This window comes from Pecten maximus, chromosome 10, assembly GCF_902652985.1.
Source record: "Pecten maximus chromosome 10, xPecMax1.1, whole genome shotgun sequence".
NCBI lineage: Eukaryota > Metazoa > Mollusca > Bivalvia > Pectinida > Pectinidae > Pecten > Pecten maximus.
The window spans coordinates 22,676,890-22,748,978 of NC_047024.1; the positions used below are offsets into that span (position 1 = coordinate 22,676,890).

Here is a 72,089-nt window from a genome sequence, read left to right on the forward strand (position 1 = left end):
TAATAGAAAATATTGGCTGAACATTGCGAGGACGTTAAACCACTAAAAACAAACAAATCATTTGCATAAAATTAATTAGCAGACAATAAGCCCGCGCCAAATATATACCGTACATAATGAATTGTGTAGTTCGCCAGCTGCCGAGACATGATCCTTGACATCCGAGACGTTTACCATATGCCTTAATTGCATAATACAGTGGCATTGTCTATTCATCAGCATGGTCAAATGTCAGTAACCGGACATCTCAGCTTGACCGCTTGATAGAAGCCAGTGGGGGTATTGATACATATTACGTAAATACAGACACAGAGAACCCAACCCGTTTCCTGTTGTCTTCCTACATCCCGCATTCTTTTGTTTAAAACAGAGTTACCTCCCTTTTATAAAGTAAATTACTACGGTCGCCATGTCACGCAAAAAAATCCTCCTTTTTAATGAACAAGGTTGTTTTATTTGTGCAAAGGAAATATATGATTTACCAATTCTATTAGACTGGCCACCAGACCCTAAGTTCTTTTTGTTAAGAATTGCCAGGCTAAATTCTAATACTAGATTATCTGCCCCTAGTTTGAAACTTAGAATCAGACATATCCTAGGGACCAAAATCATAAAGCTCAATTTTATTTATAATTTTAATATTCTAGAGACAGGGGGCCAGTCTACAATTCTATAGACGGATCCTGATTTGAAGAATGACGTCTCAAAATGGTTATTTTTTTGAATGTTGTAAAATTTGATATTTCGAGTCATACTTTGGTCAATACACGAAGTTCTGCCTGAAATAAATTGGCATTTCACGGAGAAAGGTAAAGCTGATAATTTGAATGTTGTGAAAAATTGTTCATGTACGTGAGTGATAATTTGGTCAGCGGTGTTTGGCGTATATCAGTATTAATAATAACTTAAAGCATGATCTTTACATTCCTGGTATTATATATCTATATATTATACAAACAACATCTTTCGGGAGACTGTTGATTACTGTGTATATTTGCATAAAATAAAACACATTTGGTAGACACTGCTACATGATTTGTATTGTTTGTAGAGAAATTGGCACAGTGTGCCAGAATTTTATTGGCCAGACCGGGTGATCTCACCCGTAAGTATTGTGGTTTTGGGTGACGTATGGTACTGTTTAGCAGTGTGTATACACCACCATGGGAGGGGGAAGAAGAGCATCAGTGCTGAGATCGTGATAAATGATTAAATCTATTTCGTAGCGGTTTGAAACAGAAGATGGGACCATCGAGATACCTCCTGGTGTATCAGTGTGTGCCAATTAATGGGAGGGTCAGTAGTGAGCAACCCTGGCACAGTCTTTAGACTATGTATCCTGGAGATCGCAGTGGTGTGTGTTGTGATATTCATGCAAAGTTTCAGATTTAATGCAACCTACAAATAATTGATTTCAAAATATAATTCTTCTGATGAAATAGACACGTGTTTGTAGATAAATCCATATGTACATAAAACCGTCTCCGTGATTGTTCTTTTAAGGTCTGGAGAGTCGACAGCTGCTATTTGCGGTTATTTTAATTTGGTTATTTGATCGCAATACATAAACTGATCGATATCCGAGACAAATTTTGCACATGACGAGCTCAGCATTGACCACATAGTACATGTGTGAACTTCCGACAATATGCATGACCGCATATTATGAAGCCAACAGCTGTGCGGTCACATGGTAAACACAGCATGATGACGTAATATACTGATAAGATGTCTACGTCAGAGGAAATGTGGAATGTTTGTTTACAAACATATTGTGAGATAGCATTTCGTTGTAAATATAGCCTGGGGTCTTCTTGTTTATGAAACATTAATCCAGTTTATTTTCATATATCTTGCTTGATATCACACAAAAAACACTCTACTTTTAGTTTTACTGATTATTTCTGACCACTTTACGTTTAGTTTTACTGATTATTCCTTCACCATGTAATTAAGTGTTCATATCTGAAAATAGGTAACGTGAAAGTTGGAGCCATGCATGAATCTGCATGAATTAGTATAACTCAGCTTGTTTTTAAAGCTGAATTATAAAACCATAGCTTATTTAACCAGTTTGGAACTTAGGAATCAGACATATTCCAGATATTAAACTCATAGATTCATTGATGAATTTTTATTCTAGAAACAGCTTGGGACCATGCAGACTAATTTTAACTGAACACACATACCTTCTCTCGCAACTAAACACTCATGCTATACATGTAATTTTCCGTTGAGTACCACACATTTCTCAAGTTAGACAGGATGTCGATATGATTCGTGATTTTGAAGCCATTCATAGATACACTTCAAAAGTTGATTTTGACTTGTAACGATATGAGCAGTGTTTGTACAACGTTATAACATTGAAAATTGCTGATGTGTCAGAGGTAAAATGTAATGAAATATTAAATGAATAATAGGGTTTAATATTTACTTTAACACTAATTATTACTTAATTAAACACCAATAATAATTTAATGAAACATTATTTCATCTTAGCATCAATTACGGAAATCTCTTGTTGAACATTAATCATATTACAATTTAATGTTAATAGAATTATATTTTGGTCTGTAATAAGGAAGTAAAGCTTATATTACCATTAAAATTACTTCACAGACATTATATAAATACATATGCCATTTTCATTTGTAACAAATATGAATGACAGGAAATGACCCATTTTTTAAAAAGTTTATTACATACCTTGCTAACGGGCTAATTTCCCCGTTACGAGCATTTTATGAGAGGCTAGATAGCTGTCACTATGACATACAGCAAAAATAACAATTAAATGACATAAAAACACATTTAAACTATATATAAATGTAAGCCAAGTGACCCACTTCAATGAATAAGCGTCGCATTTCACCTGTCACTTCGTAACAATCTCTCCCACTTTCATTCTTTTTATCCCCCTTTTCTTGTCCAGTTATAATTGTATTGTACATAATTATCACAATTTAGCGATCTTATTAAGCAATGATGTCATTTTTAAGAAAAGAAAAATTGACATCAACGCTTATAATTAATTTTTGAAAATGATTTTCTAATTTAAAACATGTTTTGTGTACAATTTTACTGGTTTTAAATGGGATTCTTTTTCTCAAATCAATACGCAACGTCAATTGTCGTATTGTGACGTCACATTTTTCGCGCCATTCTCGGAATTTCTTTCATAGAAGAATGAAAAGAATTTTTCGACCAATCACATTTGAGTGTTTACCATGAAAACAAAGAAAAATTGATTATTGATGTATTCATACGTTTAATCACATTATTAGGAACGGACGTCAATAATGTTCATATAACTTGTGCCCAATCCTTTTGTTGTATATTGACAATAAAATATGTTTAAACTAAACATACACATACAAATGTCGGAATTGTTTAACGTGAGCTAGATATGTTAATATTTTTTTATTTACAATATTTTTATGTCTTGTTTGTTCATACAGGTCAACATCTTAGATTTTGTATATAGTCAGCTAAATTGTGTGGTGTCTTGCGGCTTCAGAACCATTTTTTTTAATTGGCGCCCTTAGGTCTTTCCTTATATAACAACACAGAAAATATCTCCAATGCGACCGCGGTATGTAAATGAGTTGTATAATATATGTCATTTAGCTGCTCTGCCGAATTGCGAATGAGACTGACATCGGTGAACCTTTCAAACAGGGACATGACTTGCTAATTTAATGTTATCATTTAAATATCTACTGTACAATATAGAGATATAATATTCCAAAATAATATCTGAACATTAAAAGACGGAACAAAATGAAAAATTTGTGTGTTACAATCAAAATAATGATATAATTTCATCACTATTTAAAATATCATCAGATCTGATTAAAATCATATCTTGATCTGCACTTTCGTTCAGTAAACTACACTCCACAGGTTCAAGTTGATCTGCGCCCCGTTCAGTTTACGGAACGGGAACGAACATCAAGCTATGTTTTTAATCAGATTGTAATAATCGACCAATCAAAACGCTACTATCTATTCGCCGCATTGGAATGGGTTAGATGCCAACAGATTGTTTAAATGTTGATTTTACTGTACAATTTCAACACATATTGCAGTTTTTAATCAAATACAAATTTAACAAGAATTTTGAAAGAAACAAAAATCAGGATTACAGCAGGAACGCAGAAAATTGAGCTGAAAAGCTATTTCAGAATAACACTCTTATGTTACCAATAGCAACTTCATAGGAATACTACGTTATTCTACTCATTTCTGTGCCATTTTGATTTCGCCTTTAAACGGAATAAAAGGAAATCACTTGGTTTTTCGTCCGCCGACTCATTCCTTTATATCACTGTATGACGGAAGATTCTGATATTTCTTCACACGTGCCTCCGCACTCGTGTAAAAATATCGATATTCTTTCATACTCAATCATGAAATATACATAATGCTCAACAGAAAACCCTTAAATATTTCCTCGCTATATATATAAATAAATCAGAATTATTCGATTGTGGTGTAGTAGTTGTATAAGTACTATAAACAGGATCATTGAAGTGCATATACATCATTAGGCATACAAATTATTACACTTTCAGTTGATACAATTGAAAGGAAAATTCCATGTGTATCATTACGTATTTACATAATATATAAATCTAAAATGGATGCCGAAGGTTGGATATTTCAGTACATATCACGCTAAGTGCACGTGCCTTTAATAAGATTAAAATTGAAGGTTACCCACACTTGCATGTATGTACACTGTATAAATTAATACAAATGTATCTTATGATGAATGATTTCCCTTTCTTGTCAATGAAGGACGTCATTTAGTTGTCATTTTGTCATTTTGAATAATATCACATTTTGTGAGACAGACCAGGTTCCCCCTCTGAACATTTATATTTTCATAACATCAACATTGGCTTGATTTCAAACTAATATCACGGAAATTATCTCTGCTCCTTTCGGCAGTAACATACCAGACTGCATGTTGCCTTGCAGTGTTGACTCGTGAAAGTTCTTTTAACTGAAATAAATAAACCCCATTTATGTGTTTATATATACACGATTAAGATAACATGCAGTAATAATATACATTATACATATAGAAAAATTCTGAAAATTGTCAAAAGATGTTTTTTGTAAATTACTTGCATTTTATTTTCTTATACATAAATATAGGTACATTGTATATGTATTTATATACAATAAAAATATGTATATATATATACCATAGTTTTGACCAGGAAATCGCTTGTCTCATTATTATAATCAGTATAAGGCGTATCGTGCAAATAGATTAATTGAAACCGCTTGTAATGAATATTACATGTCAGAATATGAGATTCCCATTACCAATTCCAATGTTGTAGCCTACGACCCACACGGAATGTCCTTAATGAGCTGTTAGTGAATATACTGTAAATAGCTTTGTCTACCTGCAATAGTAGGAAAGTTCCATTAAACTGAATTACAACAATATGAATATGGTTTTGTTAAGTTTTATTTTTATTTATTTATTTATTTTTTGCTATTATTTTTTTTTATTGTTGTTGTTGTTGTTTTTCAATATTATTGATATTATCTTTAAACATATACACATGTATACATAAATATTTGGGACTAAAATTGTTGACAAGAGAAAAGAAATAAAATCTTACGTGAAACAAAAATCACTTGGTATTACTTTCAAAAAAGTCTTGAAAATAGTGTTCAAGATTTTGTTGTTTGCAAAATAATTCAAAACCTTTATGACTTTGGGATTAAATATGATGTTAATGAGAAAAGAAATGCAACATACATTAAAATTCCAAGGCATTAGTGAAAATGATTTTAGAAAGTAATGATAGCAAATCGTTGAGCTGGTAACCCAACCAGGTACAGGAATAAAATGCGTTTTCATATTTTCTAAATTAAGTATAATCAAGTGTGAAATATAACTTTGTCTAAAACGATGTGAAAACTTGAGAATTGCTTTCATTTACACCGATTAAGCGTTTTTATCATCATATCATTAATTAAATATGCGATGCAACGCTTTTCATATATACATTTAGTGCTTGTTAAGACTATGTTATGAGTTAACCAAACATTACAATATAAAAACCATGTATGATCAAAGGTCTTATATGTATACTCAGTTTATCAACCAGACAAACATGTACCTTTAAGAATGCATGTTTATCCTTTTGACTTATGTGCTGCACCTGTAGGTATCAGGACAAAACAATTTAATTATGTAATAGATGCATGCTGTCAACTTGTTAGATAAAGTGTTTAACATGCAGACTCCGTAGAATCCTAAGATAGATTACTCTCCACTTTTGGAATAAGTCCAAAATTATCCTAGATTAATTTGTATCTATCATCATCCAGTATGAATACACCACTCATATACACACTTTCTAAATATACATAGATAACAGCATGGCTTACACTTCACACACACAAAATTTAAAATGTTAATTCATAGTTGATATAAGTGGTTACGTAAACAAAGGAATATTTTGCATAACTTTATAATGCACCACAGCTAGTATGATACACGTAGCTTTATTAACACGTACCCTCTGAAATTGTGCCTATTACGAATATGTTGCATTATAAAATCAAGTATAGTTTAAATCAAGTTATGATAAATTCTCAGGCCACACATCTTGTCAAGTCACGCAAGATCAAACACACACAAAATAATTGTGATATTTTTATCTTTTCTCAATAATAAACACACATTTATTTCATTCAACACAAACACTTATTCATTCTTTATTTACAATTTCGCAACAGAAGTCGGCTAGCATAGCTATGTGGGCCGTCAGATAAGGTAGATTGAGGTGTGGCACATATACAAAACTCTAGTACCACTGACCCCTTAATGTAACACGTCAAAAGATAAACAACAACATTATTCTTATTTATGTAAACTTAACCCTATAACTGGACATACTGTAACAATTACAGATTCAACATACGAAACATATTCTATTTACATTGTCTAGCATACCTAATAGATCATTTCCTATACAGCGCGCCTGTTCTAACGGCTCGCATAGCAAGTTTGTATTGTACAAGGATTAATGATTGGGTCAAGCCTACATGTAAATCGGATGTTTGTTTACATTGATTTTTTTTGTTATCAACAAAAGAAACTCACACTCTAGCATATTTCAGAGTACAAGAGATGAATCAGATAAGAATTAATTTATGATAATGTGAAACATAGCGAGTACTCATAGTGATTGTAGCTTGTCTGTTAGTTTACAAGGCTCGGCGCGCAGGGGAATTTCCATGACGTTGTGCTATAAATAGTCTATGGAAAGATACTGGGAGGAACGAAATATACTGCCTCAATCTACCAATCCGGCTTATATGAAAATCTGCGCTCAACGGAACAACACCGTAAATACACAAGTATATTAAAATACATGTATAAAACCAACCCTTTTAATATCGACTGCTAATTAAGTAATATGAAAGATAACATGTATCCCAGTTTAGCTGATGGCGCTGAGGGTGAACGTGAGACGGACTATATATTTCCTAAAGGTCCAGGATCCGGGGGACATATGGCTAATGAAGTTACCGTGGTTTCAGTGGTGAGTGAATATTAATTTATCCTTATTATTTAACCATTCTTATTTTAACCCGTTAAATTGTCAATAATTCCATTTAAAATCAAACTACGCGAACATAGAATTAAGATTTGAAATATTCGGAGGTAATATCAATTTTAAAGAAAATACATGCAGAAACATCACTTTTAATGAGATGTGTTTGATAGAAGGTTTTATTTTTCTTCTTTACTTCTGACTTTATCGACAATTTTAAAATATTCAGAGTGATTATGAGATCTTTGCATGTCCTGTCTTGAAAGGTATTCAAATTTTTCAATTATTAACTGTCGGCAAAACACATAACATATTTTTGACGTGTTATAGAACGATTCGATCTTGTTTGCTACCTGTCCTAGCACGAATGGAAATATACTTCTTCCAGTAAATCGATCCATATTTACTTTAAAACGAAATAAGATTATTTAAAGGAAACGGCAAATTTAAAGCGAGCTCAAATTCTTAACTTGGAAACAACAACGTGAAATATAATCTTCTCTGCTTATAAAGAAATCTCTCAAGCGAAAAATTTCTCACAACCCATTTTTATCAAATCTAGCGCGCTTTCAAACGGTTATCAGACTTGAATAGCTTGTAACAAGTTATGTATGCTAAATGTGCTTCCTTATAGCCCCGATAACATTATTATATGTATTAAATTCTTTGATATATTTTTCATTTATTTAATGTAAATGTTCCCTGTTTTAAGCTAATTTGCGAGCTCTAAAAGTTCCCGCTACGCACCTTAAAACATGCTATTGATATGCACCCTACCCATATTGCATTCCTTCATGATACATAAAAGATTACCCAGCACATTGCCCTGTGGTATATCAAACGCATTGTAAAATCTATTTTATGGAATCATCTAGAATGATTGCCAGATATGACGGGTAATGTACATATATGCCATACATCCTGTTTGTTTTACATCTGGAAATATCTGGAAAAACTCTACCTGTCTAAAATATACTATATACCACATGTCTATGTTTTATTCTCTTTTGATCGGCGTGATTCCCTGTCTTGTAAAATAAAACGCCAATAATTCATACGATGAAGATAACAAGGGCAAGATTTGTCAGCTTGCATTCGTCGCTTGTGTGTTAATGCGGAAAGGGTTCACATGGAAATTGATTGTGGAAAATTTTTGCCGCCCGTTGTTAACGACTGTATATGACACACAGCCACACGCGTGTGATCACGATCAATCGAGCGTTTTCTTGGTTAGTAACAGCATATGTACAGCAAACACTCCAATGATCCCTTTGTTAGTGTGTATAATAGGGAAAGAGCTAAATATCGTATTCCGCATGAATTAAAGGACATGTGTCACGTTTTTATGCTTTTATTCAGAAAAGGGGGCAGTTTTTTTATGTTAACAGTTACGTCTTAACAAGAGATATTTGAAAGAAGGTTTGTTTTAAAAATTATGAGGAATGCAATGCATTTGCATCTTAAATATATTTATATTTTTTTTGTAAATCAGATATTTCTCGTTATCAAATATCTTCTACTTTTGTTAACACGTATACGAAGCCCATCCCCAAAAACTTAGCATTCAAAACATACCAGACATTCCTATGTGTGAACAGTAAGACTATGAATAGAGCGATAACCCTGTGTTAAAACCTCACGGGAACCCCGCCATTGGGTACCATGGAAACTATTCAGTAATGTAAATGTACATTTACACAGAAGGGGAAACTCTTGTGAACTGCATGCAGCATCACTTCAGATTCAGCAGAGTCTCACATCAGTGGTAGGATAGTAACCATAGGAACGAAGCGATAAATCACCCTGCGTGAATGTGAGCCTGAATAGAACAGAAACACGAGATGAGAATACCACATTGTAAACAAATACGTGCTTCATTGCAAATAACACTTATTACAAACACTTATCTATATTTAGCTATTAGCATTTCTCAGAATTTGCGAGTAAAATCTACCTTAACCGGACAGATTTAGAGGAAGTTAATTTAATTCAAGTCGTGGTGATTTTCCATAAGGTGCGAGTGCGCCTGCCCAGACAGCCTATGATAAACGACCAGAAAAATCTCGCATCCCGGGCAATTATCTTTATGGCAACGCTTGTTACTGTAAATGCAAAATAATTTGATGCTCCAGTAAATTACATTGTGCGTAAAGAGTAAACTGTTAATGCATTGTACATAACATAACATACACTATATCATTTGATACTTTTACTTTATTTTACACTGGTCCGTGCATTGAGTTAAACGCAGCCATCACAAGATCGATAATCGACCGCTGTCGTGAAAATAAGAGTCTGTTAGTTGTCAAGGAAGGCAAATATCAGCGCGTGCTGGTAGATTTCCACAAACCTCTTCAGTGACGAACAGCTGGTTTTTGTTGAGCTGCTACTCATTGAATGGTTCTGATTGGTTCTTGCATAAATATTGCGTTAATGTTAGAAAGGTAGAAAGCGCCTTCAGGGTACAGTAAGCATTGATGGGTTTTATCACATAGACACTTAACAGGGACAACAGACAACCCCATTTGCTACCTTTTAAACATTAAATTTTGATTAACTTGCCTTACCGAGAGGTATTTATACTTTAAACATTGCCTATACCTGAATATATTTCGTGAATACTAGTATTAACATCTCAAGGAGATCTGTGATATAGAGAAATTTGCGTTCAAGTTCATTTCAGGTACAAATAAAAGAGAACCAATTAGTTTATATACAATGGTATTTATGATTACATTTTGGGTATCGGACGCTCTGAAATATCCTTTTCTCGGTCAAAAGTACAAAAGGTCAAATATGTAAGATTAGGTGACCCATGCAGTAGTGACCATACCGGAAAGGGCAGTTACCCCTGACACACATTGTCCCGGCTAGAAGTATAATTCATCACAAAGCCTTCAACAACAGAATCATGTTTTCTCTTCCAAGCGTTGGCACAGATAAATTACCTCAGTACCAGTTACTGATGAGCACTAGGTGGGTTACTAGAGGAGGCAATTAACCCACAGTCGGGGCAATTAACAGAGAGTTCGCTAACGTTTAGATGAGAAACATATTTGCTGGCATAGATACTAGACTTCAGAGGATTAGATGAAAAGATAAAGATGAAAAAGTCCATGACAACCCATGGAAAATTACATCATTTTGCTCTGCCAGATAATAAACCATCAATGCAATTTCTGAGAAAGTGCCGAGACAAGCAATACCATTATATCGATACTTTGGTATATACAAGCGTGTCCCGTTAGCAATTCGGATGCGAACCAATTAACTGAAGGCCATTTTGGCGCGCTGTCAGTGTTGTATATGGTGCTATATTTTCATAAAAATATGTGCTATACGCCAAATGTCATAGCATGTTTTTTGATGTGCAATTTGATATATTGTAGATATTATCAAATATAAACGGTTCGCTGCAAACAATATAACAATATAATTATAATAAACATTGTTTTATACAGACAAATCATTAGTACCTACCATAAATAATTTGAAAGAGAGAGAGAGGACATAGCTGGCCGTCGAGTCATACTCTGAGTCACCAGGCGGCTGCAACAGCTTGGCCTTGCATATAAAAACCTACATCGCTGAAAACATCATACAAAAAATACAATTTCAATATTGACAAAAGGACTTGATTTATACAAATATTTAGGTAACATATTGTTAAGTAAAACATATTCTATATAATATGTATTCTTTAGAATATGTAATAATCAAAACATTTAAACATTATTTTTATATATATAGACCGGGATCTGTAATTAAAACAAATACTTCTGTAACAAATTGTAAAATAAATATGCATTCTAAAGAATATGTAAAAACGAAATATATTTAACGTTTTTCCTTTCTTTTATATGTTTTAGTCTGAAGTAAACGACTATGCCAGCAGTATTCCTGAGAAGTGTTCTGAAGGAAGTAACGATAGTACAAGTACAAGCACGGGGAGCGGTAATGAAGAAGAGAGAGCCACATGGGGTGGCAAGCTCGAGTTCCTGTTAACATGTATCTGTTATGCGGTCGGCCTTGGAAATGTGTGGCGATTTCCGTATCTGTGCTACAAAAACGGCGGTGGTGAGTTTATCCTCTCTCAATCTACAACACATTTATAATAAATACAATAGAAGAACATTAAGCGAATGGCTATTGATTTTTTTTTGCTACGTTTATAGAAGCAATATTATTTTTGAATGCCTGTAGCATATTGCAGGCATGAATACAAAAATAGGCCTGGTAATTTTCCACCGGACCCCTATCCAGTTTAATACTGCTTAATGTCAGAGACTGAATTGTTTATTGATCAAAATGCCATTTTCTATATTAGTGAACATGATACATTTGTATATGTGTTAATTGAATTGGTTGACAAGACATTTCATTCGAAATAAGTACATTACATCCTGTAAACATGTTATACCCCCGGGTTATGTCTGCTGTATGTAAACACTAACTTACATATTACACTACTGTTTCATTGCACTTTTGATAAATGATATCTATTTATCGTAACAATAAATTTCCCTCACGTTGCCAAGTTAAATTTAAAGAAAACTGTCGCCCGATTGTCGGGAAAATTACCGGCCATTACACCAGACACTTATCTAAATTTTAAGGTATATTGTTAATGTGCACTGTATCCGTTTTAAAGTGTTTCCGTCCGGAAACGTGTCCCATCCTGCTTTTATACGATATCGTTTTAACAAGAATACGAACAGGAAGTAGACTGACGGATATTTCTCTCCTTCTTATACATACACAGTATCAACTAGACCCATATGTATTCACAAGTATGTGTATTAATTACAAAATGTATATGAAATAATAATAACAATTAAAAAAAAATCCATGTATTAAAATTTATCTGAAAATTGATTACTTCAGAATACCTTAATTTTAATCCATCCATCAAATATTTTGCTGTTTCTTTTACAGGCGCATTTCTGGTTCCTTACACAATCATGTTGGCTATCGTTGGTCTCCCTCTGTTCTTTCTTGAGCTCGGAATCGGTCAATACGCCAGTTTAGGTCCCATCTCTGTCTGGAAAATGAATCCATTGCTTAAAGGTAAATAGATTTTACGACATCGAGTTAATTTGAGTATATTATAATTACACAAGTAATCAGTTCCGGAATAGGAAAAAATTCAATGTTACAGCTTTAACTTTTTCTCTTGCAAATGTCTGATTAATCTCGTAATATTTATCAAATGAGAAAAATCGGAGAATCCAGTAATTATGAACTCATTTCAAATACTTGACATTGCAATATAATTATTGTCACCATCAGCAGGTATCGGCTAATACTACTTTCATATTCTTATGAATTAATATATATAATAGTATTTTTAACTTTAATGTTTGTTTTTCCAGGTCTAGGTTACGCTTCAGTGATTGTGTCATGGCTCATTGGACTATACTACAATGTCATCATCTCGCACGTGCTGTTCTTCCTATATTCATCATTTACCGATAAACTGCCGTGGCAGACATGTGACAACGATTGGAACACTCCAAACTGCATCTCCTTCGAGCAGCATGTGAATGGTAAGCGTCCTTCAAACATCACTCTATCATATTACTACACTCAGTTGGAATCGACACAAACCACAACTCCCCACCCAGTCCTCCGAACTCTTCTAGAACTAACTCACACTTCCATGATATTGAGAGGAAGCTTCATTTGGAGAACCACTCTCTTTTTGTCATCATTACCCTTCATCGCTTTATACATCACGCTTCATTGATCCTCATGGTCCCAATGTTTTATCAGTGGTTTGTGTCCCTTCTGGGTTTAGGAATATAGCATGCTCTCTGTAGTTCCTGTAAGAGACTCCAAAGTCCGAAAGATAATCAGGGTTCTTAATCTTTTTCTTATAGGTTCAGTAAACCACACCGCTCACTCCAATGTCAGCAAAACGCCTAGCGAGGAATATTACAGGTACGGGTATACACTAGCATTATAACCAAGCATGCTTAATTATGGTCCATCCCAGCTCCACACTACAGTGGAGTGACTGGGTTTTGTACGTTGAACATCTCATTTACAGACAATCTAATCATTTTGCAGGAATTATGTCCTCGGTCAGACTGACTCCATTGATGACATAGGAAAAGTGGAATGGCATCTCGCCTTGACTCTTCTTCTCGCCTGGGTGATCGTCTGCCTCGTACTTCTCAGGGGAATCCAATCTCTTGGAAAGGTACGTGATATCATTACTTCTCTTTAACACGAATTCTGTCAATCATTCCATATCATACAACTTTACTTTAGTCGTTATTTGAATTCCTCTTTTAATATATGAATGTTTTAATTCCAGGTTGTATATTTTACGGCCATCTTCCCTTACATTATGCTGACAATCCTGTTTATCCGTGGTGTAACACTACCTGGTGCGGGAGATGGACTCATGTACTACTTTAAGCCCGACTTCAACAAGTTGCTCGAGACCCGGGTATGGAGTGACGCAGCCACCCAGATCTTCTACTCCCTAAGTGCATGCTCCGGTGGTCTGATCGCCATGTCTAGCTACAACAAGTTCAACAACAATTTCTACAGGGATTCTCTTATCGTCAGTGTCATCAACTGTGGAACTAGCATCTTTGCCGGAATGGTTATATTTGCTGTCCTCGGATTCATGGCTCAGGAAAAAGGAGTTGACATTTCCAAAGTTGCTGACGGAGGTAAAAACACATATGCTTTCTTAATCTTATGCAATTCTATGGCCCGGAGAGAATGTATTGTAAACATGATGCCATCATATACAAATATTTAGTTATAGATGAGTTAAGAACATTGCCATTATATATCTAGTTGTACAATACTACCTGAATACATCTCTTTATTCTATATTTAACATAACAATATTCACGTTACCTGAACTATATTTTCAGGTCCCGGACTTGCCTTTGTGGTTTACCCAGAAGCTCTTGCACGTATGCCTGTTGCTCCTCTTTGGTCCGTTTTCTTTTTCATCATGATGGCTACTCTTGGATTCGGTTCTGAGGTAAGCACAATCAAAATTGTTCTCGCTGATTGGACACCATTACACAAATTGATATGTGTAGATATAACGTTATGGAATTACAATATCAAACTTTTTCTTTTTGATGTCTGATACATCATAAAACGTAGGTAATCGTAAATGTCTTATTTTACTTCCTGGTAGGTACTTACTTACAACAGTTGTTGTCTGTTATATTGTTTGTCATACTTAGTTGAAGTCTTTTCAGTTGGAATCTTTTCATTTTCAGTTTTCATATGTGGAGTGTGTATTCAGTGCCCTTGCTGACGAATTCCCCATCCTGAGAGAACGTCGTAACAACATCATCTTCAGAGTCGTCGGGTGTATCTTCTGCTTCTTCCTCGGTCTCCCAATGGTCTGCAGTGTAAGTATCTAAAGGGAGAGAACTCCGTCAATAAATATTATATCCGGAAAAAAAGTCATGTACGGTACAGATATTACATAATTCATAACGAAATATCTTTGCTCTATATTTCTGCTGTACAACTACGTAAAGTTGTTAAGATAAAAAGTGCTACACTGAAAATCTCTTTGTTACCTTTGTGACGCTGGATATGGTCACGTGGTTATTGTTGATATTTTGTGTTGACAGGGAGGAATCTGGCTCCTGAACATCGTTGATTACAGTGTTGGCGGATTTCCCCTGTTGGTTGTTGGTATCATGGAACTCATTGCTGTTGGCTGGATTTATGGTAAATATCCAAGATTTTAAACATAAAATGCAAAAAGAACTTTTCATCCTTTCAAAACATGAATTGTCTTGATTTTCACATCCATTTGTTAAAAATACTTTCTTCCGATTTTTCCGAACAAATAAAATTATTTTTTTTGCATCATTTAGCAAGATGTTTTCATACTTTTTCTGAAATACTTCTTTTTCAATGAAGAAAGAAAAGAAAAAAAGGGGAAAAAAGGAAGAAAGAAATTTGGCTGCGATATTTTAGACTCGGTGTTTTTAAACATTTATTCTAATATTCTTTTACAATATTAACGAACAAAGAATAATTTGTTTTAGTTGTTACATAACTTCACAATCAGGAACACACTAATGTATCTATGACGTCATTCTAACTACTTCCAGGTTACGATAATTTCTCTGATAACATCCACGCCATGCTGGGAAGAAGACCAAGCAAATACTGGGAAATTTGCTGGAAGTTTGTTTCACCGTCTGTCATTGGCGTAAGTCATCATTAACTTAAGCAATACTGTAAAATTAAGAGAATTTTAGATAATGAATATTTACTCAACTAATATTAATCACAAAACGAAATAAAACAGTGATTTCTGACATTAAAAAGAAACCAAAAGAAAGCAAATATGAAGTAAATATATATTTGTACAGAGAATATTTTTTCATTGAAATTTACTACTGACTGACATTTGTTAAACCAAATTATGTTATATAACTAATCCTGTATGTGAGATTATTGGTAACACTTATCTTCACATGGTTCCTTTACGTATTGTTACATTTTTACAGATCACTATTATCCTGAACATTGTGCTGTACAGCCCACCAAGCATGGACGGTCAGTTATATCCCTCTTGGGCCAACGGTCTCGCCTGGCTTATCGCACTTTTCCCAATTATTGGAATTCCTGGATTATTCCTGTACAAATTCTGTAGAGAAGGTGGCTTAGAGGTAAGTTTGTTTTGCTTTTTAATAAAAGTTCAGTCATACGACTACAACACCCTTCATTTACAATAAATCACCAAAACGTAGTCTTATTTTGCTGAAAATGTTGATATGTTGCTGTTCATCTAACAAAGCAATAAACAGTTTTTGGAATATAAGATGTATAGATATTCATGACAACAAATGTCGTGAAACTGACCAAAACAAATAAGATATAAAAGTTGAAAAAAAAATCGCTTTTGACACGTACTAATTTAGTTTTACTATTTTTCCTCTAGTTGGTTAAAGAGAATATGAAGCCAGACCCAACTTTTGGACCCGCCATTCGTTACCCCAACGTTGATGATTCATTCACGGACATAGGAAACATTAATTCAAATGGTTACAATCCAGCGTTCGCAAAATCTATGGGAAGTTCTTTGTCAACAAGTACCAAGCTTACAGACGTTCCAAACCTAAACTTTACACCTGCGTCGTCAGTAATAACAATCCCGAGGTTATCAAAAACAACGCCCGAAAATGGACCAAATGAATCTCGTCTATAGTGTGTATTTTTATGTTCATTTCACATGCTGAATGGTTGGTGTAAGGACATGCAAGTGAGCGAGTGCGATCGAGATTCATATCAATTTTCATGAACTTAAATGCAACGTGATATATGACATAAAACTTACCATTGAAATTTGACTTTCATTCTCTAAACACGGTAAAATTTTAAATAAAATATGTAATTACAATTTGTGTTGACGAGACACGAAACGCGGGTTGTGACAAAATGCCTGAAATTGATTACTTCTTTGGATCGAATCATTTGGCTGAGATGTATTATAATGTCATATATCAAGTCATCTTTGAATTGTGATAAATCATTATTGTAAAAATATTGACGAATGATTGTGATACCCACAAAAATGTTCCAGTTTATATTTTATTTTCGTTTGTTTGTTTTTGTTGTACAAGTATACATGTATATTTGGGTTATCAACATATGTTGTCTCTTTACGAATTTCCAAACATGCAATCATGAAATATAATGCAAATATCGATAGGAAAACTGCCACTTGAGATCTTGAATTTACTGAACAAAATTTGCTCAATCGAAATAGAGAATGCCAATCTTGCAAATAGACTTATGACTGCCATATTCCTACCTAATATTGCTAGAGTAATGCTGACAATAGTCAAATTTTCTCGCGATATTGTTCAGGTAGCTAAAATTCTTTTTGAAAGTAATCATTGTATTTCGTTTTATTGAATTGTACAGCTATTGCGTTACTGCCAGTTAAAGTTTTTTATGTGAGATTTTAAACTTGATAATTTCATTGCTAAACCATCGAATGCTAAAACAATTTTTATACAATGTGGCAAAGTGCAAACATTATTTTTTCAAAGGTGCTTGACATTACTATATTTTTCTTTTAATTGTGTTTGATATATATTCTGACAAGACTGAAATTAGATAAAATAATAATAATGATAGAAAAAATACGGAAATGATGTAATATTACACAAAATTGCAAAGATCTTTTGTATATTTTTTTGACCGTTTAGTTTTGTCATTGTAAATACCAACATCGTGTTCAACTATTTCTCTGTTTTTCTTCACTATTTTCTTTTTTTACACATTATGTCCACATTATAATGTTTAATGGTATTTTACCATTGTCTTTCAGTTTTGAATAATATTGACGCATGCGCACTGCAGTGTCTTGAACGAATGTGTCTTATACGCTTGACGCTCTATTGTAATATTTTACATACATGTACGTTTATGCTTGAATTCCCACTCTGCTGTTTCAATAAATTTTAAAAGTATACAGTTTAACAACGCTTTGTAAATCGAACGTACAAAAGTGTTAATCTAAATTGATTTCTAAAGTCAGCCTTCGATATCATCAAAAATTAGTTCACCATAAGCTGACGTTAGAGTCCAATATCATGCTGAGCTTCGAGTCTGAACAATTTTCATTTCAAATTATTGGAAATTAGACTTGAGTTCGGCTCAGTATGTTGGTACTCTTGTCAGACGCTGTTGTGTTCGCTTAGCGTATAAACCATTTCACGACTTTTGATATAATTTATTTTTTCCGCTCTCAAGTTTTAGTACTGTATTCAGAAAAAAGAACTTTAAGATATCTTCTGTTGTTGTAAATCCTCACATGTGTGTACATACCCGTTGGGAGAGAATGATGAAAATCATTGAGAGAAGTGTTAGAGTGTGGATAAATGATACCAGGCACCTATTCCCAGTCAATTTTCTCCATTATTGCAATTCAGATACAATATGAAATACTTAATGCACTTTCAATTTCAAAAGAAATGATATTAAAAAGATTAACAGATGGATTACAAATTTGTAAAGTTTTATAATTTCATTTGAAATAGATAAAAACAACAACACAAAAGTTAATATTACTTTTTAGAACATACTGTAATGCAATTTTTGCACAGTAACAAACATAATGCAAACAAAATACAAAGTCAACTTAATATGTGAACACGAATATTTTTGTATGAGGAATCTGGTGCTGGCTAAATGTATTTAGGAGAAAGAGTTGTGTGCGTGCTGAATAAATGACAATGCAAATGTATAGTAAGATGTGATAAATTATTTTGTAAATATATATATATATATGTAAATTTCGGCTTCCTAGATAGCACACCACACTTGCCATGATACAAAGTCATATGACACGTTTATACTAGTCCAATAGTACTTAATAACACTTTGCAAAGACTAACAAAAATATATCAATTTAAGCTTGATACTAGGTAATTTTTAACAAAGGATATCAATTGTAATTTTAGACGTTTGAAATAGATTTAGGTTCAGTTATGTGCCGGATTTTGATAACTATAGCAATTCCGTTTCGAAATTTACTAGTATATTGTTATGAATGTTCATTTCTAAAATAACTGCTGTAAATTGCCAGCAGTCTTTGATGTCGTTGAATATGCGGTGACGTAATTGTTACTGTAACATCATTTATTATGACGTCATAGAATTATTCGTGTTAGTCTCTCGGATATTGGGGGTGGAGATGTGTTGGTATCTACCACATATATGTATATTTTTGTATTGCTGCATTACAATATGATGAATAAACTTGTTAAAACTATACTCAATTGTTGTTTCCTATTTACATATCACAGAATATCGTCAGAATGGAAAATACACAACCAGAAACAGGAAAATCTGAACTCCAGAACTTTGTGATAATCATTTCAACTGATAAATGAAAATAATCCTGAGAGTGGAACAACTGAAAAGTAATAATTAAAGAAAAAAAACATTCTTACGTAGACTGACGAAGAAAAGAAGGTAACAATAGAAGCTGTGATTAATTTATTGACAAACAACACTACATAATAATTTAGTATTTTCATTTTATGACATGCTTAAGACTTTGTTAAAACTGACATGACTTTATATGAGTTAAATTTATTTTCAAAATTCGAATTCCGAGAAAATCGTCTCCGCAATAAATGAATGATTGGTTTTTCAGATGCGTTAGTTTTTTTCGACATTTCTTGACACTACTCTAATTACTGTTAGGTTGGTGTTTGTCTGATGACGGAGTTGCTGCATTCTGCGCGCCTTTCTCTCACTCACAGAGTTATTGCCCTTTGTTGTACTGCTGAAATGTGTTTCCGTTCAGCAGAATTCTGATGCTCCTGTTGAACTAGTCACCTACTGGGTGTAGTTTGGTAACACTAATGAATGTGAAATAAATACTTATTTCTAAGCCCTATTAATTGAACATCTGTATCTATTAAAGTCATTTTTATTTGTTCCCTTGAATGACCCTTATGGACACGTTAGGTTGTATTGGAAAGTGGCTGCTAATGTAAATTTAAACGAACAATTACGAATAATATCATGAGACCTACCATGCTTTGTAGTATTTTAGAAAAAAAATCAGCACTTCAGAAAAAAATTCAGGAAAACATCGGGTAATGTAGAAAAGTAATATTGTCTGTTCATCACACCACTTTGTCCCTCCTTGTGTAGCAATCGTTCAAAGCTATCCTCTATAGAACAAAATATCAACACATAAATTCTCATTGAGCACATTTAATTTTAATTATATTAACTTTTATATAAAAGGTCGAATTCTGTTCCCTGATTTTAGCAATCGCCGCAAGCCATCCTCTATCGTTTAAGGCGGTCTGAACCGAAATTCTCACTGATCATATTTAATTCTAATTGTGTTAGCTTTTATATCTTTAGTGAGAATATATGTGTGCGTCTTCTGAAGTAGTTCCCTTTATAAGTCTATATCTGTGTGTTTGTTCTATCGTACGATTATTTCACAAGTTCTAGACTAGAACTAAATTGGATATGCATTGTTTGGTTCATTGAATTTCTAAGTACACATTTATGTCGGCTCAGCAAATAATTACAATGCATATCCAGTCAACCGTAGTAAGTAATGGGCGTTGGTTCAGATAACAACAGTTAAGTATTCATATCATACTCTCAGATAATATGTCTGGGGACATTTGTCAAATAAATGTGAGAAAGTATAATTTAATTGGAAACCACATAAAGACAACAGCCATTAACCACAAGTGGCAAGGCAAGCGACATGAATTCATGAAAAAGCGCATGACGTGTTGGAATTCAAATAGTATTCAACAGACTGAGAATACCTAAATTTTAATTGACAGATGTTCAACAAAGCTTGGTCCAGTATAAAAAACATATTTCTATTTTGACCTCATACTGAAAACTTCAAAACAAACTATTGAATTCGATAAGCTAATGTTTTTTTTCGTAAATGCCAACGGTACGGAACAAGGTAGTGTGTGAAAAGCAAACAGTATATAATTAGGCACATGGAAAGACCTTCATTGTGGATTATAATTGGCTAGTATTATTAAACAAGGACACTTTTATCTAGGCCAACTAATAACACCAATCAAGACAATAACAGTGAAAAAATGACTTGAAGGTGGGGCTGGTTACCCAATATCCATAAAACTCTGGGGGTAAAAGGCTGAAACTGCAAACAGCAATAGTGCATGCGATCAATACAATGAAACCAGGTACGATGTAGGGAAGGGACCAAAGATATTAAGACATGGGTAACGGGGAGGGACTGGTAATGTAGTTAAGGGGGTACAGGGGAAGAAATGGGAACCAAGGTAATGAAGTTAAGAGGGTAGAGGGGAAGAAATGGGAACCAAGGAAATGAAGTTAAGAGGGTATAGGGGAAACAAGGTAATGGAGTTAAGGGGGTACAGGGGAAGAAATGAGAACCAAAGTAATGGAGTTAAGGGGGTACAGGGGAGGAATTCGGAACTAAGGTAATGAAGTTAAAGGGGTACAGGGGAAGAAATGGGAACTAAAGTAATGGAGTTAAGGCGGTAGAGGGGAAGAAATGGGAACCAAAGTAATGGAGTTAAGGGGGTACAGGGGAAGAAATGGGAACCAAGGTAACGGAGTTAAGGGGGTACAGGGGAAGAAATGGGAACCAAGGTAACGGAGTTAAGGGGCACAGGGGAAGAAATGGGAACCAAAGTAATGGAGTTAAGGTGGTACAGGGGAAGAAATGGGAACCAAAGTAATGGAGTTAACGGGGGTACAGGGGAAGAAATGGGAACCAAAGTAATGGAGTTAAGGGGGTACAGGGGAAGAAATGGGAACTAAGGTAATGGAGTTAAGGGGGTACAGGGGAAGAAATGGGAACCAAAGTAATGGAGTTAAGGTGGTACAAGGGAAGAAATGGGAACCAAGGTAAAGGAGTTAAGGGGGTACAGGAGAAGAAATGGGAACCAAGATAATGAAGTTAAGGGGGTACAGGGGAAGAAATGGGAACCAAAGTAATGGAGTTAAGGGGGAACAGGGGAAGAAATGGGAACCAAGGTAATGAAGTTAAGGGAGTACAGGGGAAGAAATGGGAACCAAGGTAATGGAGTTAAGTGGCTACAGGGGAAGAAATGGGAACCAAGATAATGGAGTTAAGGGGGTACAGGGGAAGAAATGGGAACCAAGGTAAAGGAGTTAAGGGGGTACAGGGGAAGAAATGGGAACCACAGTAATGAAGTTAAGGGGGTATAGGGGAAGAAATGGGAACCAAGGTAATGAAGTTAAGGGGATACAGGGGAAGAAATGGGAACCAAGGTAACGGAGTTAAGGGGGTACAGGGGAAAATGGGAACCAAGGTAATGAAGACAGAACGTTAAATGGTAAGACCTGGAAACCAAGGTAACGAACAAAAGACACAACATATTAGCACATTTTAATGCCAACAGCGTTCGATACTTTAGAAATAAAATGGACTTATTTATATCCTATAATTGTTTTGTTCTTCTAGGACTCGTTTCTTCCTAAAGTGTTAATTCCTAGGAGACGACGAAGGGAAATCAAAATAGGACTAACAAACAAAAAATGCTTACAGAAAACAAAACCATCATTAAATAGTTTCCATGATTAAAGGCTTAAGTCATTGATTAATTGATTTCTCTATCAAAGAATTGTTCAGAGGTTTCGGAAGTATTTTGTTATACTGCACGATAACATGTTTCAACATCAATATAAAAGGTAAAAAAATCATTAGTCATAGTACAGTAGAATGGGTTAATAATTTTGTTTAAAAATATTTTGATTTGCATTGAAAGACACTAACATCACTCAGTTTGTTCTTCATTGTTAACACAATAGAAAAATATTTTATGCCTCTAATAAAAAGGGGAAAAAAGCAACATATCTACCGATCGTTTCGAACTAGTACATACGAAGACTAATGAACAGATATGGGTATTTTCGCTACACTAGTAAACTATTTTTGATATTCGCGTTATCAGGCATGTGGAACCATTGATAGATAGTCTTTATTTGACATAGAATAAATTTCGTAATGCATATAAGGGGAGATAACTACATGAATACTGGGGAATATGGATAACATCATTGGCAGCGACTGAATCATAGATGAATTTGATTTAAAATCACATTGAAGGCATCTTGTAGCTAAATAATAAACTAACATAGATAAAAATGTTGATAAGGGGGAAATGACGGATATTCAACATTCTACCGTGGGGTCTGTTTTCTAAGCCATATATATACATAATTGTTAACCAATATATTTCGGCTATCATTTTAACAAATATAACAATGGCATGCGAATCTAGCATCGCATACCAAAATCAGAATCAACTAGAAGGGCCCTGCAGGTAGGGCGTACGATTTTTTCCTTCTGCTCCCATTGCATGATTGTAAGAGGCGACTGATTAAGGATCTTCTCTTTTCTCCTCTTTCTAGCAATTTTATTCTTCCTAATGTCTCCTTTGACACTGCCTCACTTTTGGCTGCCTTTAGTTGAGTATTTGCCCCTCCTGGCCAAGATATACGGGAGTTTCTACTCCTTCTTGGCGCTCTGCATTCCCCGGAGTGGGTCAACTGGTTGCCCGTTGTCAGTACCAATGTGCCCGATGGTATACCCTGCTCGGTGTCTTCGGCAGTATGTTTCAGTAAGGTAGCACTATAAAGTCGGCATCAGTTCCGTACTACCACAAGGAGACAAATATGAACATACCGCAGCCTCCCAAAACACACATTCGAGGACCTCATGTGTTCATTTTTCTCACAGGAGAGGCCGTCCTTAAAATACCTTAGCTGTTGATAGGACATTAACCATTTCAAAAGCATATATCTCTGACAAAGATGTCATTTGTATTAAAGATACCATTATAGACACTTGGCTAACGCTATGAGCAATGTCAAAGTAGAAATGTTTTGACAATTATTTTGTCATAATTTTAGAATTATGAAGAAATATGCATATCATTGGTTGGTTTAATTTGAACTGGTGCTAGTTGTTAAGTTGTTTTAATTTAAAATATGTAGTCATGTCTAATTTTATAAATTACAACGTAACAGGCATTTCCAAATATGTAAAACTTTCCTCAGGCTGCAATGAGTTCGGATGTTAATTTAACTTCAGATTTCCTTATATACTGATGATTTTGAAATCTTCATATTAAGATTAAATTCTTTACTAACGAATACATTTGGTGAAAAAATCTGAAATTATAGGTATTCCTCGGACGGTAGAATGTTGAACTATGTATTCATATGGAAAAAAGAAAAGAAGAATTCCAGTAATTTAAATATTGTCTTAATTCTAGTCGAATTAATCGCCTAATTGAGATAACTAGCGATCATTATTCTGAATACTTGACTGTGAGGTTTTTAACCATCAAACATTGCATTGTATAGATGTATGTTGTTTTCTACCCTAATGTTAACTGCAGGTGTGTAGCTAACAATAAAACTTGTGTACGTATTCAGATTTAAGCATTCTACCTCGACACTCGATACTTCCTGATTCCTGTAGGACACCCCTATTTCCATACATAGGTGTATTTTACACCAAATGTGTACATTTTATTGTTTTCCCGATACCTCAAAGGTAAAAAATAAAAAGGTAAGAAGCATGTGTCGTGTCTCATATGTCCAATATTGTACAATGTTTGTCCATAGCAAGGTGTTTTGACAGCAAAGGTAGAATGTTTTCCAAGTATATCCGAGCAGAAAAAAGCAAAAAAAGAACGAGGCATATTTGTTTTAAATTTTTATTGGTCATGTACATATCACACACTAGAATCACTGCAGCACAAATAAAACAAGAAGAATGTTTAATTTCAGGAAAGACAATGCCGTGAATGAAGTACATTTTAAGTATAACTTCATCACGTATACTTGTAAAGCATAAAGCAAATATAATTCAGAACCGTGGTTTAATAATATCAAGAAAACCTTCATTCTTTACCCCTCGAATGGCATGTAATCTATGTCACTGCCCCGTTTGGACTGTATATTTCAAATATCAAGATACCAAACCCTTGTTAAATTTCACAACATCTGGGAACCAGCACTGTCCAGTTTGTTTACCGCAGTCATGTTCCCATTGTTTATTTACAAACAACAATGCAACACTATTTATATCACTATATTGAACAATGAAATATCTCTTTACATTGCATGTTCTATTTAGCTGAGTTTGAGTGGTCCTACGTGACAAAAAAGAGCATACCTTGATGTATAAGAATAGTCATGGTAGAAAATATTTGTATTAGGTATAGGTGATTGGAACAAATGGCAGTATTTACACTGGTATAAGCAATATCTATATTGAAAATAGCTTCATTCTTATCTAGACGTTGAAAAGAAATGCATTGAATAAATTTCAAATATAAAAAATAAAATAAAAAAATAAAGAGTACTAAAGAACAAACAAATGAAAAATGGATTTCGTCCTTTTCAACAACTACACAACAAAATGAAACAATTGATTTAATACCGAATGCATAATTTGAGTGATATTTAAAAAAAAAAAACAAAAAAAACCACGAGATTCTGTTCCATGAATACACTTAGCATAACCGACAGATCTGAGATTAGTGGAAAATGAGATGAAAGCAGATTTGATCATGATTTGATAGGTCGTATCAAGTAATGATGTGAATACTAGAAACAAAACATAAGTTACAAAATGACTATATTTTGTTTTTAATTCAGACCGTTTATCTTAATCAGAAAATGAAATATTTCTGTTGGTACCAGATCTGTCTAAAAAGCTGCATAGAATAAGTGAGACAATAAAGCACATTGTTACCATACGACACTCAGCTTCAGCATCCAATCACACAAAGCAACAGGTGACAATCAGATGACACCATCACTTTAATTATATTCTACATCAGACACACACGCTCGCTGTCTCCCAATTTAGTCACCATCACCACTACAACCTTTCTCTTCAGTCCAGATAAACGTTTTACTTATATAAGGACTTAGTATATGTTACATACAAAGTAAAATGACCGCAATTGTATCAAACATAGAGACACCTAGGTTGTTGTTAAAAGGGATATAGACAACAAAGACTTCCAGCTGTCTGTAAAAGTGAAAAACAAAACATTGTTTAAACAATTATACAATTTATCGGGAAGCGGAAGTGTTATAAAGTTACAATTTATGTTTAAAATATTCTTTAAAGCTTTTTCGTTGTACTTGAGAGTTTAAGACGTACAATGTTAACAACTTGTGTTACTCAAATTTGATCTATTTTTCAATAGGCTAAACGCAATATGTACACAACGCGACTTCAATGTGGTTTTTAGAATATGGACTGCAACTCACATCCATTACACAATCAACACTCTCACGAAATCTTCGTTTCACGACATCAACTCACAACTAACAGATCCCTGAGCATTTTAGTCACATGATCTAACAAGGTTGATTTAATGTTTATAAGACATGTGCAGTGATATCTAAGTGTGTATATGCATACAATCATATAGGCTATTTGTACATTTGAATTCACAATAACATGACCCATAAAACAATTAGTTGAATTTCAAAAATAAACTGTACCCAAAAATTATTTGCCAAACCCATTCGAGGTGGAAAATATACATTTTTTTTCCAAATGATATGGTTTTCGTTTTAAAAACTAAAGTAACCCATGAATAATGAAATGACTTGGTGACATACATGAATTTTAATATTTCCACTTTGTAAGAGTATTTATAGTGTGTTCCCAATACCCTTAAAACTGCATTTCAAAAATACAGTTAATTTGAGATAAAATGTTAATTCCAAATGAGGTAAACGTGGAATTGATAATGCCAACTCGAAATTTGAGCACACGATCTAAAATGAATAGATCCTACAGTTTGTTATAGTTATATTGATATATTTCCGACATAGTATCACGTTAGTATTGTTCACATAGGGTCAGACATGACAAACCCGTATCAGATTATTGGTCATACGAAATGAGTGCTGAATTGCTGGGATGGTAACGAGTCATAATCACATTGAACACTTCAGCGAACACATAAGTATAAGAGCATCGGAATCACGATGACGTCACATTTTATAAATATCTAAAAAAAAAAAAAAAAAACAAGCCCAAATTTGACTAGAACATTTTCATCAACAATGGAGCCCTGTCAATTTTAACAAATGAGTCAGTAAATAATAGCAAAAAATAAGGTAAATAAAACGAATGCTTAAAATTATGTTCGTGTCAAATTAATGGAATTGACAGACAATCGAGGACAACTAAAGAGAGATTCGACAAAAATATATGATTGAATTCAAATCTGGTAATAGCTTCATAGAACACATTATATTTCGCATTGCATTGTTGGTACAAATAATATTTTTATCACTCATCATCACAACGTCACTCAATCTCACTCGCTAACAACTTTTAACAAGAAAATCTTCATCTCACACAACTTTTAACTATATTTACATTATGGTCAAACTTTGGACTCGCTTGGTTCCCTAGAACGGTTAGAGGAGAATATATACGTAGACCCTCCTATATTTCCGCTTCCGGGTATCCTGTTTACAGTCCTCACTGACGCCCCGATATTTGTGACGTCAGTACTATTTGTGCTCGTTGACATATTACTGCCCATGAGACGAGCGAATGCTGGGTTATAACCGACATCATTAGCAGCAAAGGTCACGTCATATTTCGGGAAAGAGTAATCTCCCTTGGTCTTGTCTGCTGGTCCCCACGTAGGCAATGGCTTCACGGAATCTTTCAGCACCTGCAATGATCAATAATATGAAACATGTATAAAATGAAGCAGCCATGCCCTTTCAAGGATATATATTATCTAGCGAAAGATAAGTTTTCTACTCCCAGCTGTATATACTACTTAAAATTTCGGAACCATGACAAAGCATGACTTTCATCGCCTGGAACTCGTCATCCGTGGTCATTTGAGCTTCTATGAACCCACTTATGATATAAGTGAGTGGTATTAATTTGTATGTATAATAAGTTAATTTCTCGGTTTAAAATACTAATATACAACTCATTTAAAATGCATATAATGATTCATTGGGATCCGGATGTTCAGATATAAGATGTGTCATTATGATCATGGCAGATTATTGTGCTGCTTATAGATGTCATTGTGATGCAGAGGTTTAGCCGCTTAGCCATAACCTCGGTCATTTGGTACAGAATAACAAGGGCTCAAAACTGAGACAATTCAAAAATTGTTCTTCTTTGTTATTCAGTGTTAAAGTTACAGTGTTAGTTTTAAAGACACTTACAGTATAGACATGACGACTTACCATAAATCCACCATTGCGACAGAAGTAGTAAAGAGCAAGAACAACTATGGCGGCCACGGGGAACATAGCGATGAGCCAGCCAAGACTAACAGCCCAGCTTGGATATGTCACATTGTCGAGGTCTGGTTCCTTGAAGAATATGATGTTCAGTATGATTGTCAGCTGTAAAATAAAAGAGGTTTGCCACTTTAGTATAAAGTCCCCTCTTCCGAGTATCGAAGGATCTAGTCGACTTAAACAATAGAATAAGAGATAACAATTCGTTTACATCCGTATATCTCTCGCACATATTTATGTCGTATTGTTGTAAAACATTTCTGGAGCTATTATTTCGCGGTTGTCCCAGTTGGCCTTAGATCGTGGGTATTAAAGTTCGCTTAACCACGCCGTATAAAAATTTTGCAATAAATACTTCTGTTCCTTTTCTGTATATATTAATATTTGTTGAGTATTTATTTTTCGCGCTATATTTGATATCCGAGAATATAGCAGAATTAAATCAGCAAATATCAGCAAATATCACCAAAAATACCGTAATATATAACTTTAATGACATACTTTTTCTATCGATATCATGCTGCATCATTATCACAATATAAGATTATGCGACTCTATCTATAGTATAGTACTAATATTTCTTTTGTGATTTATCCAAAATAGGTAATTATGTTATACGTTTGCAAAAAAAAAAATATGAATTTCTCTTCTATGACAGAAAAGTACTTACAAATACAACAAATGGTGACACCCATTTCCAGCAGATCTCCCAATACTTGTTAGGCCGAATTCCAAGCATGGTATTGATATTTTCGGAAAATTCGTTATAACCTGCAAATTAAAAAGCAAACCATTGAATTTATTTTGTATCCTTTATACATGTGGGTAACGTGAAATGCCTTCCGTACTGCAGAAGTGCAAATTTCATGTACATGTGTTCAAATTATGATTTCTATATTTTGTAGTTTGTTTTAGTGTTTATGTTGTTACGTAGGCGAAGGCCTATAATCAGAGTAATGAGATCCATCTTTTAGTATATTTTTCCTGGCTTGTTCACGATATAATTGAAATTTTATCTATAAAAAAGAAATATTGGATGTACCAATTCGTTTACATATAAGAGCTTTACGCCATCAATAGTTTACAGACTTTTGCTAGGCACGTACCATATATCCTTGTTATGATGAGTAACTCCATCAATCCGACCACCAACAGAGGGAAACCACCGACACTGTAATCCACCAGGTTCAGCATCCATATTCCTCCCTGTAACAATCAATAGAAGGGTTACTATAGCACGAAGGAGGACGAAGCATGGCTTGTTTATGCCGTGAAAATATCTTCTTTATTTAAGAATAGGATGAAATAGTAATTTATATTGAACACAAGTATGACTAGCATTATTTGAAATTTAACTTCAGAAAAATGTCGAGAAACTGATTGCATGAATACAAACTACATGTATATAAATACTGATTATAAATGTACACAACAGCTATATAATCTTAAAAAGGAATATTTTAATTGATGAACACTATTGTAATAGATAAGGTTAGAAAACTTACGCTACATATCATAGGGAGGCCAAGCAGGAAAAAGATGATACAGCCGACGACACGGAAAATGATATTGTTCCGGCTGGTCTTCAGAATGGGGAACTCGTCAGACACGGAACTGAACACACATTCGACGATCGAAAACTGAAACAAAATCAGCCCAATTATACACAACGCGGAAGTCCTGGTTGATAAGTATCAGGAAATATAAGTATATATTACATTACTGCTGCTATTTTAAGTAACAGATAAACAGATACAATTCATTTGAGATGGGACTAATTCAATACTATTTCAGTGCTTGTCAACGTCAACTGGTAATACCGTGTTTAAATGTCATCGATGTTTTGAAATTTATAGTTCACGTTTTCTTTTGAGTTGTAAATTAGTAAGTAATTACCTGAGATCCGAATCCAAGAGTGGCCATCATGATGAAGAAAAAGACTGACCACATTGGGGCGACGGGCATTCTGGCTAGAGCTTCCGGGTACACAATGAAGGCCAATCCAGGTCCTGTAGAGACAAGGGAACAATAGTACATAAATACAATGGTATGATTTCCAAAAACCTCCTTTACTGTAACTCTTACTGTATGCCGCACAACTAATAAAGGATACATGGCCTATTTAAAGTCACAATAACAAACAGTATTAACGGGTATCTAACCCGGATGTAATATTGTATCCGAAAGTATTTATGACGCAACATATCTCTACAATGTTTTCTTTTATGAATGAAGGCGTTCGAATCTTGGTCAGATAACATATTATCTAAGAGTGATTGACCTAAATTCAATACCATATTGAAATCCACTTACCATCGTCGACGACCTTTGAGACATCTACATTCTTTTCCGTGGCGATGAAACCAAGGACTGAGAAGATGACGAGACCAGCGAACACACTTGTACCACAGTTGATACAGCAGACGATGAGTGCGTCACGGTAACAATTGTTGTTGAACTTGTTGTAACTGGACATGGCGATCAGGCCACCGGAGCATGCGCTGAGAGAGTAGAAGATCTGGGTGGCTGCGTCACTCCAGACACGGGGGTCAAGTAAACGTTCAAAGTCAGGTTCTAGGTAGTAGAGAATACCTTTAGAGGCGCCGGGCAAGGTCACTCCACGGACGAACAGGACTGTCAGCATCACATAGGGGAAAATGGCGGTGAAATACACAACCTGTAGACAAACAATATTGGAACTTTAAAAATGTCTTTTCATCGCCTTTCATATAATATTTCACATTAAATTAATTTCTTTTAAATACAGCGTGAAAGAGGATATATTCAACCAATCATACTATGCCTTACCTTTCCAAGTGACTGAATTCCTTTCAACAGTACCAAACCAACAACGAGCCAGGCGATGAAAAGGCAAATTACCAGATGCCACTCAATTGTTCCGAAGTCGTCAATGCTTTCAGACTGATTCAGGACGTTCCGTCTAAAATGTAACCAGAGCATCCATTAGAAAATAGTGTTCACTACTGCACAATTTGAGGTGCCCTATTACTTTATCTATCGAGGAGCCTGTCTGAAATGTGTCAGCCCAACGCCATTTTGAAAGTCGAAAGATCAATGATGTTAAATGGTACATGGTTTTAATGTGTTAAAATATTAGAAAAACAAGATAAAATTGTAATACATGTGAATGATTCTTTCTCCAATTTAAGTAAATTCACCATATGATGATTAAAACACATACGTTATATCATTTAGAAAGCGAACTTGAGCTGTGTGAAATTTACGACTATTGAATGCAATATGAAAATGATTGAACACATGATATTTAATTACCTGTAATATTCTTCAGTGGGCGTCTTGAAAATGGATGGACTTGGAAGGATTGTTGAATTGGAATCTGCAATATCAAAAGATGTATTGTTATAAATTAGTTGAATTGGAATCCTATATATTAACAGCATATTTATTGTTATATATCAGAACTTGACAGGTTTCATGAAGGGTAACAAATAGAATATCAATTTCAGATTTAACATACTTGATGTGTTACTCTTGGCAACATGGTGATCAAAGGGCAGACAACTGTTGGTGTTCCAGGTGTTGTCACATGACTCCCAGGGCAGAACATCAGTGAAGGATTTAAACAGGTAGTAGAGGACATGGGAAATGACGACATTGTAATATAGACCAATCAACAACGACACGATTACCATGGCGTATCCAAGTCCTGCAAATACAAGGTCATGGTCAGATTTAATAAACTAATAGAACAACTAAACCGATTTTTACATCATCAACGTAGAGAATATGATGAACACAAGTGTATTGTTAAGGGAAAAGTAGATATATATTTTAATGTACGTACCTTTAAATAAGGGGCTAAGCTTCCAGATGGCGATGGGTCCAAGGCTAGCGTACTGTCCCATAACTAACTCCATGTAGAACAAGGGCAGACCAACAAGTGCCAACATCAGAGTGTAGGGAATCAGGAAGGCACCTTAAAATATAATCAAGGTAAATATGGTCAGAAAACATACCACTTGGTAAAGACGACAGAAAAACACAAAAAAAATTACCTTTTTTATACTGATGATATTATTTTACAATCACTTATATGATCATGTGACAACTGACATGTAGGAATGGGGGAATTCAGCAGCAATTATAGAACAAAAATAGCACAGAGAAAGTTTCATTTGAAGTTTCACCTCTTCAGGTGATCTTCCGGGGAATTGAAAGTCTGTTGGAAATACATGTATATGTCTACACCCGTTTATTTTGATTGTATCGGTAATAATCAGCATTCCTAGTTTATGATTAAAGGAATATGGTCCTATGAACAAAACTTAAAGAGAATATTTACATTGTAATTGCGATCACAGGGACTGATCCCAAGTACGTGGTATATTTGCCAAGACATGTTAAGATAATTACAGCCGCCTTAGCGTTCAGCCGATTTCGATTGCCATCGCAAATGCAATTGAAGCACATGTACTGCACACGGCCTCACGCTTTGTTTACATTCCCGCTGCTTCAGTGTGTCAATTTATTAAATTTGTATCATCACTTGTTAACACACAGCTGTCGTTTTGATAAAACGTGTAATACAATAAAGTGGATTCGATTTAACTATGACGTCAAACCGTCAAGCTGTGTCAATTGTACGTAATGCATGGCTTTGTCATTTGTGTTGTCAAGGAAGAGACACTTCAAAAACGTTAAGCCGCTATTTAACATACGTATTCCCGCGGTTAGATACGGAGGCTGGGAATGAACCGTTTAGAAAATTGATCATATATCATAGAGCTCATATTTTACCTCAAACAGAAGTAAATAATATATATCAGGTTAGAGTGGAATACGTTCTATACAGGAAACTGTCAGAGAAATTTGAGATATAAAAATTCAGTGTATTAGACTTAATGTAATGACGTATAAAAATCAATATTCTAAACATGAAATATTGATGTCGCGCTGTACACACAACGCAAGTGTGTTACTGATTAATAGATCATATCTTTCACTTATATAGCTACATAATTCAAAATTCTGAGAGATTACATGTTTCCTCTCACAAAATGTCACCAGAAGCAACATCAACCCATCATTTACCTTACGCGTTCCCCTTAAGAGGTTTCTATAAGAATAAGATTCAAATTAGCTTGATTAAGTTAACCGGACTCCGACAATCAGACCCCATGAAAATAAATCGATCTCTGCTTCAGACAGTGATGACGCAAATGGCTGGGTTCCGGAAGCATCAGGGAATACAAGCGCGTGCCGATGCTTAATATAGACATATCCAAAATAGAAACACATTACTTATATACGATTTTTACCAGGGATGCTGCTGAGAGAATAGAATCACGGCTGACATTTTTATGGCATCTTCAATACATAGAACATATTAAGACGAATTAGGAGCGTTTTCAGCTATAACTTAATTCCCAGGTCAACCCAGTCTGTCTACAATAACAATTATGTTTATTGTATAATGCACTTGCATAACCGACTTCCCTCGTAGAATATTTAATTTTCATTGGTTGGAAAACTCACCTCCGCCATTCCGGTAGCAAAGATAAGGGAACCTCCAAACGTTTCCGAGACCAACAGCGTATCCCACGCATGTCAGGATAAATTCCATTTTCCCTCCCCATTCCGCTCTCTCCTCGTTATTACTCTCCTGTGAGCTGCCGATACTTCCGGAACTGTTTTGATTATCGGCAAATGGTTCTGATTTAAAACTGGGTTCGACTTCAGTCTGAAAAAGTACAAAAAATATATTTTCGTTAAAAATTTGTCAAAAACACGAATTTAAATCTGTACGCTATTGATTGTTTAACATTCGTTTCTGTGACAAAACATTCACTAGTAAATGGTAAGCTCAGGTCGGCAACTAAGTCGGAATTGGTTTTATCGCTTGTTGTCATCATGAGTTTAATTTTCATCAGAGAAAAATATTAGATATACCAGGAAGTATGGTGAGTGGCACAGTCGTAACACATTTGCCTATCAGCTAGGCGGCCCGGGTTCGATTCCCAATCGAACATGAAAAGCTAAGGGATCACCTGCCTGATCAGGAGGGTTTCCTCTGGGTACTCCGGTTTCCCCCCACATTAAGACCCCTCGCACATATCCGGGTCATACAAAGTGATTAATATAAGCTGATATACGTATAACTTTTTTCACAATTGGAGTAAAATATATCAAGTTTATCGTACGTATATTTGTTAACGCCATCGTAAACCGACGTCATTTGACGATTTTCACCGCCGTGCATCAACAACAAAACGTAGTGCCTGTTTCATTTTCTTAATGAACTACAAAGTTTTTGATTGGTTATAAAATAAGATATAATGTGTGTGACGAACAAAATTCTAACTGTGTTAAAGCACTCGATAGAAATGTTACTCAAAGTTAATTGCTAATGGAAAAGCATGCTTTCAATTTCCATAGTTAAAATTTCCTAAAGGCGTAATGTTTTGATAGGAAAGTGATTGTAAATAGATACAGCTTTGTGGTATTGTTAGCATAATGATTGCGAGTTCAATACGGAGCAACCACTTCCATGGTTTGGTCATTCGGTAGGAACGTGAGATATTACGTTGACAGTTTCGTAATATTGTTGATGTTGACACTAAACAATGAAGGAGATTGACAACATATCTGACAAGCAAACATCGTCAACGCTGACAAACCTAATACTACTATGGCCACACCGCAATATTTACATTGACTACCACTGAACAGGATGCTATATAAGTATGTACGTGTTTAAAAGTCTTAATCCTGCCGAAATTAAACATATGAGTTCTGATAGGCATTAGTTACCTTTAAAACGGGTTTTCAAAATATTTATATGTCCTCCTTGGTTGAGTATTTCGGTATTTTAAATATTTAATTCTATAGGTATAGATGGGTAAAAACACGCCTAAAATCGTTAATAATCTACATATTGTACGGATTTAATCGTGAAATCAATTTGTAAAGCTATTTCAATTAATTTTGAAAATATAACTCTGAAGCATGTGCGTTAATTCTTTAATAGCTATCTTCAGCAGTGACCACTTATACAATATTAGCTTCATCTTCAGTGCTTCCTATGATAGTAGCTCTTACTCACTGACCACACAATGGCCGGATTACTGACCACGCGGGGGCACTACACACGTGATATTCATATCGGAATACTACACTAATTGGGAGTGTATTACTTCTATAGCTTAGCGAGTAAAAATAGACTTGACCTATTGACTGACGGCCATGCATATGCTGACCGGTAGCCACGTGTGGTCAATGTATGTGTCAGAAGCAGATATAGTTACAAGCTTTATCGAGACAGATCGGTAACTAAATCCGGTAATTTTCTAACACAATGCATGTTTTATCGATCCTATCGATCCTATTCCCCACAACAATGATGCAATCTACCTGTACAGGTGAAGATAACAAATGCCTTTAAATGTATTCAGGGTGCGCCGTGTAGGCTGTTCAGTGTATGGCAATAAAGCATTGAAAAATGGCGCGAAAACTGGGAAAATATTTACAGATCCTGTTTCTACCAGCACGAGAGCACGAGTACTCCACGTGGGTGATCGGTCAGTAACCCTGACCCTTGGTCATCTGTTTCGCAGATGGTCAGCATATTAATGAATACACCACAGGCCAGTCCGCCAATTAGTCAACGATCCTGTGCGAAATATTACTCAATACGCGCCCAGCCCCCCCCCCCCCCCCCCCCCCCCCCCCCCCCCCGCCCTCCCCTTGAGAAAATTAACACACAAAATGTATCATACGCGTTAGATTGCTTTCATCTGTATTTCCAAGTCAAATTAGCATTTTATATTTATATAAAAATGTTCTGTAACTATTTGTGTTTACTAACCAGAAACATCACAATTGTACAATTAAAAAGCATGACTTCCACTTGACGAACTCGTTTCCTGTGTAAAATTTGTATGGGCATAGAAACCTTCCCTTTCTACGGTCTGTAACTTTGGAATACATGTTCTGTTGGCTTACAGTGGTAATGAGCTCGTTATCGACAGGAGTGTGAATACCAACCGAAGAGCCCAAGAAATGAATCATATCCTCCCAGTGGTGTGCCCGGGTGTATAATTAATAAAACTTGAAAATTATTGGCTTTACGAAAAATATAACAGAGTTGTAAGGTTTCCCGGGAATTCACTTCCTCCAAAATTAATGAAAAAACAAACAAACAAACAAACAACTCCCTGTTTCAGAAATATGTAAATGTATACATTTTTCTCTGTAACTCCATGTATGGCGATCACACGAACCGGAAACAACGTCGGTACCGATGTGGTACTATGGGTTTAAGTAATTAGGTTAAATTAATACATAAATATATGTAGGTACTTGAACATATTAGCAGAACGAGAAAAATGGTATTTTTCTGTACGGGATTTTCTGAAATAAAATTTACAACCAATGCTGTTTTACTGGTGGGATTCTCCGAGTGGCTTATTTATGTATGAAAACAAGTTCCCCGTCGGGGGCCCCAACGTACCGGTTTGAGTGCAAAATAATCATGTTTCGTGGAAATTTAGAAATTTCACAACAGGAAATATATGATTTTATGCTTGAAATGGATAAACATGACAAAGAGTAAATAATCATTTCTAAAATATTGATAATGATGTAGTAGATTTAACGAAATTCATTAAAACATGTCTATCGAGGGCGATACTTAACGTATCCAGACAACATACCTTAGCATACATTATCGATCATTTCACTGTTTCATTTAAAATGAATGGAACACTTGATGAAATTGATTTCAGAATAAATATCACAATCTAGATACAATTCAAAATTTTACTTACAACTGTAATGGTCATTCCATCCCCAATGTCCAGTTTCATAGGTTCATTTTGGCGGTCAGTTACGTCCAGAGCTTCAGCGGCGAACATAGCGTCGGTTTCACTTTCGCCAACAGGTATGGCGATATTACCTTTCATGTTTATGTTTGGTTTGTTTTTGTTATTGTTTACAATCTCAATTTTAACTTTCCGGACCTTCCTTGGTCCGTATCTGTTTTAATATTGAGATGTTGATTTCATCAACGTGTTTATATATTTACGTTCTCGTCTGGCTCGCTGACAATCATCTCATTACCAAATCAGCCAATCAAACGGCGCGAGGAAACCCCCATTCATAAGATTAATGCAAATAAGATTTATACTGCGCATGCGTGAACTCTAGTAAAACATGACCTGAACTTTTCCACTACGTGTGCTTCCATGTACGTCACACAACACAACAAAAAGTGTGTGGGTTGAGATAAAAACACAACACAGAAGAATGCATCTTGGGATGGGATTGAGAAATAGTGAGGTCTAATCGATAACGAATGTTAGTAAACAAACAGAAATCAATTGATACGAAGTCAGCAAAACTATTCAGTCATTCTAGATTGGGGAGGTACATGTATAACTATCGATTTGTGTAATATTCCAGATCTGAGATAAATATGAGGTCGAGTCAGTGACGCATATGGGACACACATGTGTTAATGAATCAAGTAGTCACATGTTCTCCAACGTCATGTGTACGATACAACGCTTTAAATAGTTCAGTTTAACACATAATTACTTAATAACACGACATTTTTCAATTTATTTTCGTTTTATATCAATACAAAATCAAATTTTAGTGTGTACGTTTTTGAACCGAGTTGTTGATGTGATATGTACATGCTTACTAGCTTCCGTCACAATTCCTAGTATTGTTCAAGTATACGGACTAGCTAACCCTTGTGTATGACAACCCAACTTGGCATTTACACGATATCTTATTTATCTATATAAGATATTTCATTTTTTTAAAAGATATCTACTAGATTAGATATCTTATTTATTCTATTCAATGTAAGTTATCTTATTTAATTTTTATAATATTTTTAAATACATAAAATAAGAGTAAATAAGATATCTTTTGAGGTATATAAGATATCTCATGTATTATGTAAGACTTCATATAAAAAATACCCGGGTATAATATTTCTTATCAAGTATATAGGATATTGCATATAAAAAATAATTTGGTTGGCTACAATTTCAACATTGCTCCATAATAAATGACTTGCATTTGGCCTGTCATACTTGTGGTTCATGTGACATATTCTGCAAACAAAGAAAACGTAAACAGGACATTTTAGAGCAACATTATCAGGGAACAAAATCAAATATTTCCTTTTATAAAAAAAATAAAGATAAATAAACAACAACAAAAACAACAAGCAAACAAAATCCTGCAGTCGCTCTAACAGGAAAGGTGTAACATTATCTTAAATGAACAGACATAACATTCCGGAAATTGATAAGTACAGCAGACAAGTGGTATTCGGATTTAACACGGAGGTATGTCAAAGTGTAAATATGCATGATGGTATCGTACATGACAGTATAGTGTGAAAAAACATATTTCACTGAAATATAATAATGTTTGTTCTGAAATTTTCATTTTTATCTTGAGATTTAAGATTTACTGAAACGTTTGCTTTTTTGGTTTTATTTACATATGTTTAAGTTGAAGATGTGCATATATAATTCTGGTTGATGCCTTAGGACTTTGGCATACACACGTGGACCTGACATTTTATTAAGTCTGTGTGTTGTGTCCTATCCCGATATGTAGGTAGTACCTGTATTATAAGATGTTAAATAATCGTTATATACACGTTGGGATAGGTGCAAATACCCACACTCAATAAAATCTCGGGTCCATGTGTCTGTTCCCGCCAGGGGGCACTGCTTATCAAACCACAATAATACTTCACACGAGGATTGGTCCCTTACTGGGAAACCGTAATCCGATAATTAATGTGCATTTTCCGTTTAGGGATAACCGGATAAGCTGTCTTATCAGAATAGAAGCACGGCTTTTGTACGTTTAGATAGCATGCGCACGGATTTAGTCATAAATAAAACACTGTAAAGTGCCCCTGTCATCATGGTGTTATAAATGTTTCTGTTTGGTTTCAATATATCTATAGTAGGGAGAATCGAACTGATTCATCTTACGTAATCCATGGGATTTTAATGACGTAATGAAAATAAATTAGTTTCAGTGTCTACCTCTACAGTAACCAGACTAAATTTGATATCTTTTTGATATTTTCTAAATTTTCAAACTGCACTAATTTAACACACGGGTTTTTGTTTGCTTGTTTTGGTCTTTTTAGGCCAGATTTATCTATTTATTTTTTAACCACATGGAACACAATATTTTACAATGTCAAATATACATGGACATCAAGCCTCTGATATATTCCGACGATGGAGAAAAGATAAATCTGAATATATTTTCAAGCTAAAATCTTCTTTAAAAAGTTTCGCTGTAGGAACTTAATTTTCAAGCAAATTTTGATCAAACCTTTTAATTATTTGTCAAGTATAAGACTCCCTCGAACAAGTTCGTTTATGTCTATATCAGTGTGTCATGGTCCCAGACCACAATAATTACTTAAAGAAACTCTTTATCGTCGCTATTTCTGTCTTAATTTCCAATCAGATTTCGATTACATCTCAATTATTGGTCAAGTTAGGAAAACCTTGGAAAGGTCGCGTCTCAGAGCTCCAATGTCAACTTCACTGCAATCGGCATTATTTATAGGGAATCGTTGACATCACTCTAGCGACTTATCTTAAAATGGATTTTGACCTATTATATATATTGATCAATTATGAGAAAACCTCGAGCAAGTTCGTGTTTCAGATTTTCAAGACAAAGGTCAAAAACAAAGTTACTGTTTGCAAAAAAACATTTATTGTTAATCTAGCGACTTCATTGTTTTAAAGATGTGTTTTCGCAAATGACCTCGAACGAAGGTGTTTCAGGGTTACAAGGATCAAAGTGAATGTCACAGTAACTTCTATAGAAAATCTTTGTCATATAATATTATAACAACTTCATTTTAAGCAGATTCCAATTACACTTCATTTATTTGTCAAGCATTGGGAATATATTGGACGAGGTAATGTTTCCGGATGCCAAGGCCAAGGTCAAGCTCAATGTCAGTATTTATAAAGAATCGGACATCGCTCTGGTGGCTTCATTTTTCAATTGGTTTGCACCAAACTTCATGTTTTGGTCAATTATGAGAATACAACAGCAACAACAGCAACAACAACGACGACGACGACAAATTTGGCTGGGGTTATGCATTCATGAACCAGTTATTGATAGTTATACCAGAATATTTACCATTGTATGGCACTGCCACTATATAACCCTACCAATTCAGTTGCGAGTTCACCAGCTTATGAACTGCCAACTGAAATTTGAATTTGAAAATTTCGAAAAAAAAATCGCACGACAACTAAAAAATCGCAGATGGTAAATATAAGCATTGAACGGCTTTCAGTTGGCATTCATAGTCAATATGAATGCCAACTGAAAGCTGTTCAATGCTTAAATGAACTTCAAATGACTGATTACGTCACTTCCGATCACATTGAACTTGAAACACACAACATATGATGGGACACCATTAGTTGCATTTTGCCTTATTTTAAGGAAAAATGGCTTTGAATGGAGAAAGAGAAATCAAACAGTGTCTTAAGAACAATTGGGGCGAACGGTTGTTCGGTATACAGACCAGTATCACACATTTGTATAAACATTTTCATTGCAATTTCGTTTATGGACAACTCCGTTTTAATGCGTTCATACGACCAGGAATGCAATGAAATAACTTCCCATCCCCTCTCTTGTGAATGGCAAGACCATCGTTAGGTGCAAACATACAAAAGACGTCGCAACGTCATTTAAACGTTTGTGCCTAACGACGATTTCACTCCAGGCGTTAGTAGAAAATATGAAATGTAATTATAAGAAATAAATGATGCTTTATATAACGTATTATGGTATGGCATTGTCCATCCGTCGTAAACTTCTTAATTAGTTCAGACATGTTTTGTTTGAAAATATTCCAAAGGAATTGGACACAAGTTGTACAACTTATAAACGTCCTTTTCCATAAACCGTAAACTTCTTCTCATCGGTATCTACATATATAATTATTTCGTAAGCTAAAGATTTGGATCAAAAGCTGGATCGACATTACTCTGTGAATAAACTAAATTCATTATTTTAATACGGCTCCTCTTATGTGATTTCTTGTAGGAGTGTCCCACCCCATCCAGACATGTTCCCGATTCTCACCCCGGTTCCTCGGGATGCCCCGTCCTCGTTCGTGCCCCGTGACGTATCAACTTCATTATTTGTCGATCTATGTACATAATGTACAGGACATACAACAAAGCTGCTTATTAACGATGCCATTTGAAAACTTCCATCAACATGTGAAAGCCTACATGATGAAATTTTCCTACATTTAAATTTCACAATATCTTATCCTCCCCGAAATCGTGTCCTGTTTGCATAAGCTATACCCTCGAGTGCATAGCTTACCTGCGCATACCTGTTGACACAAGTGGTCGGTAATGTATATCATAGGTGTGTACGAGAATGTCTCCTTTGTCCCCAAGATATTTTTATGAATGAAATATAACCCGCTCGGAGAATTTCGAAATTAAGATGCTCTGAAAATGTTATTCATGCATATACAGACATTTAAACTTTAACATACAGAAAGTAAATTGTATGGAATAAGTTGTTTTGATAGGAGCTAATGTTACCGATGTTAACATAAAAGTTATGCAGATCACAGGGACCTGGCACCAATCCACAACATACAGCCCATATATAATATAATACAAATATATGGACCACGGTAAGGAATTTGTTCCATGTCCCTGTGGTACTGGTGGCTATACAGACCCTGTTTCACACGGGTAGATTAATTGACCTACTAGCTGATTTTTATGTTTAAGTTAGTGATTTTGAAAACAATATCCCGAGTTTGTGCTTCGCAATGTAATATTTTAAATAGTAGAAAAGTTTTTTGTTTAGTTAAATGGAGACGATATGGAACTTATAAATAACAAATCAGATCAATGGGAGCACTTCCCAAATTACCATCTTAAAAAAATGGTAATTTGATTATAACGACATAAGCGACTAGTGCAGTATACACATCCATACCCACTGGTAGTATATAGTGGTACAGGTTTAGTTTAATTTAGGATTTTTTAACGTCCTGTCAACACCAAAGGACATTTAAGGACGGTCTACCCTATTGCTATTGAGTTGGTCTTTATAGACAGGGCTTGCTATTGAGATGGTCTTTATAGACATGGCTTGTCATGGTGGTGGTCTTTATAGACAGGGCTTGCTATCGAGGTGTCTTTATATTCCTAATTTGTTATCGAGATGATCTTTATAGACAGGGTTTGTTTTCGAAGTGGTTTTTATATGCAGAGTTTGTTATGGAAATGATCTTTATATACAGGTTTTTAATGGAGCTGGTCTTTATTGACAGGTTTTTTGTTGCTGTTATACAGGTGGCTTCAGGGCAGATTCGACTGTATGATAAGCAATCTGTGACGTGTTCTACATGTGTCATCTTAGTTTGTACATGTATCTGGTATTGTCATGAAAGTGTCTAGTAAGTTGTAAGAACCTCCATCCCTTTGTTATTCTTAAAATGTACCTGTATGGAAACATTTTACTTATACCCCCACACCTGTGTCCGTGTTTACAATGTACATGCGTTGCTTTCATAGCTACAGGAAATGTCGGCAGCGGTCATTCGAGCGTGACGTAGATACCATACGTAGTCATATAATGGATTCATTTGTTCAAACATACTTTATTGAGAACAATAAAACTAGGTCCCTTTCATCCCAAAACAAATTACCGACAAGTAAACAGAATTGTTAATCTTAAAATCGATAATACACTACCAAACTATATATAAGTTATATATTTACATGGAGACAGTTGAATAAGTACAATGAGACTAAGACCAGGTGTTCCGTAAGATAACCGTCTTCTGTTTCATTAACAACACTCGGGGTATAGGTCAAACCTAGGTTACTTGTATATCACGTTAATCACGTATCGGGTATATCAACAACTATAGAACACTTACTAACGTCATTTCGCACAAAGAGGTAACATATTTCTGGATGAGAGCATGGTGTTGAAAATCAAACTATTATACTTTGATAACGACAAAAAGTTTTAACAGATCCGCAACTTTCATTACCTGCGTATTTACCTTTTCATTAACAGATATCCCGTATGTCCAGGAACTCGGCGAAATACATGTTTATGACAATTTTATATGAAGATTATGGGGTAAATTTAGTATTTACCGTTTATATATATTATCAAGATTTCTGTTGTAGTAAGAATTGATGATTGCTATAAGAACATAACTAGTTTTAACGTGTTCTTCTGCAAAGAATATTGAAGCATCATTTTGAAGCCGGCACTTCAAGGCTGCATCTGTCACAGTCATTGCGGCAGCTACCTGCTGTTCTCCCTAGAACCATCGGTGTAGAATTAAAGAAAGCCACTGTATTTTGATTACAGGTCCAAGAAAGTTGAACAGGAACAGTGTCAGATTTGATTGTTTCACGAATTAAAAACCTGGGAGGAATTTGTAGAGATTTATTTGGGCACTTTCTAAAATGGAAGAATTGTTTATACCAATGCGAGTTTGTATTGTTTACCAGCCTATCAACAGCTGTGGTCATTTGTGTTTTAGGAGGCTGTGGTATGTTTTATTCTCCCACTGTTCACCGGTTAATCTCCAGGGTTAGACGTGAGAGATATCTCTGTCAACCCCTAGGGTATGACAGATTGCACGCGCTAACCTTCTGATCCGGAAGCACATGCGGAAGTACTTGATGAGTGACGTCACTAATAGTTCCCGCGTTGTTATTTAATGTTAAATGTGCGTATGAGACACAGAGTTTTATGAAATGACAAAATGTTCTGTTGTTAACATCAGAATAGTATCACTGATACCTTATTTCAGTGGCCGTTTGAATAAATATTACGAATAATTTTAGATCTTTGTTTCCTTGTGTAATGATATTGGGATGCCATTTTTGGGTTGTGATAGGTGCTTCTTCAAATGAGGATATTCATACGCCGACCATGTGTATTTGTTTACAAACATACCTTGACCACCGATTTCATATGCAATTATTTAAGAAATCGGAGAAAAATAATCATTCCCTACCTTGGGAGTGTGACAAAGAAATTTCAACCCTCGGGGAAATTCATGAATGTCCGACCCTCGGCAAGCCTCGGGTTGAACATTCATGAATTTCCCCGAGGGTTGAGGTTTCTTTGTCACACCCCCAAGGGAGGGAGAGATTCTATTAGTCTCCAAATGATAGCGAAAAACTAATGTCGACTTTATAGTGCTATCTCACTGAAACATACTGTCGAAGATACCCAAGCATTGGAACACATTTCTGTTTACAATTCTTTATAATTCGGACGGAATACAAACGAATATGTAGGATTCGATAGGTATGATTTTAATTGAAGTGCATATTACATTGAAAGATTACTGCAACGATTACACAATGATGGATCTTTTTGCCTCTACGTAGACTCACAGATGGCGTGGTTTTGAAGACCCCACATAAGCCTATTTCAATTAATTTCCAAATAGGGATATTTGGACAAGATATGACATATTAGAGCTATAACAAATATATCCGGGTACTGATATTAAAAACACTTATTACTTTAGCGACAGAATCGGATGTTACATGATATCCTACAGCTGTCATAACACTTACAATTGTAGCCTATGAATCACATTAGATTCAATAGGATGTCCGTGTATCAAATTACCAGTCATCATTACGTTCATTAAACTAGGCATATGTAAATTAAACATATATACTTGACGTACTTTGCGACAGCTAAAGATGTAATACACACTTGTTTGTATTCTGTCGATAATGATCTAACCTTTCTGATCACCAGACTGTCGTGTCTGTTAATGAGGAGCGATTTGGAACGATGCCAATTCTATGCTATTTCCATGTTATACGATTTTACACCGTTCCGATAACTGTCACAACAAGTCTGACTATAGACCTATTTGTCGAATCCAGTTTCGTTCGAAGCTGCTTAAGTTATATTAGATTTATAAGTACGGCGACATTGATTGAAGGGGTAAATCCAGAGAATGGTCATTGTTGTACAGTTTTATCATTCCCCTTCTCATATTACATTGCAATGGCATTAAACCCCATGTAAGCCATGGTCGCTGTCCTCGCCATCAGATGATGATGTTGAGCTGCTGAAAGATGGTCAATGATTAAGCAAATGACATTTTCCCGATAAATCTGAATAAATTTAAGATTGTCTACATCTCTGAAATATCAAGCTACTTTCGGGTGATACAAATATGTATGGAATCCGCATCTAACCGAATTCCCCAGGCTGACTGCTAGACATGCAAATTGGCCGAATCCCAAAATGATATGAAAAAAGAAAGAAAAATAAATAAATAAAACGTGTTCGAAGATAGAACATATTTGCATGGTTTGATCTCCAATTACATTATTGATATAAAGTGCATGAATTGGTATTGTTTATCAATTATGGACCTTATATATTAAATATTTTTTATTCTAGCAGCTCGGTATAACACCATATTAACCGAATCAAAGGTCCTTATTTCTTTTGTTAAATATTGAACTTTTTGCAAAAGGTTGGAATTATTTCATATTTATCTTGATAACAAGAATTTTTTTACATTTATTGTGACGTCAAAATGAAATATTTTTGACAAAACAAACTTCAGTACTCTCGGACGGTGTGCGTATAGACTAAGCTTTCTGATGTGGCTTCGCGTTTAATGTACATTGTCACTGTGCCAAAATAAAGGGATGAACACGGATGACGGGTCAAATCACAGTGTCATCACACTGAAATATCATATCTGAACACGTTATCCTAACCATGCAAGTCCATACCGCAAACTCAGCTTATCGGTTTCCTGAAACTATTATATCTGTAGATTTGTTTCTCATCAAAATGTGCCCAGTGTTTCAGGTAGATTTAACAAATAGGAGAGCTGTCAATTTATGTGCGTCAGTCCTACCGTCTGAATTATACATTCTATAAGAGGGGGTGGAGGCTAATAAAAATATTTGGGTAGAATCAGCGTCTGTTAATGTCAAAGGCATTAACCAAGGATTGATTTACCGATAAAATCGCAATTATTTGACCAACAGTGTGTTTTAATATCAAAATATCGATATCCATGATGTATAAATACATTGTTAACTGAATACTAGAATATCTGGTTTGGTTTAGTATTGTTTAATGTCCAATCAACAGCTATTGTTTGTTAAGGACGGTCTCCCTGTCTGTGTGAGGTATGTGTGTGATGTATGAGCGTGTTTTGGGAGGCTGCGGTATATTCATTTTTGTCTCGGCTTGTGACAGCGCGTAGCTGATGTCGACTCTATAATGCTACCTCACTAAAGCATACTTTCGAAGACACCCAACATACCAACCGGTAACATTATGCTGAAAACGGGCAAACCAGTCTTCCTACTAAATATATTCTGAGCGTAGGAGTAGCCTGACATTGAAATTAACCTTAATCCTTCTAAGAATACCGAATCACCAGATATCGAAGTTTATATCCACATTTTGGCATCAAACGTTATATTTACTAAATTCTCAGTTGAAAGAGTACTGATTAATTGTGCTTCTGTTGTTAAATCTTTCAATGTAATGAAATACATATACAAGATATATACTGTTTAAATTGGTTACAACTAAAGAAATGCTTCGAACAAAATATTTGAGCATGAGCATGGTTTCATGAATACTGATGCATTACTTCACAAGTTGATAGCAAAAGTAAGTAATTGTGGACCTTTTAAGGAAATGGAGATTTTCTACGGTTGCTTAAGGAATACTTCAGAGACCAAAATAGATCTAATATCCCTATCGCAACACTTGAAAACTTTATCTTTTCCTTTCTTTCTTGTCTTATCACTGGGTGACTTCTTGACACTTTTCCAACTGTATTGATGACAGTTGCGAGGTCGTTTATCCCCGAAGGTTAGACGTTCCTCGTGTTCACGCAGGTTTGTAGGATCAGTTGGCTGGTTGAGGTATGGGTAGATACTTCTGCAATCCCTGCCTAGCTGTGAGTTGTAGAAATTTTCAAAAGGTTTATTTTGAAATGGAAAGAAATCTATACGTCTTTCTATGGAAATTTTTCGTGATATCTATTATCTTAATATTTATACAATTATGTCGCACTTTCATTTTAAGTACAGATTTCCAATATTTGATGAGAGTGTGTTCAATTATTTCAGCAAATATTTTGAATGATCGCAACATGTATAGCATGTTAATGTCGTTGCCTTTTCCATCGGATGATGTTCGGTGTGCCTGCAAGTGACGAACATATTAGTCAACTCTAACTGTACAGGTAGAAGACGATTCCTCCTAATCCTAGTACTGACACATGCACGTGAAAATTGATTTCAAATAGGATTATCTGGGGGTTTTAAGAAGAGATATGCACGTATTTGTGATATTTAAGAACGTTAAAACACCAATGAGTTATATCTCAATATGATAATTTCACTTATGTCGCCGGATTTCATCAGAACAGTTTTTACGAATTAGATGACGGGTATTATTAAAAATCAAGATATATCATAGTCAGAAGCGAACAAGTAAAGCATCAATTATCAATCTTTTGAGATTAAACATGTCTTGCAAGATTGTTTCAAGATTTGACACGAAAACGGAAAACGATATATTTTACAATACCATGATGGACATAAGGTCAACGCCGTGTCGCCGTTCGCTCGCTTTCTAACTCGGTTGAACACAAAATATCTAAAATATCTACCGATAAACTGATGGAAGAATTCCAATATCAGCCATCTTTATTGACGTTTTATCGTGTCTCCTTAGCTGTATTGGCAGTGTTACAGGGAATACTGCTATCTGTGGTTGTGATTACGTATTGATCTGGGCTATTGTTGTGACGCTGAAGGAAAAGTTGTCTGGTGGAAAGTCGGTTTATATTTGGTCTCAGATCATTGGCTGCCAAATTATTTCCTTCAATTGAGTATAAAGTCTTCTTACATCAACGACGACATGTAACAAGCAAAGCAGTCTAATGGTAGTATCGTCAATCGTTATATGTCCCCTAATAATATTATAAAAGAACATCTCCTTTTTTCGATAATCTGTATACAGCTTTACGTATCTGACGATGTCCATCTCACAATTTGTACACAACCTTCTGTATCTGACGAAGTCTATACCATTCCAACTTAGCAGTGTCCCCCTGAAAAAGGTTATTTGGTCAACAATTGGAGTCATTTAAGACCAAAGACACCAGATTAAAATGACGCTCACAGAATGAAAACACATAAAAAATTAACTAAAATGTTTAAAGGTAGCAATCAAAAACTGATATTTTTATTTAAATGTTATGGTTATGTTCTCATGCACGTAAATAACCAATAATAAGCCTGCACGTGTTTCGCGTAAATTTACAGTTTTATACATGGCACAAAAGCAACATTGCCAAACTCCTCTTTTTATATTCAAGCATTCCACATCGAAATTCCCATTTACTGTGATAGGAAACGACAAATAAGTGTTCTACTGCATACAACATATACTGAGAAATACTGACTTTGTACACCAACGTTAATATCATATCCATGTTATTGTTGTAAAGAAAATGTTTTGTGTGTTATCCCAGCCGTGATGTGCCATGATCACAGGTAGCGTCGGAAGTCAATGGCGTCCAAATAGTTAAATATCTTGACTTGATATCAAACTTGTTCACAGATCTGTGCTTTACAAGGTTATTTATTCACGAAATTAGCGTATCGTACGTTTTGATCTACATATTATTACTTATCATGCTACGACAATTAAGAGTTATGACCCCTTTTTACATTTGCATTATAAAGGTTATAAATAGCTGTACCAGCTCAAAAAGTATTTTTGTCTATATATGTTTTGAATATTCTTATATTTCTTTCCAATCGTGTCTTTGTATCAAATTTAAACAGGCCGAAAACAAATTCCCTTTGAATTCTGTTAAAATCTGTCCCAGTATTTCAAAAATCTCAAAATGGCAAAACAAAATACAAACAAAAGAATTACCGTCCTATCAACAGCTAAGGTCATTTAAGGACGGTACCCCCTGTGTGCGAGATGTATGAGTGTAGTATATCTGTTTTGGAAGGGTCAGTTTGTGATCTCCTTGTGATAGCGCGGAACCGATGCCATCTTTATAGTGCTACCTCACTGAAATATACTGACGAAGACATCCAGCAGGACACCTCATCGAGTCACATTATACAGCAAACGGACGAATCAGTCATCCCTCCAAATAATGCTGAGCGCTCACAGTAACGAACGCTGGAAGGCCAAAAGTAAGGCAGTGTCAAGGGAGACATCTTGAAAAACAAAGTTGCTAGAAAGAAGAGAAAATTAATGATTTTATTGCTTTCTAGTAAACATAAGATTTGAAAAATGAGTTTTGTAACCATTTAAAAAGCGAACGCAGTAGTGTGATTAAGCATACCCATGAGGTATAAGCTATCTTTGGTTTATGCCATTATCAATCAATATATTATGCTTCCATCCTAACTTTTTATTCAAACATCTAATAATGACAACACAAGTTAAATGCTACATGTATTCTCATTAACCGGATTTGTGTGAAGCTTCTCTAGGAGTGTAGAGGACACGGAACCGCCGCTAGGGGTCGCTGGTTAACCGACAAGAGGCGAGAATGAAATGTTATGTAATAGTATCAAAATGGCGTGTCGGGGAAAATTATCGGTCTAAACACTGCACCTGAAGTCGATAAATCGATAACGTAATTGGTCTGGCGTAAATAGCCCTCATGCAATTTTAAGCCTGCGTGTATCTTTACTGCCAACAGTGGTGCAAACTGGTGCAACGTGCGTCTACGGGGATTTGTTATTGTTTTAAAGGCGTATAATACTGGTACATGGCTGAATTTAAATACGGACTTAAAATCAATTCTACAGATAGACGTTCCTGTCTATATCGAATCTGTCTACACGTGCATGCTTATATAGATATGTATTTCAGGACGTTTCATCAAATGTCCACGAAAAAAAAAAAGAAAAAAAAGAAGAAGAAAGGTTTTAGAAAAAAAAGAAAGTTCATGCACTTGTTTAATGCATGATTATTGCTTGCAAAGTCGTCCTCATGATCTTAGCTGTTACGGGGACATTGTACGTCTAAAAAAAACAATATCAAATTTGTTGTTTCGTCTTGTTTGTTTTGTTTAGCGTTCATCGACAGCTTGGGTCATTTAAGGACGGCCTCCTCTGTGTATTATTTAATGTCCTATTAACAGCTAAGGTTAATTAAGGACGGCTTCTTTGTATATTGTTTTATTTCCTATTAGTAGCTACGGTCCTTTAAGGACGCCTACTCTGTGTATTGTTTTAGGTGCATGCGTTGGGTGTTTGGGAGGCTGCGGTATGCTTATGTTCGTCTCGATCGTCAAACTTATAGTACTATCTCACTGAAGCATTCTTCCGAAGACATCCAGCAGTACACACCACCCGGTCACATACTGACAACGGGCAAACCAGGCGTCTCAGTCCAAGAATGCTGAGCGTTAGGCAGGTTAAGTTAGGACCAGCAAATGGTTGGATGATTTTTTTTTAAATTACAAAACATCAAACAAACCAAATGTTGGCTTTGAATTTTCAGGCTCTTTCAATCACATGTCCATCTAAAGACACCAATCAGAACACTTCTCTCGGTTACATCATACTGACCACTGACGAACAATTTGTCCCAAAATGTTGAACATTAACATGTACATGTGTTTAAGAGATGAGAGCGTTCAAGTAAACGAGACAACCGCGGGGCAAAACAATGTACGCACTTCGAATGACATATAGTGTTATATAATATCCTGGGTTGGAAAAAGATTTTGTATAAGTGGTAAGGTGGTATGTTACAAGTCTTATCTTTCACTAAAACAACGATGTTTAATTTTTTCAAGCTCGAGGGTTTTAAGTAATCAGGGGTTTGTCTTCATCTCATTTTACACAGCTTGATTTCTTGGTAATAAAATCTGCCAAGTTTCACATACAACGGAAGTAAAGGAAATAAACAAAAGTGTATAACTTTTGCAAAATTAGTTGTATTTAATTGCTTGTCAGGGGAAGAACTGTATATCATGATTGCAACTCCTTCGAAGTTTTAAAGCAATCGGTAGAAAAACTGCTGGAGATCGGAGAAGATTCAAGAACTAGAAATAAAACAAAATGTGAATTACTTTTGCAATGACAGGGATACACAACTACATATCATGATTATAACGCATACCAGGTTTCAAAGAATTCGATCGAACAATGTCGATCTCTGGACAGTTATAAGTTTACGCTGGAAGGTCGGTCGGTCGGTCTGTCGGACGGACGGACGATAAAACGTTCAATCTGACCGACATATAAATAATCAAATATGAGGCAGTGCTATGGGAGACACCAGAAAAAAAGTCGGTTAAAAGGAAGAAGAAACATGTGAACCTAAATTGACGACCAGGCAATGGGAATACAATGCTCATGTCCTACATGAAGAGACTTATACATAAAACATACACAGCTAGTATTATTTCTGTTGTAAAGCTTCTTAGTAAACCAACAATGAAATATCATAGCCTTCCAGCAGGAGCAAACACACCGGAAACTGTTTAATCGATGAGCATTAATGATGTGACGCCTAGTTCAAACGGAAATCTCCGAACGGATATGGTTTCCATAGAAATAATGATCTGGTTCCTGCTAAAAAGGCTGTTACATCTCGTTGTTAATATGTACATAGGAGCGAATATATGGCTCAGGTCCTTGTTTTAAACGCAATTATTCACGTGTTTGTTTTAGTTCTGTATGTATAAACGAACAATGGAAAATTCCTACAGGTAATGCGTTAGAATTGTATATAATCAGATTTGGAAAAAAAGAAGTTATTTCGATTTTAGCTTCATCACTGAATAAAAACACATCCCTATCTATTATTGGATATTTATAAGGGCAGCTTTTATGCATTTTGACATTTATATATACCGGTATCATTTCCAGACAGGTTTGACATACGATAAAATTTGCATAAAACAAATTAACTGTACAAAAATGTTTATGCATTTGGAAATAAATGACTATTTCATTTCACAACAGCTGGTTATACAGCTAATCTCAAAATTTACATATCACTTAACAGAATAACTGATAACAACATGAACAGCTGTTGAAGTATACATTATTATATACTGTGATTTTTTCATTATTGAACACCAATATATTCCTATGAATTATCGGATTTTTCGGATGAAATTTGACCTACATGTACGTGTACTAGTAACATATCCATAGGCCCAGTACAGGAACGAGGAAAGAATATGAATATGCCTGCTTTGTCCCACTTCATGTTGAAGGAGGCGACTGATTGCTCTCCTTTCCAACCAGGTCGGGGGTGGTTTCTTCTTTGTCTTCTGTTCAAAGGGCACTGAAGACCCAATGATAAGGCCTGCTGTATCGCACTGGATGTTGGTCGTAATAGGCGAAAACAGAGACCCATGAAGAATCGTGGATTTTCTTCTGTATTCTATTTAGAAGACATTGAAGACACAAATATAGTTCTTTTTTCCCTATTGTAACACTTGGAAGCTTCAATGTTTCATTTTTTCCTCAGTGGTCTGTCTTTTTGTCGTTTGATTTTCTTAGTCTATATGTGTCTCCTAGACGTCCGTCTTCATATGACCCTGGCTGTTGTGAGGTCATCAAACACCTAAAAAATGCCAAAACAAAATCATATCAATATATTTTGATAAGCCAAACATTTGCATTAACATAGATTGTATTAATATTTTTTTTAACGTTTTTGAGAACGCACTAAGTAATAGTATGCAAACACCTTCTACGTCATAGACAGTAAATATTGATGATTTCCCAATTCGTTAATATCATGTAAATATGATATTCTACCCAAAAAAAATATCCCCATTCCCAAGAAGTGAGCAGAGCACTTTATGGAAAACTGTATTTTGAAAAAAAAAAAAAAAAAAAAAAAAATAGAAACCGGAATATTTATGTATTCTAGTATAAAAAAAAAACCTTTCTTATATTTCAATTGCAGAAATGATTTCATTTCGTTATACTTGTTACTAGCTTACAATTAGAAACTTGCGGCCAAATGTTAAGATCATAGTACTGATATTTCAAGATTGGCTAACTACCAAAACACCATTTGAACATTACGTAGAGGCTGCGGTGGCCGCGGTGGCCAAGTTGGCCCGACATTTTATCACTAGCCCTCCACCTCTTGGTTGTGAGTTCGAAACCAACTAGGGGCAGTTGCCAGGTACTGAACGTAGGCCGATGGTTTAACTCAGGGTACTCTGGCTTTCCTACACCTCCAAGACATGGCACGTCCTTAAATGACAACTCTGGCTTTCCTACACCTCCAAAACATGGCACGTCCTTAAATGATAACTCTGGCTTTCCTACACCTCCAAGACATGGCACGTCCTTAAATGATAACTCTGGCTTTCCTACACCTCCAAGACATGGCACGTCCTTAAATGACAACTCTGGCTTTCCTACACCTCCAAAACATGGCACGTCCTTAAATGATAACTCTGGCTTTATTCCTACACCTCCAAAACATGGCACGTGCTTAAATGATAACTCTGGCTTTATTCCTACACCTCCAAAACATGGCAAGTCCTCAAATGATAACTCTGGCTTTATTCCTACACCTCCAAAACATGGCATGTCCTCAAATGATAACTCTGGCTTTATTCCTACACCTCCAAAACATGGCACGTCCTTAAATGACAACTCTGGCTTTCCTACACCTCCAAAACATGGCACGTCCTTAAATGACCCTGGCTATTAATAGGACGTTTTAAACGAAATGAACTAAACCAATGAACATTGCGTCTACAGACAAACGGACGGACAACATGACTCCGCTATACCCCATAACTTCCTTGCATCAAATTCATCAATCGTAATCATGATTTGAATGTTAAAATTAGAGCATGAGAGAGTGTTATCCTGATACTGGGATTTCTTGGGGAAGGGCGATAATTTTGTGACTCCATTTTAAATTATGTGGCTGTCACTTAATAAACCCATTCCTTTCAGCAGAAATAGGTGTTAAGTCATCATAAAAGCCTATCTATGGACACCTAGGTCACATGGGGGGATGGACGCCCAATAAAGTGATGTTCGGATTTCCCCCTTACCCAGAAACATGATGCGTGCTTCTCAGTTCCGGTACAAATAAAACATGGACACTTGCCCATCCGGCCAGCAAAGCGTTACTATCTCTGTTTCCGGTGTTTAACAGTTGGTTTTTATACCACAGTAATGTTTATTGTTTATGTGGTCATGTTCTTGGTGCAAATAACTGACTTTTTATTCTGGATTCGAAGTTATAATCTATAAATTGGAGAATAAGCTAATTCAGCTGAAGGTCGTCTTGTGAAATTAGCATTAGGCTATACAGAAGCTTTCTCGACACTCGATTTTAAATGATCCAAACCTGCTTGTTCATTTTGGTCGGCATTTACAAATATGTATCAGTGACCGGAGATTCAGATAAAATTTGCCATATTACTACCTAACCACAAATATAGAACTCCAAAACCTGATTTAACATGTTTAACCTCCGTGAAATATGTGACACTTTACCATTATATGAATCCAAAAGTATGCCATTCTTTATGGACAGTCATATTTTATGTGACACTTGTCCATGTGATATGTGACAGTTTACTAAGTATAGGAATAAAAAAAATGCTACTGCTTATGGGTATTTTTTCTTAAACTTTTGTCCGGACTCCTCCTCCTGAACGTGATACAATTTCAATTAAGATACAAGGAGTTTTTGCTGCCATGTCTATATAAAACTGCAGTTTTTGGCGGCCATCGTAGCCAGATCATTACACAGGTTTTTGTTTAATGTCCTTTAGCCGTTACCATGGAAATATGATAGAGGCTACTGATTGGCCAAAATAGGGATATTATTTGATTTAGCTGATATATAAAGATTTAAGGGATTGCAATTACAATGGTGCTGGTTTAAAAAAAAAGACTTCCAAATATAAGGATCAGTCATTTGGTTGCCAAGGTAACCAAAAGAACTCCTTATTTGGGCGAAGTGTGTGCAGTCCACCCCTATTGTGAACCAATCAAAATGAAACTACACTGGTGTTTTATTGACTATATGTAGATGGTTTGCACTATCAACTGCCTTTATATGTATATTTAGTCATGGGTATATATGAACTGTTTCATATACTTTATTCAATCAATTTAACGGTCAATATATTTCTAGTTGCTAATTTTCGTACTATACATTACATGTTAATCGTAAATCTTGGTTTGATTTTAGGATCTATCGGTGTGCGACGAGAATTAATACAATCCATACTGCCCTGAATTTTACACAGCTGCTACTTAGCTGATACCAAGATTAGATTTATCTATCTCATACATTTGTTTTGTTTATGCCGACAGATAAATACCGGGGCATTGATTTTGTAAACATCCGGATCAGCGGATACCGCAGTCAATACCAACAGTGTCTTCTCGATGGTGGATTAAGAGGACCCACCGGGGAACCAAGGGAATTTGCTACTTTGCTGACCAACTGTTTCCCCTTTGTCTCCATGTTACGTCACTTTCGTGGAAAATAAATGGACTTTCTTATACGGAGTATGCAAAGTGAAAAACGCGTTACGTATTATCGCCATATATACACAGATTGTAACAAGTGGAACGCTATATGTGTCCTGTTGGGTGAAGTTGTACAGGTTTCTTTGAAATGTTCATTGTTTAACGTCCTATTAACAGCTGTGGTTATTTAAGGACGGCTTCCCCTATGGATTGTTTAAAGTCCTATCTACAACTATGGAAAATAAAAGAAATAGAAAAATAAAAATACACAGACACACAAATTAGTAAAGTGACAAAATGAACACATCTATTATCTCTACCTCCTTCACAAATTTCCAACAATCATACATGATCTACATCAAACTCGAACACTCGTAATGAACCTTCTATACGATAAAGACAATATCAGACACAGTCGTAATATAAGTTATCGTAAAGGTCAAATTTTATATGCTAGACTCACTAAATCAACATTTATTTTACGAAAGCCTAATTCACCAAGTTTTATGATACAATATAAAGGAAAACGTAAATCTTTTCTCTGAGGTATCACTATATACAATGTACGTTTTACTTATAATATTAGAAATGTAATATGTAAATGATTGGAAAATATATCGCTTACAACACCGGCTACTGTTATATGAGTTAAGAAAGTATCATAATGTATGGTTGGTTTAAAATTGTTGGTGTCCTATCAACAGCTAAGGTCGTTTAAGGACTTACCCTGTAGGTAGGGCGTAAGGATTTTACCTGCTGCCCCCGTCGCATGATCGTAAATTTGTGATCTTATCTTTTCTCTTCTTTCTAAACAGCTTTATTCTTTCCAGTGTTTTCCTTGACATTGCGTCGCTTTTGGCATTTTGCCCCTGTGAGGAAGTATTTTGGGTGTTATGTCTCCTTGTCGAGACATACCAGGGTCTATAAAAATGGTAGTTGTTATTCCTGCTAAATGCTCAGCATATTTGGAGTGGGTCGATTATCGGTGTGCATGCGTGGGATACCTGTAAAATGTTTTGTTGTGAAACAGTGCTGTGTATCAACTACGGACACTACTTTAATTGTATATATATTATATTGTAAATATGTTTTTCTCTATACATCATGTCAGTACGTGAAAAGAGAATAAAATTAATTTCAATTTTAATTTTGTGTGTTTTGGGAGTCTGCGGTTTGTTCATGATTTGCCTCCTTGTGATAGCGCGGAACTAATGCCTATTTTATAGTGCTACCTCACCGAAGCACGCTGCCTAAGACATCCAATAGGACACCACATCCAGTCACTGACAACGGGCAACAATGTATGGCATTGTCAATTTCTTTTTATTACAAGTAAAACACAGACAGAGAAAAAAAATACTCGTCAATATATTTGGAAAAAAAAAACAAAAAAACATTTAGATATTTTTAATAAGAAACAATGGTACATGTGCCAGTCCTGTGTGTAGGGGGTGGGGGTTGTACCCCATTGTGCAATTTGTAGGAGGCGACTTAATTTGGAATTTTCATTCTGATGTCTGTATTAACATTGCCTGACTTATGATCTTTGTTTTGCGCGTTTGCCTAGGTGAGTTAGGGTGTAGTTTCTAGCCCCTAAGCGAGACATACAAGTCATGTACAAGTATGGCACTTTATGACTCCGACTTGACACTCTGTAGTTGACAGGGATGTACAAAGAGATATGTCGTATTCTGTTGCAACAATACGGGCCATGAGGGCTGCCATATCATGTATTTTGCTACATGACATTTCAGTATGGTTACACTATAAAGCGGCCCTTATGTTGGCATCGTCCTTTAGTGACCGTACTAGTATTGTATTTTGTTGACGAAACCTTAAACAATGTATGAACAATCAAATAAGAAAACTTAAAAAAAAAAAAAAAAAAAGGACCAAAAGTAAAAAAAACAAAACAAACAAAAATAAAAAACAAGACAATAATAGTTATAATAACTGGAAATGTCTGTAAGACATAAAAGCCCCCGCTACAACTGAAACAGTTGATGATTTTCTATTTTTAACAACAGTGACTTTGGCTTTGACCTTGGAATCTGAAACAAAATCATATCAGAAGTTTACCTATACTTGACTATTTTTTTTATAAAAGTTTGATGAAAATCTGTCAGAGAATGAAGTTGCTAGGTGTTAAATTGAATCGGGACGGGACGGGCAGGACGGGCAGGGCAGGACGGGCAGACGGGCAGGGCAGGGCAGGACAGGCAGGACGGGCAGGGCAGGACGGGCAGGACGGGCAGGGCAGGACGGGCAGGACGGGCAGGACGGGCAGGGCAGGACGGGCAGGACGGGACATGGGGCATAAGAAAAGTTATTACCGGATATGATTTCAATCAATCAGAGGGTAATAAATGGCAGGATGCTAGCTTTTTATCCTCCATCACCTGTATATGACGCAAGTAACCAAAAGTATATACATAATTTACATAGTTAACGTTTTCGGTACTAACCCTAGCTGTGATTCTGACTTACGTCAGTAAAGTGTGTACGGTAATACACACACAGACTGCGCACTAGTTATTTTACAACGTGGCCATGTGTGTTGGATGTTGTAATTAACCTGTTTGTAAACAATCAATGAAGTCTGGTCTTAACATTCCGGATATATATATAGCTTCATGACGTCATTCCGATAAGTGTTAGGGATGTTTTATATTATGCTTGTATTCGTCTGGGGAAAAGTACTGGGCATTAATATCTTATGAAGGTGTTTTCAAAACAAACGGCGCAAATTCTAATTAACAAGTATGCGTTATTACATAATCAATGATAGATTGATAATAATTATATAACTTCTTTCAAAAAAACTTCACTAAAATCTATTAAGAAAACATAGAAAAGACGTTTTTAATGTATTGGTACACTTCAAAACAATTTTTCCTTGCAAAATCACAATAATATGATAGTCACCTAAAATATCTCTCCTACGGACATGTAAGAAAATCTAGCAAAGAAATACAGTACATGTTTCTATATAACGAAATCATTTAGAATTGAAATGGACAAGCTAAACTTTCACAAAAAATTCGCAAAATGCACCTAAATACAGACATTTTTCTCCAACAATATCACTCGATCAATATAATTTTGTACATGAGAAAGCAACGAGTCCGATGTAGTGTTGAATCTACGTCCGATGTAGTAAAAGGACATAAAAACGGCCGTTCTGGGGAGGTTCCATGGATTAGAATAAAGTTGCTAGAAAGAAGAGAACCATGTTATGTGGGCAGCGGTACAACTACGTTCTCCCTACCTTCAGGGCAGGTTTAAAGTTTGACGTTACCGTCGTGGAAAAAGGTAACATCATAGGCTTCCCGTAGCACTCTGATGATTTAAGTTAGGGGAAGGGAAATAACTCCAACAGATGCTAGCGCTACATTCTATCAACAGACATTAGTGCGCGTGCCTGTCTTTGAATGCTGTAGTATCTTCCACAGGCGCTTGCATAGAAAATGCGATTTTCAAAAAAAAAAAAAAAAAAAAAATGATATGACAGTGGTATGTGTAATCTGTTATTTAACAGATTACACATACCACTGTCATATCAATTTTTTTTTTTTTTTTGAAAATCGCATTTCCTATGCAAGCGCCTGTGGTATCTTCCCGTGGCCGTGCGGAACAGATGCCGACTGTAGTGCAATGTTCATGTTGAACACCAAGATCGTCCTCAAAGGGGCGAATGCTCAACTTAAGACCAACAGCTAAGGAACCAATCAGGCTTAGGATTGTTTTTTTGTGGAAAAATAATTTGCTTCCGATTTTTCACACAAAAAAAAGAGAAGAAATTAATTGTTGCATCTATGGAGTTTAGAAAATGTTTTATCTGTTTTAGTGATGAAGAAAATAGTTTGATTCTTGCTTCAGTAAAGAGCAAAAGAACCCAGAAAGAAGAAAATTGCTGAATGAGGTCCGAAACAAAACATAATGTCGGTGACACAGGGACAGGAAACACATCTATCCTCTCCAATATATACTTGTATTATGACGTCTGATACAAAATATACAGGGATTTGACACACGCATAGATCCTCTCCCATAGGTAAATATATAACCCTTGTTAATGAAATCTGATACCTGAAGTATGTCGGTGAAAAAGGCGACGAATATATAATTATATCAATCTCCTCCAAAACTTATATACTGCTTTAATGATGCCTGATACAAATTACGATGTCAGCGACACAGGGACTTGATACACGTATCGACCTCCTCACAAACATATACAGGCTTCATTATGTGTTTGTTTAATGTACCTGTTGAAGGCGAATGCCGTTTAAACTTTGTGCACTACGTCATCAATTTCAGCGGACATCTAGACAAACGCCCACTGAGTATATATCAAACCTATGATAAGTATCGTAACTTGCCGGATACATGGATCTTGTTTCTGAAGTGACGCATAAAAAAATCGGCTTTGATTTAGTATCCTGCCCGCGCAGGGACTCGAACCAGCGACCTCTCAGTGTCTAGGAGTCCTTAGGCTAGAGGGAAATTCCCGGCTAACCTCAGTTAGTTAGGTGGCCTTGTACTCTCTACTCAACATATAATGAACATGATTAAATGAAAATTGATTATGTCCTTGAACAATTAACTCGGCGACTATTTGCATTTAAAAGAACGCTAATTAAAGATAACAAAGAAATCATCACAAATAAACACGCATCCGTAGGCTGGCGTACACGTTCTTCTCTACTCTGGACGGAGACAATAGTATGACGTCATGATACTGATGACGAAAGGTCATTTGTGACGTCACGTTCTTGTTGCTATGCTGCTTAGCAATAGGCAAAGGCGGAGATGATTAGTCTCTCCCCAATTATCTACTTCTTATCTTAATTTTTGGATTACCACAATGGATATCAAGATTTTCTTGATATTTGTGGTAATTCTGAACGCCATGCAGCAAGGCCCTGCTGCTTATCGGGACCTTAAGTGGTAAGTTTGGGACATTTTCTGTGATTTTTGTTTCTACGTTGATTATACATGTATATCACGGTACCTAGATGCATTGATGGCACCCTTAAATTGTGTCGCGACATTTCACCTCAACTTTGTCACTTTATTTCTGTAGCGTGGAGCCCGAGCCAGGACATACCAAAAGATTGTTGTATTATTTCACCTCAAGAGAAATTGAGCAAGTCTGCCCAACGCAAGTCGAGCTGATGTGGGTAAGTATTGCATTCAATTAAGATACAGATTGATGTTGAAACGCATTGTAACTTGAAATGTATACATGGCTTGTAGTCGCGCTTATGCGTTTCGTGTAAATTTTATAGACGTATTTCCTTATCGAAGTTTGAATAATTCCTAATACCAGGAACATCGGATGGCTTAGAATTATCGAGGTTGATTATAACTTTTATTTGTTTTAGAGAATCGGAAATGATGTATTCCGGACGTTTCTGTGTGGTGTTATAACACTGATGTTGGTTTACACGTACGTGTGTGCACCGTCGATTGGAAACCGCGCCAAGAAGAGATGGACAACCAATGTTTGCATGTTCCAAGCATGGATAACTCGTAAGTAATATTGATATTCGTAACCACTTTCCCCAGTTCGTTTCGTTCATAGGACAATAACGGTAAGATCCATTCGGCGCGTAATAATTTACGATATGTTAATTGTTGTGAACATTGCAATGTTTGAAGATGTGTTATAACACACATTATCTGTTTCTACAGGCCGTTCCCTCTGTCGTTTCTGCGGAACTTCTCCATGCCAGGCCAAGAGAACATCCTGGAAGCGCTTCAGACTCCGTATCAAGAATGTGACTGATTTCGAGGAGCGATCCAATGCCATGAGGTTGTTCAGCCTCGGACTGGAGCTGTCCGTCGACCTGACAAAAGAACTTCCCCGGGATGAGCTGTACTGGGCTAGGAAATACTGCGATCAATTCGAGGAGGACCACATGGTTCTATTCCCGCTGTGTATCCAGCGTCAAATCAATGACTGGTACCCATTGCCTCACTAGGTATGTACCCTGTCCCTCACAAATATACCCCTTTGTCCCTTGTCGGATAGGGAGTCCCCTTACGTACCCCTTCACCGGACTAAGTAATCTTTTACTCGCAAAATCATAACATGCCCATCACTAGGTAGGTAATTAAAAGTTCATTCAAATTGAAATTAATAATTGGAAATATATGTAACACAACATGAATAATCTGATCTGAAATTCACTTTCATCAATATGAAAACTATATCACGTGACAAATATATCCTGTTTACGAGAGCGCAACTGCTGAACATGAACGTCAGTATTACGCTTTAATCTATTATTTCAATTTTTAAACGATTTTCTTCCAGATTTCTTGCAGTTTTTGGCGAATGTCGATGATGGAACCGAAGTGGCCGTGTTGACGTCATCGATTGGTCGCAACCACGATTTATTTTATTCCTTTTCTGATAAATGAGAAATAGTGACCTAGAGATATTAATGTTGTTTTCGTTACTTAGGTACATGTATGTTTTACCTTGTAAAATTGTTTATTTTGTAGAGAGGAACATTGTACACAGATGACAAGCCGATTATAACTATTCTATGTTGGCCAGATACAAGTATATAATGTTTCGTAATGTTTCTATGGTAACCATTCACACGTGGTATAATAAAATGTCTGAACCTGACTCAACTGTTTCAGTTATATTTTTGTAAACGTCTGCCACACATATACACATGTTCCTTGAAGTCTAATACAAATTATGATGTCGGCGTCACAAGGTCTGGACACACTTACGGATCATATCCGACATATATGTGTTTTTCGGCATAGCTGTATAATTTTCTTTTGGCCCCGGATATGACGCGACAGGTGGCGTTACTGGTCAAGATGAAGTATGTGATTGGTCAATGTAGCGGTAAAGGCAAAATGCAGATATGCAGTTAAAGACGAAACAAAATTAAGATTGAATGCAAGCTGAATAAGTGGATGTATCTATTCAAATGACACATTAATAAAATCATATTCCTGATTCAAATGCAGTCTAATTACCACCAAAAATGATTCAAACTGATATAATTTTGTTATCCGTGCTGAAACTGCGCATTTATTAATTAGTTCGTTAATTTATCTCACCAGCAGTTTTACATTATAACCACCAGCATTAAAACTATCTCGTTTATCTTTTTTAAAGATATTTCTTGTTATGATTAAGTCTGATACAAAATACAATGTCGGTGACACAGGGACTGGACACACGCATAGATCCGATCCCATATGCATGCATGTGTAATTGTATACTTGTTTAAAGAAATCTGATATAACGATAGTATGTCGGTGAAAAAGGCGCTGAACACATGCATCGATTTCCTCCAAAACATATACTTGTTTAATGAAATCTGATATAAATCATTATGTCGGCGTCGCAGGTTTGGGCACACTTACGGATTCTGTCCGACATATATATTCTTTCTGAATGAAGCCCGATACAAAATATAATGTCGAGGACGCGGGGATTGGACAGACGTATTGATCCTGTCCGATATACATAAACTTGCTGAATGAAGTCTGATACAAAATAAAATTATCGGTGAAACAGTGACTGAGCACACACAAATCGATCCCCTCAAACATATAGATACCAAGTATGAAGTCGGTGACACAGGGGCTGGACACATGTCGATCCTCCACCACACATAAATACTTGTTTAATGAAATCTGATGGAAATAATTACGTCGGCAGCACAGGGTCTGCAAACATGCATCGCTTCTCTCCCACATAGTATACCTGAAAATATGTTTGAGGGAAAGGATGCATGTATCCAGCCCCTGTGTCACCGAAATCATATTTTGCATCAGACTTTATTAATCGTGTATGTACACATGTGGGAGATGATTGATGCGTGTGTCGAAATTTTGACGATCCTCTCTCGCACATATATTTAAGGATTGAATCTTGATTTGGTCGATTTCATGGGGTCATGAATTGAGTTGCTCTTGAGACAAATTTAATGAACTGCGAAGCAGTTCATGTTGAATTTGTCTCACCAAAATCGACCAAATCAAGATTCAATCCTTATATTTCAATTGGTTTTTTTTTCGAATAAAAAAGTTGGTCTAGATATTAATGTCTCGAAGCTTGTGCAAGTCCAAATGAGGAAAAGCCCGAGGAGTTCCGGATTGTGCATGTCTAGTCGGTCGAGTAAAATAGTCCGCCATTTTAGGATTAAAAAACAGCATTATTTTGTCAAAATAGAAGTATTTAGCATATCTGGTTTTTCCTAAAATACAAGAATACATTATAAATTTGATAATTTTAATAATCATTCCATGTTTATAACAACAATATAGAAAAAGTTAAATCGTTCCGCGGAAGGATTTTGTCTCTCCCCTTAACCATGTATTCATACGCACTGATCAGTGTTAATCTGGTCAAATCCATGAGCAAATGAAACAGATTAAGTTTGGAAGTTTAATTGAGTACAACTTGAGTAGAAATTGAAATATATATACTTGTTTAATGAAGTCTGATAGAAAGCATTATGTCGACAGCACAGGGTCTGCAAACACAATCGATTCTCTCCAACATATTATACTTGTATATATGTTTGAGAGAATCGGTGTGTGGGTCTCGCCCCTGTGACATTATATCAGACCTCATAAAACAAGTATATATCTTATCTATATGTATGGAAGGGGATTGATGCATATATCTAAAACCTGTGCCACCGACCTAATATTGGTAAAAGACTTCATATTACATACATATATGTACATTGTATGTGGGAGAAGATATAAGCGTGTGTCCAGCCCCTGTGACACATTTTGTATCGGACTTTCTTTTACAAAATACATATGTAGGTGAGAGAGGATGTATGTCTGTGTCCAGCCCCTGTGCCGCCGACAATATAATTTGTATCAGACTACATTAAAACAAGTATACATACATGTGGATGAGTATAGAAGAGTGTGTCAAGCCCCAGTGCCGCCGACATTATTATCTATGCTGAAAATAGTCAACATCTGTTCACTAGCGGTTATCTCCCCTATATCAGGATACGGAAAAATGGGAAGTGGTTTTGTCTTCCAAGCTGGTATTGATATTATATTATACACATAGTGTTATTTTATATAGTATCTATATCTGTATCTATGTATATTTCTTTTTCTATAGCTTGATCTATATGTATACCTAATTTTAGATATTCGCAAAAGGAACAAAAGAACATTATGAGGAGCATATTGGTTTCTGTATCGTTTGGAAGATAACGAAACCAAACATGGTAACGAGATCACCCATTTTCACCGTACCGAACCGGTGGTAGGTAACTATGGTTACCGACCGCCAACATGGCCGATTTACCTACTTCCGGTTCTGTACAGTGATTTTAAAGCATTTATTATGAGGGAATGGGTTGTGACATATACCAATATTGATTTAGAATTGAGTACTTCTAGAAACAGAAGTTTAATAAAACTAGTAGATACAAAAATCAGCCGTTAAAAAAACTGGATATATGCAATTCAAACATGATAGTGATAATTTAGTGATAAATTAACGTTTGTGTAGAGAGTCAATGACTGCGGCACTAGCATGTCAAATTCTGATAGAGTGCTGTCCCCTTGCTTATTCAACATGGCGCCGACTTCTCGGCCACTGTACCGCGTGGACTGGCAAATTGTTAGCCATGTACTCAAGGAAGTCTGAAAGAGTGAAGAAATTGTCAAGAACATTGGGGGAACCAAAATCGGTGCTCTCCACAGACATATTCATGGCGGAAGGTGTGGTATCGCAATTGGACGATTGCTCAGAATGTGAGGCTGAGGTTCAGGGCGAGAAAAATGTTGTTCTCGAAGTCAAATCGCCCAATATCAAGACATTACCGCATGTAAATGATCATGATGGTATCAGGGTTACTCCGGGTAGCGGTCGGGGGCGTGGCTACATACCCCGCTACCACAAACGAAAGTGGGATTGCTTAATAGATTAAGTCAGGCTAGTGAACATTCGGAACTAGATCATTGCGAGGCCGAGTTGGCTACGATACAGTTAGAAGAAAAAAAGATGCGTTTGAGAAGGGAAATAGATGCAACTAGGCAACGACTGTTGGGTTTCCAGCTCCCGACCCCTAACGGGATTCCTCTGGGGGCCCTCCCCAGCGAAGCGTGTCAACATACCTGCCACCAGCATTACAGGCGCATAATTCTAACAACGCGTCCGACAATGTTCAGCGACAACCCCCATCCAACAATGACAGCGAGTATTTCTTGCAAAACAATTCCTAGGAATCTCGGCCAGGTCGAACATTCAGATAAAAAGACCAAAACATATAAAATTGTTGATTTCCTTTGGGATGAGCCTAGTGTCAAGGATAATGATATTCAAGATACATTGACAATCGAGGCAGGGCCGCAACACGAAACCAGATTTACAAAATATATCAGTCGAACAATGGGGTTATGGGGCCGTGTCTATTCTCCTTCATATGCTGGAACAGAAGGACATCAATGTCACAGGTGTTAATCAATATCTGAAGAACATGCAACGGACCTTTCGCTTCTTTCACAGATACACGCGCCCCAGTGTGCTGTGTTATGATAAAGAATTCAGGGAGGCCCAAAACACGAGGATTTGGCATGGAACGCCTCCAGAAGGGATATATAGGACTTCCAGCTGGTCCAGAAACCGATGAAGTCGATGTCCGAGGCACCGACAGCGTCGAAGCACCGCAGAGGCCCATATCTACCCGGCGGGAAAAAAGAGATCTGTTGTAGGTTTAATATGGAAGCCTGTGTTTAAGAACTGTCGGTTGGCTCATAACTGTAGTCTATGTTTTGGGGACTACCCTGATTTAAAACACCCATAAAAAAAACTAGAGCCGGTCCCTGGGCCGTCTCAGGGTAACTGGGCCGAGGAGGTTTTCATTGCCAGCCCCCTGAAATGGACAGAATGGAAGGAGCTTTTACCACATGGTGATGTAGATAGAGACTATATTCTTCATGGTGTCAAATATGGTTTTAAGTTGTTGGACTGTGATCTTTCACAGATACCGGTGATGGAAACAAACAGCTACTCTTCATGTTCACAGTATTTTGATTTGGTTGAGCAACAGATACAGTATGAGCTTAGGCAGGGTAACTACAAAATAACTGAGACAACACCGCGTATAATAAGTGTTCTTTGGGCGATACCAAAATCAGAAACAAAAATCAGACTAATACATGATGCTAGTCAGCCAAGACAAAAATCGTTAAATCACTATAGTTTGGCGAAATCAAACTGCTCGTGTAGTTACATGGATATAAGGGAGGCAATTAAGCATGTCACACCTGGGTGTTTCTTAGCCAAGTTCGATTTGTGCAGTGCATATCGATCAGTGCCGATTAGTCCCATGAATTATTCCGCAACAGGCCTAAAGTGGACATTTTCAGGGCACAATGCCCCCACATATATGTTTGATTGTCGCCTGCCGTTCGGAGATTCACGAAGCCCATAGATTTTTCAGAGACTAAGTGCAGCGGTGTGCCGTATCCTGAAACACAAATTTGGTTTTACCGTTATTTCGTACCTTGATGATTTTCTCATTCTGGAAAAATCAGAGGAGCGGAGCGTTGCCATTTGGCACTTACGACATTACTCCGCGTGTTACGACAGCTCGGTTTCTCGATCAACTGGTCCAAGCTTGTCGGCCCGACCACCCGTTTGGTGTTTCTAGGTATAGCGATTGACACGGTAAAAATGTCTAGAATGTCCCGAGGACACACTGTGCGCGTTCACAAACCTGCTTCAGTCTTATGCCGAAAAGAAACGCGCCAGCAAAGGTCAGCTCGAAACATTGTGTGGGAAACTCAGCTGGGCGTCGCAGGTTATCTGTGGGGGCAGGGCTTTTCTCCGTAGGATGATTTCATTAAAAGACTCTATACAATTGCGAAAGCAAAAAGTCTTACTGTCTTCCAACTTTCGAAAAGGTGGCTTGCGTTTCTGAAAACATTTAATGGTAGCTGTAGCATCCTGGACTCCAAATCAGTTACGTCGTTACAAACGGATGCATGTAACATGGGTGCAGGGCTTACTATCATGACGATTATATGTACACTAACTGGCCTCTTGATATGCCACCTATGTGCGACCAACATATAAATGTGAAGGAACTAGTGGCGATATTCTTGGCAGTGTGTCGCTGGTGTGAACATTTTCGGGACCGAAAAGTCATTATATACATCGACAAGAAGTCAGCAGCCTCGTGGGTTAATAAGGGCTTATCCCGGTGTGAAGTTAGCATGCATTTGTTGCGCATCCTTTTCTGGTTTTGTGCTTATTTTAACATCAGCATAAAGTGTGTATACCTGTCAGGTGCGCGTAACATTAGAGCAGACAGGAGCTCTCGATTACACGAACCAAACACGTTAAGTAAACTGTATGACCTGCTACCATCATTGTTCTTGCTACCGTTTTCTGCAGAACATCTTGTTTACCACATGTCGTACCGTTTTCTCTTCTTCAGATGGAATTCAAGAATTGGTACTGCTATCTACGGCGGAAACCCTGAAAAGAAATGCGTGGGCTGATTCGACCAGCGCCACGTACGCCACGCACCTCAAGTGCTACCACAGCTTTTGCGCAGCTATGAACTATGATCCGGTGCCAGCGTCGTCACAAATGCTTCAAGTGTATATCGCGTATTTGACAACAGTGAATGGTTTGAAATATCAGTCGATTAGACAATACTTACTATACTACAATAGTGACTCACATCCATAAGGCGTCTGGTTTGGCGGACCCTTTTGAGGGCGGCTATATATATAAAGTGACTCAGGAGTTAAAAGGTTTAAAGCGGGTTGTAGGGATAGCGCAATCCACAGTGGATACAATAACTCCGCAGTTACTGAAGTCAATCTATGGGAGTCTATCTTGGTTATGCCTCAGTGATTTTTCTTTCTGGTATGCATGTCTAGCAGCATTCTTCGGCTTGCTCCGTCCTGGTAACATCACAGTTCGTGGACCTTTTAACCAATCAAATGATTTACGGCGAGTGGGTGCTATTTTGTATTCGTGCCGGTATATACTATCCTCGTTAAAGACCAAGACAATTCAATTTAGGGAGAGGGAAGTAGAAGTCCCTCTGCCCCGTATAATGTCCGATAGTGGGTTGTGCCCTGCACGTGCTCTTCAAACATTGTTAGAGAAATCACCACGGGCAGACCCTTTGGGTCCACTTTTTCTGAATGACAGTGACGGGGCGCTGAGTTACAAGGAATTCAGGAACAAACTGTCTTTATGTTTTAATTCAGTCGGAATCAACAATTGTAACTATAAAGGTCACTCATTACGGCGGGGAGGACCCTCCTGGCTCTCCAAGCTGGGCGTCCCTATTGACATGATCAAAACATTGGGGCTCTGGGCCAGTGACGCAGTATACCGTATATTCCCGATTCATGCAGTCAATCATAATTAACATAAGATTACAGTTACGCAATCTTTTTGAAATGATACTTTTTTAAAAGAAAATTTTAAACATTACTCCTGGACTTATTTTGTATTTGTTCAACAATGGAATTGTTATACTATTTGTTTATTAAAATTTTGCTCAGCTAGAATAATGTATATCTAGTCTTTTATATCTAAGCAAAGTGATAATTTAGTGATAAATTAATGTTTGTGTAGAGAGTCTATGACTTCGGCCCTAGCATGTCAGATTCTGATAGAATGATGTCCCCTTGCTTATTTCAACATGGCGCCGAGTCCTCGGCCAATGTACCGCGTGGTCTGGCAAATCCCACCCACCCTCCCCTGTCAATTTTATTGGCATTGGCCTCTCATCCTAACCCCACAGTTGTATTACTGTCGATAGTTTTAGTATTGCTTACTGCTCGGGGGATATTACATTACATCTTAATTGTATTTACTATTTGTATTATATTTCATCCATTTATTTTGTATTTGTTCAACAATGGAATTGTTATACTGTTTGTTTATTAAAATTTTGCCCAGCTAGATTAATGTATATCTAGTCTTTTATATCAAAGCAAATTAAATAATTATAGATAATCTAAGACTATACATAAAGTAAAACAAATCTGACAAACAATCGAGTATCACATGTACACACTGTGGGGAAAAATCAGACATGTAGCATCATTACAGAGATTTTCATGGGTTTTTGTTTTTTTGCATATTTCTGTTTCGCCGTCTTCGATTACGGTATTGTCATTAGTCTTTACAACTAATCATTTTTTGGTGTTCAATCGATACGAGATCTACAACTTCTTAATATTACTGTGGGTTGGTAGAACCGACATTTGTGCAATATACCTGGACTTATACCTACAGGAACATAAAAAGATATATGCAATATGTTCCATATCACAAATTAATCAGCAGAATATCTTTGCTTTGAGGGCACTTTATGGACTATATCAAAAGCAATCGAAATTACAACCGCAAATAGGTTTCTACGTCATACTGTAGGCTATTGGAACGAACACCTATTTCCACTTGTCGTAAGTTACGTCAATAATGTGTAAAATGGTTGTTTTTTCTGAAGCCGACGTTATAGTGCTGCCTAAATGAAGTGTACTGTCGAAGGCCGCCATCAGACACCATACCTACTCACATTATAAACCAGTTGTTTCACTTTTTTTATGAACCAAAATAGCCAAGGGTGTGAATAATGTGAAAGAAGCATGTTGTGACGAACATGTTCAGATAAGCGTCCCTAACCTACTTAGACAATACATTGGGAGACATTTTATTATCTACCGCGATTATGTACCCGATGTTTTCATTATAATTCCGATCCTCATTTTGAAATCCCTTTTGTCATGTCTGTGATCAACCTTTTATTGCCAGTATTTAATCATTAAAGCTCCGATTTCAAGTAGACTCGTTACGTCTCCAATGTATGAACTGCTTATTCGGTACAATTTCTGGGACGCTTATATTTGATTATTAACGTGTAATATGACTATAACTATTTTTTTTAACCAGTTCGTTTGATAATAATGACTTTCAGATTAGTACCGTTTACCATTTTAGTTTGTCGTTATTCTTTCTGTAAACGTACTTCTAATCTGGTGATTGACCCTACCGGACTAAAATTCTCAATTTTAGTAATAATCATTTATACGGCATTAACATTTAAACCGTTCAAATATTCTGATTAATTTTACCGTATGCATTTATCACCCAACTGACAGAGTCAATTGAGTCAAAAAAAATAAATGCATTAGAAATTGAGACAAAATGATCTCAAGTTGTTCTTGATTTTCCAATGGTTTCGGTGTAAATGTAACTTTACATTATGTTAGCTTATTATTTTACTGATTTTTAATTAGAATTACATTTTTGGTGAAGAGTTGGTAACTTGAAACCCTTGTATCGGATTCGCTCTATCACAAGGTGACAAACACGAACATGCCATTGTCTCCTAAACACACACGCGTACACAACACGCATGCATCACGTGCACATGGGAGGCCGTCCTTAAATGACTATAGCTGTTGACATTAAAAAAGAAAAACCGACGCTTGTATCGCTTTTACTATGTCTTTTGCTTCCGCGACATTATTCTTCTTGTTTCTGGGCATCAATACAGTCTAACGCTCTCATTTTAATGATATCATATTTCGAGAAATGTCCATAAATTCTTATAAGAATACTTCAGAGGGAAAAAAGCCATCTACTTTCATTGATTTAGCCCGCAACGATGCATTTTATATGAATAGAATAGTATATCATTCTAATCCTTATCAAGAGCAATCGATGAGTCTGAGCCCTTCAGGTTTGGTTTGGTTTATTTTGTTTAACGTCCTATTAACAGCTAAGGTCATTTAAGACCTTCAGGTACGACGTGTGAATGGTATATACTGTTCCATTGCATGAACGGTAGACGTAGTGGGCGTCTGTAAATGAATACGTACTACAATCATAATCCAAATGTTAATCAGTCTGTCAGTACAGTGATTAGATTGTAGATAACATATTATTGTTGAATACCTGTATGCGTTGTAATCAGCTTAATTACTCGTCATCAGCATGTAATTAATTATATACCTGGTATTATTAGCTTCTCACACGTGCAATGTAAAATCGACACTGCAAGGGTCA

At 36.0% G+C, this 72,089-nt stretch overlaps 3 protein-coding genes and 1 long non-coding RNA gene across 7 annotated transcripts; 2 read left to right on the plus strand and 2 right to left on the minus strand.

Annotated features, from left to right (window-relative positions):
* Window positions 1-2,683: 2,683 nt before the first annotated feature.
* LOC117335380 lies at window positions 2,684-14,583 on the minus strand. Of its 4 annotated transcripts, XR_004534387.1 has the most exons (7): window positions 14,469-14,583; window positions 12,482-12,633; window positions 11,073-11,690; window positions 9,290-9,411; window positions 6,150-6,191; window positions 5,341-5,423; window positions 2,684-5,011 (listed from the first exon to the last, which is right to left on the minus strand). It is a non-coding gene; the product is annotated as an uncharacterized LOC117335380 (long non-coding RNA). The 4 variants fall into 4 exon arrangements; XR_004534384.1 differs by lacking the exon at window positions 6,150-6,191; XR_004534385.1 differs by lacking the exon at window positions 6,150-6,191 and having other exon boundaries at window positions 9,284-9,411.
* LOC117335379 (sodium- and chloride-dependent GABA transporter 1-like) lies at window positions 7,334-19,376 on the plus strand. The gene is made up of 13 exons (XM_033895341.1): window positions 7,334-7,580; window positions 11,462-11,669; window positions 12,528-12,659; window positions 12,965-13,138; window positions 13,472-13,532; window positions 13,662-13,794; window positions 13,912-14,275; window positions 14,486-14,598; window positions 14,846-14,980; window positions 15,209-15,308; window positions 15,698-15,798; window positions 16,100-16,261; window positions 16,534-19,376. The coding sequence occupies exons 1-13, from the start codon at window positions 7,455-7,457 to the stop codon at window positions 16,798-16,800; spliced, it is 2,076 nt and encodes a 691-aa protein (XP_033751232.1). The 5' UTR covers window positions 7,334-7,454; the 3' UTR covers window positions 16,801-19,376.
* Window positions 19,377-24,824: 5,448 nt separating this feature from the next.
* LOC117335739 (sodium- and chloride-dependent glycine transporter 1-like) lies at window positions 24,825-37,517 on the minus strand. Its single transcript, XM_033895916.1, has 13 exons — window positions 37,238-37,517; window positions 33,948-34,152; window positions 32,257-32,388; window positions 31,930-32,118; window positions 31,725-31,788; window positions 31,239-31,371; window positions 30,744-31,107; window positions 30,327-30,439; window positions 29,936-30,070; window positions 29,537-29,636; window positions 29,101-29,201; window positions 28,374-28,535; window positions 24,825-27,838 (listed from the first exon to the last, which is right to left on the minus strand). The coding sequence occupies exons 1-13, from the start codon at window positions 37,370-37,372 to the stop codon at window positions 27,542-27,544; spliced, it is 2,130 nt and encodes a 709-aa protein (XP_033751807.1). The 5' UTR covers window positions 37,373-37,517; the 3' UTR covers window positions 24,825-27,541.
* Window positions 37,518-60,803: 23,286 nt separating this feature from the next.
* LOC117336822 lies at window positions 60,804-62,667 on the plus strand. Its single transcript, XM_033897477.1, has 5 exons — window positions 60,804-60,976; window positions 61,113-61,209; window positions 61,414-61,561; window positions 61,724-62,013; window positions 62,349-62,667. Exons 1-4 carry the CDS (start codon window positions 60,894-60,896, stop codon window positions 62,011-62,013), a joined length of 618 nt encoding a protein of 205 aa, XP_033753368.1. The 5' UTR covers window positions 60,804-60,893; the 3' UTR covers window positions 62,349-62,667.
* The last annotated feature ends 9,422 nt before the right edge of the window (window positions 62,668-72,089 follow it).

Bases quoted from the DNA above. Each gene is read 5' to 3' on its own strand.
- LOC117335379 (XM_033895341.1), top strand. From the start codon at position 7,455: ATGAAAGATAACATGTATCCCAGTTTAGCTGATGGCGCTGAGGGTGAA. The intron at 7,581-11,461 runs GTGAGTGAATAT...TATATGTTTTAG, and splicing joins AAGTTACCGTGGTTTCAGTG to TCTGAAGTAAACGACTATGC. The intron at 16,262-16,533 runs GTAAGTTTGTTT...TTTTTCCTCTAG, and splicing joins GTAGAGAAGGTGGCTTAGAG to TTGGTTAAAGAGAATATGAA.
- LOC117335739 (XM_033895916.1), bottom strand. From the start codon at position 37,372: ATGAAAGGTAATATCGCCATACCTGTTGGCGAAAGTGAAACCGACGCT. The intron at 30,440-30,743 runs GTAAGTGGATTT...TTGTCTCTACAG, and splicing joins CTCAAAGGTCGTCGACGATG to GACCTGGATTGGCCTTCATT. The intron at 29,637-29,935 runs GTAAGTTTTCTA...TGATTGTTACAG, and splicing joins GCCTCCCTATGATATGTAGC to GGAGGAATATGGATGCTGAA.
- LOC117336822 (XM_033897477.1), top strand. From the start codon at position 60,894: ATGGATATCAAGATTTTCTTGATATTTGTGGTAATTCTGAACGCCATG. The intron at 60,977-61,112 runs GTAAGTTTGGGA...TTATTTCTGTAG, and splicing joins GCTTATCGGGACCTTAAGTG to CGTGGAGCCCGAGCCAGGAC. The intron at 61,210-61,413 runs GTAAGTATTGCA...TATTTGTTTTAG, and splicing joins CGCAAGTCGAGCTGATGTGG to AGAATCGGAAATGATGTATT.